This window comes from Nicotiana sylvestris, chromosome 11 (genome assembly GCF_000393655.2).
Source record: "Nicotiana sylvestris chromosome 11, ASM39365v2, whole genome shotgun sequence".
NCBI lineage: Eukaryota > Viridiplantae > Streptophyta > Magnoliopsida > Solanales > Solanaceae > Nicotiana > Nicotiana sylvestris.
The window spans coordinates 52054507-52126595 of NC_091067.1; the positions used below are offsets into that span (position 1 = coordinate 52054507).

The 72089-nt window shown below is 39.7% G+C and overlaps 2 protein-coding genes across 2 annotated transcripts; one reads left to right on the top strand and one right to left on the bottom strand.

Moving 5' to 3' along the window:
• Positions 1 to 21158: 21158 nt before the first annotated feature.
• LOC138881032 (uncharacterized) lies at positions 21159 to 21914 on the top strand. The gene is made up of 2 exons (XM_070161232.1): positions 21159 to 21512; positions 21600 to 21914. The coding sequence occupies exons 1-2, from the start codon at positions 21159 to 21161 to the stop codon at positions 21912 to 21914; spliced, it is 669 nt and encodes a 222-aa protein (XP_070017333.1).
• Positions 21915 to 46794: 24880 nt separating this feature from the next.
• Positions 46795 to 47588, bottom strand: LOC138881033 (uncharacterized). The gene is made up of 2 exons (XM_070161233.1): positions 47316 to 47588; positions 46795 to 47136 (listed from the first exon to the last, which is right to left on the bottom strand). Exons 1-2 carry the CDS (start codon positions 47586 to 47588, stop codon positions 46795 to 46797), a joined length of 615 nt encoding a protein of 204 aa, XP_070017334.1.
• Positions 47589 to 72089: the final 24501 nt, after the last annotated feature.

Here is a 72089-nt window from a genome sequence, read left to right on the forward strand (position 1 = left end):
TGGGCTGGACTCCTAAATGGGTCAGCCTAGGGTCAACTTGACCCACAATTTGTCTAGGGTTCAGGGGGTAAAAAACAGGGAAGCTAAGGGGTAAAATGGGTAGACCACCTAGAGAATCTTTCCCTAACTGCCTTAGGAAGCTTTCTAGAAAGCTGAAAATAGCCTTGCTTGGATATCAAGTCAGAAAATAAGGTACTAACTAGCAAAAAGGAAAATTATGAAAGGACTAAATTGAAAAACTAAACCCCTAAGGTTGTCTTAGTAACTTGCGTATAAAGGCATAGTTACCAGAGGCTCAATTCAGAGGAGAGAGAGCGAGAAAAATCAGAAAAAACACCAGACGGTTAAAGTTTAGGAAGAAAATACCATTCCATTGGAATTCTGCCCTGTATTTTAAGTTGTTCTTTGATTACAAAACAATTTCTAAATCCTTTTGAGTGAAAATGGCTTGATCTTATGCTGGAAAAGCTTTGGGTTAAGTTTGTTTGAAGTTTTCACTGTTCCATTGATCTCTGGTTTTGGATTTCTGAAAGTTTTCAAAGTTCTTACCCAATATCTGGTTCACTTGAGGTTTAATATGAGTTGATTTGGGTTTGGAAACTAGTTCAAAGTTGGGTCCTGGGGTTTGCTGTGTGTCAACTTGTGTTGAGTTTGGGTTTTGCTGATTGTTACTCAAATCTGTTGCTGTGTTACTAAGCTGCTAGCTAACTGTCCCTGCTTGGTTTTGGTTCTATCTCGTTTCAGGTATACACTGTAAAGCTATTGATTGTTGAATGTTGGATTTGAAGAATACAAATGAGAAAGAAGGATTTGAAAGCCCCATTTCAACTGTCTTTTATTCCATTCTATTTCACTTTGGATTTCTTTTATATTTTAAGTATGCTATACTATTTAGATAATCTGTGTGTTAAGTAGAAAACTTCATTTGTAATTGAATTGGGACTGTTGTAAGACTGAATCCACACATGTGGAAGTAGTTTGATAATTGTAATTGGTCGTATTCAATTGCTCATGTGTTCACCCATTAGTTTGGCTGAATGTGTTCTTGGACTTCTGAGTATTGCAATTGTGATTTAAGGAAAATGATCCGTAGCATTGCAATAATAGATGTAGTTTCATTTTAATTGATTATGAGCAGGTTTAATTGGAACTCGTGGGTTTGTAATGTTCAATCAATAGTTTCAAACTTATAGAACAAAAGTTCAATTCCATTTATATGTAGTGGCTAACTGAAACCTAAGTAGTGCTTTAGGGCTATAAAGTTGAATGAAATTTGGCCTTTGTGTTGTTGCGTGGGTTCGACCCAGTAACCCGTGCTGCTGGCTGAAGCCGGGTTTGCTTTAATTTGGGTTCTCTCATAGACCTTAGCTTGGACTGATGATCATTTGTAATTCAAAAGAGTACTACAGTTTATTGGGCCTCACAGTAGGCCCAAGTTTATCTTTAAAACAGTAATTCTTCTTCTCAAAGGTATATTTTGTTGGTTTGCACCATAATATAGTCTTGGCTCTTTAATGTTTAGATAGTTGAGTTTCTTCTTTAATCAACTGAGGTGAGCCATATTAGTGACACAAATAGTCTATGGCCCTCCGAATTTTAGCTTGAATATCCTTTAAAAATGGAATTGAGGTGTGTCGCGCCAAATAAAATCTCAATGCATAACCCTCATTTAATTATTTCTTTTAAAATACTTAGAACTCGAGGCGTGCCATTTAGCAAACTTCCATGGCCCTCACAAAGCTAAAACGCGTAGTTGCTTTAGGCGCGTATTTTAATAATATTACCTTCCTAAACTCGGGTGTGCATTTAATTTGACCCAACTCTAAATCTCACAACATTAAATAAAATATGTCGCGGACCGCGGGTGCATTTCATGTGGCGTGGTCCAAAGACGTGTTTTAGGTAACGTTGAATCTTTCTAAAATTAATAATTTAAAATTATACCATAGGTTAAACATGTTTTAAAACCAGATAATAGGCCAATTATGATAGTTTAAGCGTCCGTGCTAGAACCACAGAATCCGGGGGTGCCTAACACCTTCCCTCGGGTTAACAGAATTCCTTACCCAGAATTTCTAGTTTGCAGACTTCAAAAGGAAAGTCGGAATTTCCTCGATTTGGGATTTAAAATAAACCGGTGACTTGGGACACCAGAAAACAAACTATTCCAAGTGGCGAATCTGAACAAAAATGAATAAATAATCTCATTTTAAATAATGTCACTTAAATTGGAAAAACTCCCCTGTACTACCTTCGGGTGTGTAAAAAGGAGGTGTGACAGCTCTGGCGACTCTGCTGGGGAATCGAACCCAGAATCTCTGGTTCAGGGTTCAAGAATTCGAGCTTAGAATAGATGTTATGATTGGCTTTATCCGTTATCTAATTTTTTACATGTTTGAGCCTAATGTGCTAAATGTCGCTTTTTACCGCTTTGATTTTGTGTGAACTGTATATAAACTGCTATGAAACCCTTCCTCTCTCTGAGTCTTCTAAATCATGGAGAAGGGTGCACTTCGTGTGACTTCTCTTCTGTCTAGAGTCTTATCCCATTTTAGAAAGAGGTTCAGACAAGTTGCTAAGCCGGTGAAGCTTCTACATTCCCGATACACTGCCCCCCTCGACTCGAGTTGTCCGCTCGGGTAAGCCAGGTCTAGAACAATAAACCTAGGTTTTAAACCTAGTATAACAAAGCCTCATGTCGGATTCTTAGTAGGAACGTTTGTTTGCATCACGAGCATTTGACTTAGGAGACTCAACACAGGGGTTGGGTCTGTCTAGGATAGGTGTACCCCAAATGAAAAGACCATCATGCTGCATCCTACTTACTACTTGTGCATTTATTTGCTTCGGATTTGCATGTTCACCGGCTTATGAATAATAGGAGAAAATATGGGAAAAAGAAAATCAATGTGAGGGCTCGGAGAGATAATCACTTGTTTTGAAAATCAGTGTCCAAAAATTTGCTGAAACGTTGCCAAATTTTGACAAAAATTTTATGTTTGAAAATAGTTGGTTTATTTTCGTCCAATATGCCCGAACTACGCCAGTTTGATTCCTACCAGATGTGGGATACGTAGGCAACCCCCATCGGGTCCAACATCCCTTTTTGCAAAAATATCCCAAAACAACAAAATTTTATTTTTTGGTCACAAATAAGCAGGGTGATGCCATTTTTGCTTAAAATAAGCCGAATGTCCCCAAAAGGGCTCCAGAAGGCTATTTTTGCAAAACTGAAAATTTTGAAAAAATGGTATCACTTTTGGGTCAAAATGAGTCATTAAATCACCTTAATAAATGTGCAGGATGAGTGCAAATGAAATTGAACCCTTCACAGTCCTTAAAGAGATCCCATTACGGCTCCACATGTGGTGGAATGATCTAGGAAAAGGCAGTAGAGAAACAATGGTAAAGGTTTTGGGAGGCCTCGTTGGACTATTGAACGTCAAGCCAAGGTTGGACATAATTGAAGCATTAATACCTTTTTGGGACCCAATTCGCAATGTGTTCCGTTTCTCTGACTTTGAGCTCACACCCACACTGGAGGAAGTTGCAGGTTATGTGGGCCTTAACGGGAACTTTAGAAGTCGATATTCATTGTCACCAAGACCGGTATCTCCCCATAAATTTCTGGATTTGTTGAGTATTAGTCGGGATATTCAGGATGGAAATTTGTCTGAAGGGTATTTCACTCTCCAATTCTTGTATCAATGCTATGGTAACCCCCGAGGTTTCGAAGAGCCGAACACTAGTCTGACCCATGCCGGAAATAAAGACAAATGGGAAGCAAGGTGGGGTTTGGCTTTTATTGTAGCATTCTTGGGTGTTGTAGTCTGTCCGCGAAAAGATGGTAATATAGAGGTGGGTCTCGTAGGAATGGTTGATGTTGCAATAAAGAAAGCCAACAACACTATGGTTCCCCTGATCTTATCTGAAATATACCGAGCGTTGACTATCTGTCGGGAAGGGGGAAAGTTCATCCAAGGCTGCAATCTGTTACTACAATTATGGATGCAGGAACATCTCTGTCACCGGGTTGGATACATGAATTATAGTATGACTGGTTTAAGTTGCATCGAAGAATTTGAAAGTCGAGTAGAGGGTATTAAATTCCCCAAAGGTACTGAAGCTTGGCGTACACATTTAAGCTCCTTGACTGACGATAAAATTGAGTGGGCATTCGGATGGCTTCCTGTCACCGAAGCAGTGTACCTGTCAGTTGAAGTGTGTTACCTCCTCTTGATGGCCATCTGGAGCATCCAGTTGTATGCTCCCCACAGGGTTTTGCGTGAATTAGGAAGATTTCAAACCGTCTCTCACGACGAAGATTTGAGTAAACATGTCATTGAATTGGGCCCAAAAGCCGCATTTCTAGAAGGGAGAATTCACCAGGTGTGGAATGAATGTAGGTTTAATGAACCTAAGACCATGGTGTGAGATATAGCTAGAGGCGAAGTGGACCCTAAGTACATTGTTTGGTTCGGTAAAAGATTTCAGATTCCTGAGAGACCTGCTAAGAGAGCCCATGTTCAACAATTTACTAGTGACTCGCAAGAGCAGTGGGGCTGGTTGGCAAAAGAAGAAAGCTACAGGGCCAAAATAAGCAAGTTAGAAAGGCAAGTCATGGACCTTCAGTTTGAAAATGGCTTGCAAGCCGCCGCAAACGAAGGAGAAAAGAAAAAACTAACTCAAGAGAATGAAGCCCTCAAAGCTTAAATCCGGAAGATGAAAATAGATGCTAGAAACTTGGAGAGGAGCCGAGTGGATGAAAGGCTTATAAGCAGTCTGAAAAAGAAAGCCCTTGAGTGCCAAGATGACCTAGAAAAGGTTGAGGCCAGTCTAGCAAATGCCCAGGCTCAATAAGCGGAGAATGCAAAAGGTCGGACACCATTTATGCAACAGATAAAGAGAAAATATGAAGGGACAATCACTAGCCTGAAAAGAAAGGTGACTACTCTTGAGAATGAGGCAGCCAAGCAGGATAAAGACTTCAAAGCTAATAGGGAACACTGTTATGATTTGATGGCTCAAATGGAGGAAGGAATACAATAGTTGCAAGATCAACACCTTCATGATTCTCAAGTGTTAGAAGCCCGGAACCAGCAGATTGGGCGATTGCTTCAGGAAAAAGGCAGAATTAGAGAGAGGATCAGAACCATCGCTAACTACATTACCATGAAGTGCCAAGTGTGCGAGGACATGACTCGTACCACCTTTTTCGTTGTAGTGATGACTTTTGTCCGCGAAGTTATGAGTGATTTGGAGCAACTGCAAGGGGATCTCGCATTTAAGCCCGCTGCGAGACCAAATGATGTCCCGCAGGCACCAGGAGCATTAATGTATTCTTAATTTTTACTTGAGTCTGTATCTTTCTTTTCTATTGGAGTCTGTTAGTTTATTCTCGATTTTGTTAGTTAGTTTTTGAATCTGTATTGTCATCCTGTTGTTGGAGTCAGTTGTTTTCCTTTATGAGTCTTTTAGTTTTGAATCGTTGTAATCCAGAGTTTATTCCTTTTTATGAGAAAAAATGAAAATCCCAAAATATTTGGTTATTTATATTTTTTACATTTACTGCCCTCCAAAAAAAAGGAGAGAAGAAAATGGGAGAGAATAAGTAAAACCGGGATGAAGCATGCAACCATTGCAAAACATGTAGAAATACATTTAACTGTATAGGTGCATCACACCCCCAATGTGCGATTACTTATCTGTTATTTGTTTCAAACTAACCATTTGACGTTGTTCTTTCAGTTCAGGTTTTTTATAGAACGGTGGTTGGTTTCGCACCCCTACTTTATGATATCAAAGGGGAGCTTCGAAATGTCTTCAGAAATGACTCTGCCAACAATTCCCATCATGGATGATAGTCCAGTTTCTGGCATCCCGACCTCAGAATCGGCAGCTGCCAAAGAAAACAGAATCATGCGTCTTCCGGTTATGGAAATGTGGGACGCTTGGGAAAATGGAAGAGAGCCACCAAGCTCCATCCCGGGATTCCCTGAACGTTTTTCTAGAGCAAGTGGTGCCTTCACTGTTCCAATCAATCACCTGTAGACATGTGATTTTTGACCCTCCCCAAGAATTTTTATATTTTAGCACGCAAATATTTAATTAAGGCCTAATATAGCTATTTCAACTCATTTTAACTATTTTGCTTTATTCTATTACAAGAAAAATAAAAATTATAAAAAATATTTTAGTTTATGTATTTTTCATAATTTTTTAAAAAAATAAATACAAAAATAGTACCTTTATCTGATATTTGAGCTTTCTTCTTCTAGGTGTTGCATTGTTGTAATTGCTCCTTCTCATATCATTTTTGAATTGCTTCCTCTTATGTTCCGACTATTCTTTGGAGTATATTTAAGTTTGTTGTCACTTAATTGAAGCCCATGAATCAATGTTTTATTTTAAATTAACTTTAGGTGCTTACTATTTTGAACTCATCATTTGATATGTATTGAATTGAAGTGATAAGAAATTCATTTTCCTCGCTTTCATTTAGCTTAGTATTATATGACTTTTCTAATTACTTAGTCACTTAGTTCCTTGAATGGATCATGTGTGTTCGTATAAACTTTGGTGTTGTTGGGTTAAGTTTTGCCAACGAAATGATGAAAGAAGTGAGTCTTTCTTTAATGGCTCAATAGGTTGGGAGCAGTATTCTTACATGAACATGAAAATCATGACTACTTTTGTGCTTATATATTCAATTTTGATAATTGTTCTGTTTTCAAGCTAGGCTTTGTCATACTGGATTACTTATTTTCGGTACTTAATGGGTTAGTTGTATTTTCTTGGTAGGTCATTGAAGTAAATTTTGTGTTCAAATGTATTCTTGTTCTTAACGTGAATAGGTTTGTTTGTATAAGTATGACGAATTCCAGTTTAGATAGAGTGATCTTTTCTTATTATGTTTTGAAGTTTATGCTAGAAATTTGGTGCCATATCTATTCTTAAATGCTTGGTCAATTCCATATAATTAGAAATGAAAATTAGTATGATTTCCCACAATAACTCCCATAACCATGGCCATCCCAATAATCTCAAAGATTAGGAAAATAACCCAAATATGTGTAGTCGTTTTAGGTACGTTATTTTAATAATTAACTTTCTTAAACTCGGGTGCGCATTTATGTGACCCAAATCTAAATCTCGACAATGTTAAAATATGTCAAGGATCGCGGGTGCATTTATGTGATGTGGTTCGAGATGTATTTTAAATAACGTTGCAATTTTTCCTTAAAATTAAATAAAAGCGGTTATAAAGTTAAAATGCACATAGGTTTGATCATGTGTTACAATCAGATAATAGGCCAAATATAACAGTTGAGCGACCGTGCTAGAACCACGGAATCCGGGAATGCCTAACACCTTCTCCCGGGTTAACAGAATTCCTTACCCGGATTTATGTGTTCGTAGACTGTAATACAGAGTCAACTTTTTCTCGATTCGGGATTTGAACCGGTGACTTGGGACACCATAAAATTATCCCAAGTGGCGACTCTGAATCTTTAGATAAATAATCCTGTTTCGATTGTCACTTTAAGTTGGAAAAAAACTCCCTTATATACCCCTTTACGGGGGTGTAGGTAAAAAAGGAGGTGTGACAGCTCTGGCGACTCTGCTGGGGAGCTGAACCCAGAATCTCTGGTTCAGGATTCAGAATTCGAGCTTAGATAAATTGTTGTATTTGGCTTTATTTGTTATCTGATTACATGCTTGGGCCTAATGTGTTAAATGATGCTTTTACCGCTTTGATATTATCTGAAACTGTATATAAAGTGCTACGAAACCCTTCTCTCCTCATCTTCGGGGATGTGCTCGCTGGTCGAGACTCCCTATTCTGTTAGTGTCATACCTTGAAATAAGAAAGAGGCTCGGACAAGTTACTAAGCCAGATGTCCTTTTGGTTCCCAATACATAGCCCCCTCCTCGGCTCGAGTTGTCCACTCGGGTACACATTCTAGAACATATACCCAGGTTTTGAACCTAGAATAACTCAGCCTCTTGCCGGATCCCTAGTAAGAACGTTTGTTTGCATCATGTGCATTCAACTTTGGGGACTCAACACAGGGGTTGGGTCCGTCTAGGACAGGTATACCCCACAAAAATAAAAGACCATCTGATGCATCTTATGTGCTACATGTTGCATTTATTCAAGGGTAAAGGGGTCATTTGGCGGACCAATGATAGCTGAGGGTAAATGAAGAAATGAAAAAAAAACAATAAAAAAATAAAGAAAAAAAAGAAAAAGAAAAAGAGAGGGTGAAGTGTGAAGATAAAGCAAGTGGGGCCTAATTATGTTTTCTGTTACATTTTGTTAAGAGAGAAAAAAAGAGAGCTTGGAAAATTCAAAAGATTTTTGTACTTTTTCATCATTTTTCCAAAATCAAAAATCAAAAAAGGGGAAAAAGAAAAAAAAAGAGTTTAAATGTTTCATCATTTTCAAAAAAAACATATTTTCTCTAAATTAGTTGTTATTTTTATTTCTCGCCCGTATCCTATCTGCCCGAACTACGCATACCTGATTCTCGTCTTTCGGGACGTGATACGTAGGCAACCCACATAGGGTCCGGTCTTTCTAGTAAATCTTAGGTTCTTGGCTTTGCGAGATCATAATCAAATTTTGTACTTCTAGCCACCTTTTGGCCAAATAAGCCATTTTGCAAAAATAGCCTCAATTATGTCTTGCATGTGTCTTAGTGAATGTTATTGTCTCACATAGTGCTAGTTTAGGTTTTCTCATACAGGTGTGAATCTACTTAGTGGAGTTTGAGCATGACAGATACCTCAGGATCACTGCATTCAGGAGCTGCTCGAGGAGCCATTTTATGTTTTTGAGTCAATTGTTTTTGTTTTATTTTCTAGTCCTGTATAGTAGTATTTAGTCTTTTAGGTGATGTTAGAGTTTGTAATAGTCAAGTTAAGTTTACCGAGTCATTTGTTATTGTATTTCTTATTTTGTATGTGGAAATGTGTTACAAGTCGAAAATCCAGGAAAAAAGAAGAAATTTTGCGTTTTTGTTATAAGAAATAAAAACAATTCTCCTTTGAGATTGTTTTTCCTTTAGGCAATTAATATCTAGGAATTAAAATGAATTATTTTTTTATTTCCTCTACTATATTAGGACCAAAATTCAAAAAAAGAGAATTTTCTTTTAGTACTTCTTTAAAATCCTTATTTAAGGTATTAATTCCAAAATCCAAAGAGATTTTCTTTTGAGGTGTTTCTTGGGAAAATTAGTGAAAAATAATAAAAAAATTCTTTTTATTTTCATTAGAACTATAGGATATTGTACATAGAAAAAAACATACTTTATCCTTTGTTTATCATTAGAAATTCTTCTTTAGGCAATCAAAATTGAAATTCAAAAATATTTTGTTTTATCTTTTTCATTGCTTGTTTCGAAACCTTGCATCGGAATATCAAATGAAAATTCTAAATATTTTTTCTGTAGTTCACTCTTTAGATTTTCTTCCTAAAAAAAGGAATCAAAAATATCTTTCTCTTCTAGAGTTTTTCCTTAATAGAGCATTTGTTTCAAAGAAAAGAAAAAAATCTGTTAAGCTTGAGTTTAAAATAGGTTATAGAACATTAAGTTTAGAAAATTCAAAATAAATATTTGCTTCATTTATTTCTCTTTTCTTAGTAGAGTAGTCATTAAGGTAAAAAGAAAAGAAAAAGAAAAAGAAACAGAGAACGTCAGTTTGTTTCCTTTATTCCTGATCTTCCCGAACTACGCAAAGATCTGATTCATGCGGCATCATGATACGTAGGCAACCTACATAAGGTTCGATCGAATCATTTTTTTATTAAAAGAAAAGAAAAAAAGAAAGAAAAAAAAGAGAGAGAAAAAGATGGTGAAATTATGGGAGGTGAGAATTGAGAAGGAGGAAAAAAGCGACAATCAGAAAGAAAAGGAGAAAAATGAGCGAGCTAAGAAGTGCGAGGAAAGAAAAGAAAGAGAAGATTCAAATGGACAGATTGGGATGATGCCAAGTGACCTTATGACCCTCGAAGTCATTCTAGAACCATTAACTGTGGCTAGGTGCATTGCACATAAAGTGAGATTATCTTATGTTAAATGCCCTAACGCTAACGTGATGGCTTTATTTTGTTATATTCATAGTAGAAGGGTGGTTGGTTTGTGGTTTTTTAAAAGTGGTAACTCTTCTCTACAACATAAGGTCAAAAGGCAATGGCAGACAACAACAGAACTGGTTGATACCGGTTCCTAGAAGCAGTTGTTTGAACAGGACAATGGGTTGGTTGAAGAAGTAAAGATGTTAAGAAAACACATGGCGGACATGTATCAGGCTTGGATGACTGGGAAAGCACCGCCCCCTCCACCACCTAGATTCCTAAATACTACCCTTACCCAAACACCGGTCACAGTGCCAGATGATTCCCCATACTCTCCAGATCCACCCGTTTATCATGGCTTTCCCAACCACCCTAGTAGCTCAATCATTCATCTTCCAATTACCTTTCCCAAAAATTGCCCTCCTGTCTTATCCACCATCCCCAACAATGAACACCCACTCAAAGCTCACGACGCCCAATATTACCCCTCAGAAGTTGCCCACAAGGTTCCCAACTCATACAAACAGGGTCCGCGGGATGAACCTCATGTTGAAAATGAAAAGTTCACAGGAAGAAAGGGGCAAAGATGGGATACCCAGGAGGTTGAAAGGCATAGAACAGTCCTTAAAGAACAAGCAAGGAATGGGAGACCAGGGTAGCATGTCTTACAAAGAATTGTCTATGTCCCCCGACGTTCGTCTGTCTGCGGGGTTTAAAGTGCCAAAGTTTAACTTATATGATGGGTGTGGAGATCCGGTAGCCCATTTGAGGGATTATTGTAGTGAAATGAGAAGTGTGGGCGAGAAAGATGATTTGTTGATGGCGTATTTCAATGAGAGTCAGACTGGGGCAGCTTTGGAATGGCATAATCGTCAAGATATTGGTAAGTGGCCTATATTGGGTGACATGGCGAAAGATTTTGTTCGATGCTTTCAATACAAATCAGGTGTTACCCTAGACCGCTCCTCCCTATATAAAATGGAAAAGAAGCCAGAGGAAAGCTTTAGGGAGTTTGGGCTCAGATGGAGGGAGCAAGCTGCTCGAGTCAATACCTCGATTGGTGAAGAAGAAATGGTTGAGCTTTTCCTACAAGCCCAGGGGCCCACCTACTTCAGTCATTTAATTCCGGTCTTGGGAAAGCCTTTCAATGATGTGTTAAAATGGGGGAGCTAGTAGAAGAGGGAATCAAGTCAGGCAAAATCATGAGTTATTCGAAAAATATTCAGAACATCCCAGTAAGCTTGGGTGGAAGAAAGAAAAACAGAAAAGATAATCCAATGGGCTTTCCGGATTAATACTTCTAGCCTCGACCTCGTCCCCATGGATATCTTTATGCACCAGATGATCCTCCCCAATTCCACTTCTCTCCACAGAACTCCCAAAATTGTACATCACTTTCCCAGTACCCAGCTCTACAAAATGCCTATCCACCCCCACGAGCCTACCGAAAACCTCCTAGATTAGGTTTCCGGCCCAATCAAGTATTTAAGAATGAGAGGTTGCTAAAAAAAGAAAAGGCTTTCACCCCTATTGGAGAATCACACGCCAGTTTGTTCCAAACGTTGAAGCAATTGGACATGTTGAAGCCGATTCATATAATAATGCCAAACCCTCTGTCAAAGAAGTTTGATTTTTCTCAAAGGTGCGCATATTGCTCAGATGCCCAGGGGCATGACATAGAGAAGTGTTGGAATCTGAAGAAAGCAATTCAGAAGCTTATTGATGTAGATGACATTGTCGTGCAAAATCCAGATTCAGCAGACACTAGCCAAAGTCCATCGCCTGTTCGTAATGAGATGCATATGGTGAGTATGATTTGTTTTGAAAAGGAATATGAGAATTCTTCTAAGATCCTCGAAGGTCCACACGCTGCAAAGTTTTCAGTGCTATCAGAGGTTGATCTTAAGAACGAGCCAGCAAAGAGAACCCAAAAGCAATTTATTAAGAATAATATGATGGAGGTTTGTGAGGGTCCTAGTAATGTTGATGCGGAATTCAGTGGCTAAGATGCCAAGCTTGACAATTGGAAAGACACTCATTTCTTGGTTAGTCAGGGGGAGTTTTGGTGGTTTATTTTGTTGTCATTTCTGTTGTCCGGGTTATTTCAGGGTTGTAATCCGGATATTGTCTTGTGACTCAAACCCTTCTATCCTTTTATTTTGCCTAGTTTGTTTAGTCATAATAGCCCATCTAGTGTTGTCTAGGTTTGTGACCCTAGTTTACTTTGTTTGTTTTGTTGTTCAAACCCTTTCACCATCTGTCTCATGCAATTTTTTGTTTTCTGTAATTTCTAGTCATTTTCATTTAGTTCCCTTCTCGTTTTATAGTTCTTTTTCTGATTGACTCTAGTGACATGACATGCACGCGTAATTCTCAACCTGGTTTTAAAAATCAGTTTAGCCACGAAGCAACGAAACAATGTTAAAGATGTAGGGACATTTGAGGAAAATAAGCGAAGGCATTTTGAGATCACTTCAAGCCTGAATTGTGTGAAACAGGGGCAGATAGAACATAAAAATACACTATTGAAATGCATCATGCTGCATCGGGTGAAGATAACGGCAAGTTTGCCCCAAATTTGTAGGGGGTCGTTCGTGGTAGTGAGAGTGAGAGTGTTGTCCAATGATGTTTTATATGTAGCAGATGTAGAAGGCGAATGTGTGGATATGGTCATCAAGTCTGGCGCAATCAAAAGATGTTACAAATGTTTTCCTTGGTTTGTTTAATTGTGTTGTTTGTACTTGGCATGTTTTGAAGATTGGAATGACAAAGGCATTTTGTTCTGCTATCTAAACACCTTATACTTCGTTACCCCTTTGAGCCTTGTTTATTTTCTTTCATACCCCTCTTTCGAAATCAGTAGCAAAGATCAGAAACACAAGCGTGAAAGATAAGTAAAGGAAAAGGAGAAAATAAAAGAACGAAAAGGGAGAGAAGAAAAATGAAAATAAAAAAAAAGAGAAAGAAAAGAATGAAAAGAAAAAAAGAAGAAGAAAAACAACAAAAAGAGAAAAAGAAAGCAAAAAAAGAGAAAGAAAAGAAAGAGAAAGAAAAGAAAGAGAAAGAAAAGAAAGAGAAAAGAGAAAATCACAACAACAAAGTAATTCCTATGTCATGAACTACGTTCGACCTGATTTCTTTTTAGGATACGTAGGCAGCCTCACAGTTCGGTCCCACCAAAACAAAATCCAAAAGTCTCCAAATAAGAAACTGGGGCAGAAGTTGTGGTTGTTGTAAGAAATCTGGTTCCGAAAGTTGTAATTTTGAACCCATGATGAGTTGTTTTGAGCCTTTTGATACCCTTTATTTCTAACCCCATCCAAAAGCCCACGTTACGGTCCAAAGAAAGACCTTCCGATCAGTCTTCGAGAGGTGCCGAGTCAAGCAAGGAGAGGTAATTCATATCGGGGGCAACACTCTAGTCCAAGTAGAAAATAATGAAAATGAGAAAGTCTTATTAGTGAAAACCCTCACGGGCACCGTATGGCGATGAGAGCTGAGAGAAGTCAAAAATGAGAGAGTCTTATTGGGGAAAACCCTTGCGGGCACCGTAAGGTGACAGAAAGCTGAGAGAAATAAAAATGAGAGAGTCTTATTGGTGAAAACCTTCGCGGGCACCTTGAGGCAATGGTAAGTTGAGAGAAAGAACAAATGAGAGAGGCTTGATGGTGAAAACTCTCCGGGCACTACAAGTCGAATAAGGGTTGTGAATCAGATTGGATAATTGGAGCATTGAAGCCTAGTTTCACGGTTTAGGGGGTATAACAGGAGTTGAACATCAGACTTACTCAATAGAATAGGCCACATGTGCATGTCATGGTCATTAGAGTTGGTATCCACATCCGATAGGTTTCTACTTTGTAGTTTTCTTGTTAGGAATCATCTCTTTCCTTTGTCCTTTACTCTGTTCCTTTTGTCTAGTTTACTTCTTCTTCATGAGTCTGTTTGGTTAGAATAAGTGAAAAATGACTTCACAATTTGCCACCAGCTTTCCAATTGCACAAAACGGATTTGGCCAGCACATCAAAGTGGCATAAGTTAGGAAAGAACAACAAGCATGATGAGTTGGTAGCAATCAACATGCTTTGGAGTCCATGAGAAATACAAAGGTTTGGTATATTTCAGTTCGGGAACAGTGCAACAGATAGAGGATGTTGGGTGAACGGGTCAACGGTATTCTCTGTGATGAGATCAACAAAGAAGGTTTTTAACAAGTAACAAGCAAGGTATTCCAAGCAGAAATCAAAGTTATCGTGACAAGTGATGGAACAATAGACTTCAAGGCCAAGGCCAGTGATTTAAGTCAGGAAGGAACAACATGCGCACTAAGTGGATGGCAATTAACGTGCTTTGGAATTCATGTCAACACAAGAGCATGATGCAACAAATGGAGGGTGTTAGGTGGACGGATCAAAGGTATTTTCGGTGAAACACAAAGGTTGGTAAATGTCAGTTCATGAGCAATGCAACAGATAAAGGGAATTGGGTCTGAACGGAGAAGAGGTATTTTCTGTGATAAGGATGACAGAGAAAGTGATTAGTCAAGGAACAAGCAAGGTCTTCGAGTGGAAATCGGTTATCATGAGAAGTGAAGGAGCAACCGCCCTCAAAGTCAAGGCCACAAATCAACCACCACATCTTAAAATGACAAGATTTTTCTTTGATTGAAACAGGGGCAGAAAATCTCGTTTGTTTTGGAGAAACCCCTGCCGCAAGGAAAGGCAAGCACCAGACAGGTTTGACCGTAAACTCTCAGGACCCCCCTAGATAATGGGATTTAATTTGAAGTTTTAAGGACCCTCCTGGAAAATGGGATTTAGTTTAAAATTCAAAACAATTATAAGTAGTAAGATCTAGCATAACTGCGCCCCAAAGGAACATAAGTAGGCTTCAAAGTTTACATGTTTGAGATAGGATTCAATTAGGAGTTTTCAGGACCTTCCTGAATAACGGGACCTAGCTTTAGGATTTCCATTGGATAACAAGGTTTAGAATAAGTTCTATTGTAGGGTAATATAATTTAGCTGTGAAATTGTCACTCTTAAGATAAAACTTGACTTTTGATTTTCAGGACCCTCCTGGATAATGGGACGTAGTTTAAAACTGGCCTGCATAACAAGTTTTAACGGAAGTAACACATTTAAAAAATATAACTTAGATTTAAAATTATCGTTTAGTTAAGAGTTGTTAGGACCCTCCTAGATAATGGGGAGTAGTTTAAGACCTTCTTAGATAACAAGATTTAGCGGAAGTCATGCCTTTAAAAGATATAGCTTAGATTTAAAATTGTCGTTTAGTTAAGAGTTGTCAGGACCCCCTGGATAATGGGACATAGGTTTCAAATTCTTAGTAATATGATTCAGTTTAACACTTACATATGTGCCCAGCTACCAAACTGGGGCAGAAAATTTTCTTTGTTTTGTTTATTTTTTGGTGAAATCAGGTACCCACTTGGAGAATAGGGAATATATTTCAAGTCAGCAGTCAGTAGCCCGCCTGAAGAGCAAGGAATACATTTCAAGTCAGCAATCAGGAGCCCACCTGGAGAACAAGGGAGTATAACTCAAGTTTTAGTTTTCAAGTTCTTATTGATATTTGGTAATGTGGTTCATTTACACTTACATATGTGCCCAGATACCCAAACTGGGGCAGAAAAGTTTCTTTGTTTTTGTCTATTTTGTTGAAGTCAGGAGCCCACCTGGAGAGCAGGGAATACATTTCAAGTCAGCAGTCAGGAGCTCGCCTGGAGAGCAGGGAATAATTCCAGGTTCAGCAGTCAGGAGCCCGCTTGGAGAGCAGGGAATACATTCCAAGTCAGCAATCAGGAGCCCGCTTGGAGAGCAGGGAATACATTTCAAGTCAGCAGTCAGGAGCCCGCTTGGAGAGTAGGGAATACATTTCAGGTTCAGCAGTCGGGAGCCCGCCTGGAGAGCAGGGAATACATTCCAAGTCAGCAGTCAGGAACCCGCCTGGAGAACAGGGAATACATTTCAAGTTAGCAGTCAGGAGCTCGCCTAGAGAGCAGGGAATACATTTAAAGTCAGCAGTCAAGAGCCCGCCTAAAGAGCAGGGAATGCATTTCAAGTCAGCAATCAGGAGCCCGCCTGGAGAACAAGGGAGTACAATTCAAGTTTTAGCTTACAAGTTCTTATTAATATTTGGTAATACGATCCGTTTTACACTTACATGTGTGCCCAAATACCCAAACGGGGGCAGAAATTTTTCATTGTTTTTGTCTATTTTGTTGAAATCAGGCGCCCACCTGGAGAGCAAGGGAATACATTCAAGTTCAGCAATCAGGCGCCCACTTGGAGAGCAAGGGAATACATTCAAGTTCAGCAATCAGGCGCCCACCTGGAGAGCAAGGGAATACATTCAAATTCAGCAATCAGGCACCCACCTGGAGAGCAAGGAAATACAATTCAAGTTCATGCAATCAGGCGCCCACCTGGAGAGCAAGGGAATACATTCAAGTTCAGCAGTTAGGAGCCCACCTAGAGAGCAGGGGAATACAGTTCAACTTCAGCAGTCAGGCGTCCACTTGGAGAAAGGGAAAGCATCTCAAAGTATAATTTGAGTTCAGCAATCAGGCATCCACCTGGATAAAGGGAAAGCATCTCAGAATACAATTCAAGTTAGCAACAAAAGGAGCTCGCGGCAAAAATGCGAGTCAACAGTACGAGGTGATCCACAGAAGTTAGTCACCATAAAGAAAAAGGAGAAGGGCAAGAAGTTAATCCAAATGTAGAAGTTGATGGAGGATGTGAACTGCTTAAGACATGGTGGAAGTCACAAGCACTACATGTCCGGTCTTGACCCAAAAAGCTGAAAAAGAACGAGCTAGCACCTGCAGATAACAAGCACCAAGGTCAAATCTAAAGTCTGCATGAAGAACCATTCAAGACTCAAGATCATGCTTCAGAAAACTTATAGATAGGACTCTTGTAACTCATAGTTGAAAGGCTTAGTTAGTCTTCTTCATGTTTTGATTTTTGATGTAATAACAGGACTGGGAACCGGAACCTCCGCGGAATGGCACCTCGACCGGCTCTCTACCTTGGTATACTCCATCATCTCACTCACCTCTGAACTACACGTGGCCTGATTCCTTTATAGCCAAGGATATGAAGGCAGCTCAGATACCAGGGCTCAGTCACATTCCCCTCTCTCTTAGTTTTAGTCTCTCCAAATAAGGGTCGGGTCAAAAACCTGTCTAGTCAGTCTTTGTCTGAAAACTCTGTGCGTTTCCAGTCAAAGAGGGGCAGCTGTAGACATGTGATTTTTGACCTTCCCCAAGATTTTTCATATTTTAGCACATAAATATTTAATTAAGGCCTAATTTAGCTATTTCAACTCATTTTGACTATTTTACTTTATTTTATTACAAGAAAAATGAAAATTATAAAAAAGATTTTAGTTTATGTATTTTTCATAAATTTAAAAAAAAAAATATACAAAAATAGTACCTTATTTTTATCTTTATATAATTTCAGAAAAAACACAAAAAATAGTTTCATGTTTAGTTTAATTACTTAGGATTAGCTTTGGCATTGTGTAGTATTTCTATCTTATTTTAAAAGGCATTGTGTAGTCCAGGGACCCTTCTAGACTCTTCTTTAGGACAAAAAATAAATAAAAAGACCCTAAGGACCTAATACACAAAAGACCTAGGGACTAATTGGCAAATTAAACAAAATATAAACCTAGACCCTAAGCCTATATAGACTAACGCCAAAGAGACTCTAAGGGGACAGATTTTTTTCATTCAATCGGCCGTTACCTTCTTCTAAAAAGAAGACAAGCCCTTCATCTTCTTCATGGAGACAACAATGAAAAACCATAGCAAAACCCTAATAGACTACATACGCTGCTGACCCTTCTCCTTCTTCCCAATCTCAAAACACCATAGCAACCTTCTGCTCTACCCCAGAACTAACCATCGCCGAACAGCCCCCTCCTAGCGGTCACCTTCTTCTACACACAAGATGAGCGCCGGTGAGCAACCATAAGTGACCCTCCATCGTTCATTTCCTTTCAGCAAAACAACTGCCTTTGAAACCTGATTTTCTTCAACCAAGACACAAGAGCAGCCAAGATCCGCCAGTAACCACCCCAAATGACTCCATCTGCTCACTCCATCATCCTCGCCGCCAGCTACCCATCAACGCCCAGCTCCCCACCACCCATCTCATCATCTTTGACCCGCCGGACAGACCCAAAATCCAGCGCCCAGCCTTCCACCAATCGTTGTTCGTCACCAGCAACAGAAACACCACGCCAAATGACCACCCTCCATAGACACCCATGAAACAGAACAGCTAGTAAGTTTTATCAACTCAAGCTCGTTTAGCATATCTTTTCGGCGAGCTTCGAGTTCGTCGGAGGTCGTTGTCCAAGGAGTTCATTTCAGTTCCTCGTTCTTCTATTAACCCGGGAGAAGGTGTTAGGCATTCCTGGATTCCATGGTTCTAGCACGGTTGCTCAACTGTTATATTTGGCTTATTATCTGATTGTAACACATGATCAGATGTATGTGCATTTTAACTTTATAACCGCTTTTATTTAATTTTAAGGAAAAATTGCAACGTTATTTAAAATACGTCTCGAACCACGTCACATAAATGCACCCGCGGTCCTTGACACATTTTAACATTGTCGAGATTTGGATTTGGGTCACATAAATGCGCACCCGAATTTAAGGAAGTTAATTATTAAAATAACGCGCCTAAAGCGACTATGCATATTTGGATTATTTTCCTAATCTTTGAGATTATTGGGAAGGCCATGGTTATGGGAGTTATTGTGGGAAATCATACTAATTTTCATTTCTAATTATATAGAATTGACCAAGCATTTAAGAATAGATATGGCACCAAATTTCTAGCATAAACTTCAAAACATGATAAGAAAAGATCACTCTATGTAAACTGGAATTGGTCACATTTATACAAACAAACCTATTCACATTAAGAACAAGAATACATTTGAACAAAAAGTTTACTTCAATGACCTACCAAGAAAATACAACTAACCTATTAAGTACCGAAAATAAGTAATCCAGTATGACAAAGCTTAGATTGAAAACAGAACAATTATCAAAATTGAATATATAAGCACAAAAGTAGTCATGATTTTCATGTTCATGTAATAATACTGCTCCCAACCTATTGAGCCATTAAAGAAAGACTCACTTCTTTCATCATTTCGTTGGCAAAACTTGACCCAACAACACCAAAGTTTATACAAAAACACACGATCCATTCAAGGAACTAAGTGACTAAGTAATTAGAAAAGTCATATAATACTAATGTAAATGAAAGCGAGGAAAATGAATTACTTATCACTTTAATTCAATACATATCAAATGATGAGTTCAAAACAGTAAGCACCTAAAGTTAATTTAAAATAAAACTTTGATTCATGGGCTTCAATTAAGTGACAACAAACTTAAATATCCTCCAAAGAACAGTCAGAACATGAGAGGGAGCAATTACGAAAATGATATGAGCAGGAGCAATTACAACAATGCAACACCTAGAAGAAGAAAGCTCAAATATCAGATAAGATGACCATATATTCATCAATAAGGGGGAAAATTACAGCACCTTTTTAGACTGATACTCATACCTGGAATGCAAAAAAACTTGAACGCCAAAACAGAGGCTCAATACGATGAACTATCGACTGAACTCGAACCGAAAACCGATGACAGTACCTCGACGTACGACTGAAAAGGACTCCTTGGACAACGACCTCCGACGAACTCGCAGCTCGCCGAAAAGAGATGCTAAACAAGCTTGAGTTGATAAAACTTACTAGCTGTTCTGTTTCATGGGTGGCTATGGAGGGTGGTCGTTTGCCGTGGTGTTTCTGTTGCTGGTGACGGACAACGACTGGTGGAAGGCTGGGCGCTGGATTTTGGGTATGTCCGGCGGGTCAAAGCTGACGAGATGGGTGGTGGGGAGGTGGGCATTGATGGGAAGCTGGCGGCGAGGATGATGGAGTGAGCAGATGGAGTCGTTCGGGGTGGTTACTGGCGGATCTTGGTTGCTCTTGTGTCTTGGTTGAAGAAAATCAGGTTTCAAAGGCTGTTGCTTTGCTGAAAGGAAATGAACGATGGAGGGTCGCTTATGGCTGCTCAGCGGCGCTCATCTTATGTGTAGAAGAAGGTGACCGCTAGGAGGGGGTTGTCCAGCGATGGTTAGGTCTGGAGTAGAGCTGAAGGTTGCTATGGTGTTTTGAGATTGGGAAGAAGAAGAAGGGTCAGCGACGTGTGTAGTCTATTAGGGTTCTGCTAGGGTTTGTCATTGTTGTCTCCATAAAGAAGATGAAGGGGCTTGTCTTCTTTTTAGAAGAAGGTAACGGTTGATTCCATGAAAAACATCTGTCCGCTTAGAGTCTCTTAGGCGTTAGTCTATATAGGCTTATGGTCTAGGTTTATATTTTGTGTATTATGCCAATTAGTCCCTAGGTCTTTTGTGTATTAGGTCCTTAGGGTCTTTTTATTTATTTTTTGTCCTAAAGATGATTCTATAAGGGTCCCTAGACTACACAATGTCTTTTAAAATAAGATAGAAATACTACACAATGCCAAAGCTAATCCTACTTAATTAAACTAAACATGAAACTGGTTTTTGTGTTTTTTTTTTGAAATTATATAAACATAAAAATAAGGTACTATTTTTGTATTTATTTTTTTTAAAAATTATGAAAAATACATAAACTAAAATATTTTTTATAATTTTCATTTTTCTTGTAATAAAATAAAGTAAAATAGTCAAAATGAGTTGAAATAGCTAAATTAGGCCTTAATTAAATATTTATGTGCTAAAATATGAAAAATCTTGGGGAGGGTCAAAACTCACATGTCTACATCACCCAAACACACCATTAGGACACCCAATTATCTTAGCTCATTTTGTGGGAACACCATATGAGGTTCTCCCCCAGGTGTTAATGTCCGGTGCAGCTTCTAATATCTTCACCGCTCCCCCATGCTCGGCCACGGCACAGCCTACACTGCCTAGGCAGTTTTGACCCCTCAGCTTTCACCTTCCAAACACCCACTTTCCAAATGGAACCTCCTCAGTTTCCTACTTATACTTACCCTCAGCCACCCCAATTTGAATTCACTGCAGGGAAAGAAAAGACCACCAAAACTCCTGAGCAAGAAGAGATTGTGAGGAAGATGAGGAGTGTGGAGCAGAGTCTCAAAAGCATACAAGGCTTGAGTGGACATAAAAGTGTATCCTATGCCGACTTATGCATGTTTCCCCATGTACACCTACCATTGGGATTCAAAACCCCAAAATTTGAGAAGTATGATGGACACGATAATCCTATTGCTCATCTCAAGAGATATTGCAACCAGCTGCGAGGAGCTGGTGGAAAGGAAGAACTCCTCATGGCCTATTTCGGAGAAAGTCTGGTGGGCATCGCATCTGATTGGTACATGGACCAAGATATATCCCGCTAGCACATCTGGGATGATCTTGCTAGAGATTTCATCAGGCAGTTCCAATACAACATTGATATTGCTCCAGATAGGAACTCATTGACAAACATGAAGAAGATATCCTTGGAAAGCTTCCGAGAGTACGCACTTAAGTGGCATGAGCAGACTTCCAAGGTAAAACCTCCGATGGATGAGGTTGAAATGGTCACAGTTTTCCTCCAAGCTCAGGAAGCTGACTACTTCCAAAATATGATGTCCGCAATGGGCAAATCATTCGCTGAAACCATCAAGATTGGTGAAATGGTTGAAAATGGTTTGAAAACGGGTCGAATTTTAAGCCAATCTGCTATTAGAGCCACCTCCCAAGCCATTTAGGGTGGGTCTGGAGGAGTAGCGAAGGGCAAGAAAAAGGAAGAAACATCCATGGCAGCGTCGGGTGCAAGAAAACACCATACTCCTAGATCCTTTTTCTCAGAAAGAACACCACAGCACTACTACCCCCACCAAGATGTGGCCTATGCTCCTCAGCCATACCCGGTCATGAATGCTCAACCTTATGTCCGGCCACAACAACAAGCCCATCGGAACCAAGCTCCATTTCTCAGAAACCAGCCTCCTTACCAAGCCCACTACAATCCCCGACCTCCACAAAACAACTTCCGTGCCCAGGAGCCACCAAGGAAATCAAACTTCACTCCAATTGGCAAGTCTTATTCTAGCCTATTCCCAAAATTGGTCCAAATGGGTTTGTTGCAGCCCGTACCCCCAAATAGGCAAAACCTAGAATCACCCTCTTACCAACGTGGCACCCGATGCGCTTATCACTCAGGGGTTGAGGGGCATGATACAGAAAATTGTTGGACTTTGAAAAGAGCTGTGGAAGATTTGATAGAACAGAGGAAGATAGTGCTAAGGGATGAAGATATTCCCAATGTGACTAACAACTCACTGTCGGCCCACAACAACGGACCGATAATCAGAATGATTTGTGAGGATAAGGAATTTGACCCAGCGTTGAAGGCCATCATTGCCATTGCTGGTGTAGAAAAGAAACCAAAAGTTGCCCCGAAGCAAGACCAAAGGGAGGAAAAGGACAAAACCACTCCTCCAAAGTTAGAGGAGAAAGTTGAAGTTCAAACTGGGGTAGCGCCTCCCAAAGATGTTGTTCTCTATGTCCCACAAGGCTGCAAAGAAAAGTAGATGACTTTGAGTCCCCCTAGGAGATTCGAGTTGAACAAGATAACCCAGATGTATGTGGCCAAGGGGGCTTATGTGATGCGGGGGCCAATTAATCCACCAAGGCTGAATGAGCCTGTGGTTATTGGACGCGCGCCACAGAAGCCCATGACAGATCCTACTGTTGTGCCCTGGAACTACAACAAAATGGTGGTGACCTATAAGGGCAAATAAATCTCAAGATAAGTTCAAGAAAATAACCCCGTTGAAAAGTATTCTAATTTGGACGAGGTGAACAATGTCACTAGAAAGCGCTTCCCATCTAAGAAGCCCGTGAGTGCCGAAGAAGCGGAGACCTTCTTTCAAAAGATGAAAATGGCAGATTATGAGGTGATCAACAAGATTCAAAATTTCCCGAATATTTCTCCTTGTTGGCTTTGTTGATGAACTCCGCCGAACATCAGAAGGTACTGATCAAAACCCTTAACGAAGCATATGTGCCTGTTGAGACTTCTGTAGAACAGTTGGAGAGGATGGCAGAAAGGTTTTTCGCAATTAACCAGATTTCCTTCAGCAAAAATGACTTGCTCCCAGAAGGGGCCGCACATAACAAAGCCTTGCACCTGACAGTCAAATGCGAAGGGTACTATGTGAAAAGGGTTATGTTGGACGCAGGCTCTGGGGTAGACATCTGCCCACTCTCAACTCTACAGTGCATGGAAATCGGGGCCGAAAGAATTCGTCCCAACAATGTCTGTGTACGGGCTTTCGATGGTATAAAAAGGGACACAATTGGAGAGATCGATCTAATTCTGACCTTCGGCCCAGTAGACTTAGAAGTAACCTTCTAGGTTGTGGACATGGACACATCCTACAATTTTCTTTTGGGGAGGCCATGGATTCATGCAGCGGAGGTTGTACCCTCTACCCTTCATCAGATGGTAAAATTTGAGCATGAAGATCAAGAGATTGTGGTCCACGAGGAAGACGAGCAATCAATTTATCGGGACCCATCAGTCCCATGTCTTGAAGCGAGAGAGGGGAGTGAGCACATATTTTATCAGGCCTTTGAAATTGTGGTCGTCGACTAGTACGAAGAGGGAAACCCTTGCCCCCAACACTTTCTTTCTAATGCATCAATCATGGTGGCCAAAGAAATGATCAGACATGGCTTCAAACCGGGGAAGGGGCTCGGGAAATCATTGCAAGGAATAACTGAACCTGTCACCCTGACCGCCAGTGAAAAGTTCTTTGGGATAGGTTTCTGACCCACTCCAGCTGATGTAAAATGGGCAAATGATAGAAAGAATGATGGTTGGGTTTTGCCTCATCCGGTGCCGCATCTGTACAGAACATTTGTCAAGCCAAAATACCATGAGGAAGAAGAATATGAGGCTTTCACGGCCGAAGAGATTGAAGAGATCTGTGGGACAATGAGGAAGATACTATATGAAACCCACATGGTCAAGCCGGGGAAGGGCTCAAGCACCGCTGGGGTGCTGTATATGGGACCTAACGCCAAGCTACAAAATTGGAAGGCTACGCCATTCCCAATTAGGCGGGAGTCCCGGTAGACCTGTCCTGCCATCTTTTCTGTATCACGAGTTATCTCAGGGTGTAACTCAAATATTTTATTTAGTTTCTTGTCTTTTAATTTTCCAATGTAAACCCTGTATCTTCAAATTCCAAGAAATGAAATCAATATTTCATCGTTCATCTTTCTTCTTTCTGATTTTGTTATTTTTCTCTTTTATTTCTTCTTTCAGTTCTAATAATGCGACTTTAAATAACATGACATGCTTGCGGACTTCATGCCCAGATCCAAACACGTTGTCTAACTATGAAATAATGAACAAAGAACCGGAGTACGATGAATAGGAGGCTTTTAGGGAAATAAATCAAGAATTGGAACAATTTGAAAATAAACCTAAGCCGAACTTAAATGATACCGAGCCGGTTAATTTGGGTAGTTCTGAAGAAGTCAGGGAAATCAAGATAAGCATTTACGCAGATGAGAAAACCCGGGACGCTTTGGTTCAACTCTTGTTTGAATTCAAAGATGTATTTGCTTGGTCGTATGATGACATGTCAGGACTAAGTGTTGATTTTGTGGTTCACAAGTTTCCAACATACCCCGATTGTCCCCCTGTCCAGCAAAATCAAAGATAATTTAAAATAGATATCAGTGATAAGATCAAAGAAGAGGTCACGAAGCAGTTGAAAGCGGGGGTGATCCGAGTGGTCCTATACACCACTTGGCTAGCTAATGTAGTCCTAGTGCCGAAGAAAGACGGGAAGACCCGGGTATGTGTGGATTACATAGATTTAAATAAGGCAAGTCCCAAAGATAACTTCCCTTTGCCGAACATCCGCATCCTTATTGATAACTGCGCCAAACATGAGATATAGTCCTTCGTGGATTGTTATGCAGGATATCACCAGGTGTTGATGGATGAAGAAAATGCAGAGAAGACAGCTTTTACCACACCTTGGGGAACATACTGTTACAGAGTCATGCCATTTGGTTTGAAGAACGTTGGGGCGACCTATATGAGGTCCATGACTACGATTTTTCATGATATGATGCACCAAGAGATAGAGGTGTATGTGGATGATGTGATCATCAAATCCAAAACCCAGGACGACCACGTTCAGGACTTGAGAAAGTTCTTTGAGCGGCTGCGCAAATATGATTTGAAGCTAAACCCAGCCAGATGTGCATTTGGGGTACCATCCGGCAAACTCCTAGGATTCATCCTTAGTCGGAGGGGCATCAAGTTAGACCCAACAACGATAAAGTCTTTCGAGATTTGCCTCCTCCGAAAACCAAGAAGGATGTTATGAGTTTGTTGGGTAGATTGAACTACATCAGCCGATTCATTGCCCAGTTGACATACACATGTGAACCCATATTCAAATTCCTAAAGAAAGACGCGACGGTCAAGTGGACAGAGGAATGTCAAGAAGCTTTTGATAAAATCAAGGAATATCTGTCAAACCCGCCAGTCTTGGTCCCACCTGAGCCAGGAAGGCCTTTGTTCTTGTACCTGATAGTCTTGGAAAATTCTTTCGGTTGCGTCCTTGGGCAACACGATGTGACCGGAAAAAGAGAGCAGGACATTTACTATCTGAGCAAGAAATTCACCAGTTATGAAGCCAAATACACTTTGTTGGAAAGGACTTGCTGCGCTTTGACTTGGGCCGCTCAGAAGCTGAGGCATTATTTGCAAGCCTACACCACTTTCCTCATAACTAGGTTGGATCCTTTAAAATACATATTCCAGAAGCCAATGCCCACTAGGAGGCTAGCAAAGTGGCAGATCCTGCTTACGGAATTCGACATAGTATATGTCACTCGCACGGCAATGAAATCCCAGGCGTTAGCAGATCATTTGGCTAAAAATCCTGTCGATGACGAATACCAACCTTTGAATACTTACTTCCCGGATAAAGAGGTAAACTTAGTTGAGGCGATATCCGAATAAATCAATGCTTGGAAAATGTTCTTCGATGGAGCTGTAAACACAAAAGGTGTTGGAATTGGGGCAATCTTGATCTCGCCAACTGGTCAGCATTACCCGGCCACAGCTAGGCTTCGGTTTTTCTGCACAAACAACACTGCCGAGTACGAAGCTTGCATTATGGGTATGAACATGGCAATCGACCAAGATGTCGAAGAACTGTTAATCATGGGAGACTCAGATTTGATTATCCGACAAGCTCAAGGAGAATGGGAAACCTGAGACGTCAAGCTTATTCTTTATAGGCAATATGTGGAAGAACTTGGCAAGCGATTCAAGTCAATAGAGTTCAGGTACATTCCTCGCTGCCACAATGAACTAGCCGATGCACTTGCCACCTTAGCCTCAATGCTGCCATACCCAGGCAATGTCCACATTGATCCCTTGGAAATCCAAATTCGGGAAACGCATGGTTATTGTAATATAGTTGAAACAGCACCAAATACTGAACCATGGTATCATGACATCAAAAGGTTTTTGAAAATGCAAGAATACCCCGAGCAAGTCAGTAGAGACCAGAAGAGAACCATTAGGCGACACACGAGTGGTTTCTTTTTGAGTGGTGATGTCTTGTACAAGAGAACTCCAGACCTCAACTTGTTAAGATGTGTTGACGCAGAAGAGGCTGGAAGAATCATGCATGAGGTACACGCGGGAGTATGCAGACCCCACATGAACGGATATGTTTTAGCAAAGAAAATCCTTCGACCGGGCTATTACTGGATAACCATGGAAAAGGACTATTTCAGCTTTGTCCGGAAGTGTCATCAATGTCAGGTACACGGTGATTTGATTCATGAACCTCCCACAGAACTGCATCCCATGTCAGCACCTTGGCCATTTTTTGCTTGGGGTATGGACGTCAATGGGCCAATCGAGCCGAAAGCCTCAAATGGGCACAGATTCATACTAGTTTCCATTGACTACTTCACGAAATGGGTTGAAGCCATCACTCTCAAATTCGTCACCAAGAAAGCTATGGTAGATTTCGTGCACTCCAGTCTTATCTACCGTTTTGGCATTCCTGCAACTATTATCACAGACAATGCTACAAATTTGAATAGTCATTTGATGGGAGAGATATGTGAACAATTCAAGATAACGCACTGAACTCTACTCCTTATCGGCCCAAAGTCAATAGTGTCATCGAAGCAGCAAACAAAAATATCAAAAAGATTTTGAGAAAGATGATTCAAAGTTCCAGGCAGTGGCATGAAAAGTTGTCGTTTGCATTGGTGGGATATCACACTACTGTGCGCACGTCAATTGGGGCCACCCCGTATCTTTTGGTTTATGGCACTGAAGTCGTAATACCCGTAGAGGTTGAAATCCCCTCTCTCCGGATCATTGTTGAAGCTGAAATTGAAGACAGTGAGTGGGTTAAAACCCGTCTGGAACAATTAACCTTGATCGATGAAAAGTGAATGGCCGCGGTCTGCCACGAGCAGTTATACCAGCAAAGAATGGCCCGTGCCTACAACAAGAAAGTGCGGCCTAGAAATTTTGAAGTGGGGCAACTCGTTTTATGATGTATCCTTCCCCATCACCAGGAAGCAAAAGGAAAATTTGCTCCTAATTGGAAGGGCCCATACATCATCAGAAAGATATTTCCAAAAGGGGCATTGTATCTGCGCGATATCGAAGGAAATGATCCCGAAGCAGTTGTAAATGCGGATGCAGTCAAAAGGTACTATGTTTAGGTTTTCTATAGCGACAACCTTGTCCGATTAGGATGACGAAGGCTTTCATTCTCGCTACCCAAACACTATCCACCCTTTGCAAACCCATTTGAGCCGGTTACTCTTCTTTGATTACCCTCTTCGTAACCTTAAAGAGTAAAAAAAAAAGAAAAAAAAAGCAAAAACAACAAAACAAAATGTTTCCCTGAACTATGTTCAACTTGATTCCGAAAGGATACGTAGGCAGCTTATCCCTGGGGTTCAGTCACACCAAAATAAAAAGCTAATTTTCCCCAAAAAGTAAAACTGGGGCAGATGATATAATGGTTCGGCGATGATCCCGCCGAACGGTTCCAAAGTTGTAACACGATCCAACTCTCGTTTTTAGCCGAAACGTGTCCAAGTCCTTCTGATCAATCGGCAAAGGCGTCGGAATTAGAAAACAGTTCTGCTTGGATCTGATACCATCAAAATGAGAGAAATAAAATGAGAAAGTCTTATCAGTGAAAACCTACGGGCACCATAAGGCAACGGTGAGCAGAGAAATTGAAAATGAGAGAGCTTGGTTAGTGAAAACTCGTAAAGAGCACTATCAGGCGACGGTGAGAAGAGAAATAAGAGAGGTCGATCGGCGAAACCCACAAAGGGCGCTGTTGATCGAAAAGAAGAAACCCCTCACCACCACTGGTGTTGAAAGAGTCTTGGCAAGGTTTCTTGGTTTCAGAACACGGGTCGCAATGAGTTCATTAGAAGTTGAATGGTTGTGCAGATCGGGCATCCAGTCCAAGAAGCATGTCATGCCTATTGAAGTCCGTATGCATCTCTGATAAGTCCTTCCTTCCTCCCCGAAAGGGACATTTCTCATTAAATTAATTTTCTTTTCCTTTAATTACTTTTTCTTGAATCCCTTTCGGTCTAACTTTGTTCCGAAACTGATACAAAGAAAAGGTGGCAAGATTAGTTTTACAGGTTTCCGATTAATAAAAGCCAAGTCCAAGAAAGTACCCAGCCTCAGCGGGTGCATCAAGTCGATCCCGGCTGGCCATGATGGACGATGCTCTGAAACCAGAGTTATTGAAAATGAAAAGAAATCCAAGTTAAAAGCCCTAGAGGCAGAATAAAGTGGAAGGGTCAAAGCCCCATACGGGTGAGCCGTCATGAGAAATTTTGAAAAGTTGAGTTCCTCGATTTTAGGAGAGAGACCAAACTTCGGGAAAGCCAGCAAACATGAAAGGTTATCACCAAAAGAGTTGGGCCGAGATCAAGCGATCAAAACAATCAAGGCCATAAAACCAACCACTGTTTCAAACTAAAAAATTGTTCTTTGATTTGAAAACAGGAAACTGGGTGCAGTTCAAAACATCCCTGCAAGAAGCAGGTGCAATAAAAGCAAGGCACACAGAAATCAAAATGGTTCTGCAGCAAAAAAAAAAAAGTTGACCCGAAAAGGGAAGTCCTTTTAAATTCTTCATTCATTCCCCTAAATAAAATGAAAGTGAGGTAATGAAAACAAGAAGAAGAAAAATTCCAAAAGTGTGGTATCCTAGGGTCTCCAATCTCTAGCTACGTTCTTCCAACATAGGGTCTCATTCCCTAGTCACTCCCAACATAACCTGGTAATCTTTTTCATTATAGGGTTCCACTCCCTAGTCGATCTCTGGCATAACCGAAGGACCTTTTTTCTTTTATCCCGGAATAACCCGTGGATCTACCTGGCATGACCTAAGGACCTTTTTCTTTTATCTCGGCATAACCCGTGGATCTCCCTGGCATAACCCAAGGACCTTTTTTCTTTTATCCCTGCATAACCCATGGATCTTCCTGGCATAACCCAAGGACCTTTTTTTTCTTTTATCCCGGCATAACTCGTGGATCTCCCTGGCATAACCCAAGGACCTTTTTTATTTTATCCTAGTATAACCCGTGGATCTCCCTAGCATAATCCAAGGACCTTTTTTCCTTTATCCCGACATAACCTGTGGATCTCTCTAGCATAACCCAAGGACCTTTTATCCTGGCATAACCCATGGACCTCCCTAGCATAACCCAAGGACCTTTTTCTTTTATCCCCGCATAACCCATGGACCTCCCTGGCATAACCCAAGGACCTTTTTCTTTTATCCCGGCATAATCCGTGGACCTCCCGGCATAACCCGAGGACCTTTTTCTTTTCTACCGGCATAACCCGATGACTTTTCCGGCATAACCTGGGGACCCTTTTTCTTTTCAGGCATAACCTGGTCAACTTTCCAGCATATCCTGGCAATCCTCCCAATTTAGGGCTTCACACCCTACTTCCAGGAAAACACAATCCTGATTTTTATTGCTTTCAATAAAGAGATATCTTGGATTTGTGTTGCAAATAACTGACAAAATTTTCCTAGTGCAAACTGGGGCAGAAAAATTTCGTTCATTTGCTTATTTTGGTGTTTGAGCAGGTTTTACCTCAAGGCACAGGATTAGAGATGACCAAAAGAATGAGTCTCAATTCGAAATAAAAAAAAAAAGAAAAGAGCAAAAGAAGTGAACTTAGGGTGCCGAAGTGGACAAAGATGTGGACTGCTCATGATATGATTGAGGTCACAGGCTTCGCATGACCCGCTTTGATCCAAAAGATGAAGAGAGAACTAGCACACGCAGCTGACGAGCACCAAGATTTAGATCGGAGTCCACAACAAAGTCAGCTAAGACTCGGGATCAAGCCTCAAGAGATCTATAGATAGGAATCTTGTAACTCGTAGTTAGTAGGCCTAGTTAGCTTAGTTTTTTGATTTTCTTTTGGAGTAATAAGGAAGCCAGCAAGCAGTAGCAGCAACGACAACAATGAAATCACAACTCCTGGTAGCCCCAGCTACCAAAATTTCCAGAACTACACTGACCTGATTCCTTTATAGCCAAGGATATGTAGGCAACCTTTGAAGCAAATTTCGGTCAGACACTTTCCAAAAATGCTTCACAAGGAGTATCAAGCAGGCAAAAATCCTCATAGTTGCGCATTTTATCTTTGCCCGAAAACCCTTCGTGTCTCCGAGCAAAGAGGGGCAGCTGTGAGCACGTGATTTTTACTTCGCGTGAATTACTCTTACAAAATTCCCGAAATTGGGATTTTTCTTTTAATTATTTGTTTTTTAGGAATTATTGCATGATTTTGTGTTTGTTTGCATTTTTGTGTGCATGTTTAATTTATTTAATGCATAGAAATACAAAATATATTGCATTTACATTTAGGGCCCTATTTTATATTTTTAGGTTAATTAGTTAATTAATGTTGCAAAACAATGAAAGAAAAATAACAAAAAATGGCTCTTTTTGCATTTTTACTTTTTAATTTTGAATTTATCATATTTTTTATTTTTAAATTAGGACTTAATTAATTTTGAAGAAGCAATTAGTTAGTTTTGGAGTTAAATCAGGTCCTTTTATTATAATTTGTATTTAACAAAAAACTAAAAAAAAAGATAAAAGAAAAGGAAATGAAAGAAATTAGAGTTATTAATAAAAGACTACTTTTTGGGCTCTTTCCTATTAATGTTTCCACCCAGTTAAAACCTTTCCAATACCCGTCCAAAATCCCCATAACCCGGCCCAAACCGACCATACCCGGTTCAGCATTCCCCTCAACCTAAACGACCCCGTTTTGGACATGATCAATTACGACCGTTGGATCTCACTAATCCAATGGTCCGGAACTCGGGAGTTAATAATATATATATGTCCGAACAACCCCCTACCCTATCCAATGGTCTCCTTCACAACCCCTCTCCTAAGAACCCTAATGACCGCCGCCTCCAAATTCTCCACCCAAAGCCATGGCGGCGCCACCACAAGATGACCCCAAACTAACACCAAATACTCTCCTCACCCCCCTCTTTCTAAATCCCCAATCCATTCCTCTCAAATCCTTCTAGAAATGCTCGAATTTTAGATCAAATATCGAAACCCTAGCGCTTGCCAACCTTCCCTGGTGGCGGGGCCGCCTCTGTTCGACCCCAAATTCACACCCCTGAACCCCTACCACTTCCTCTCAACTAATTTCTACTCCTTGTCTCTCAAATCCTTCACAAATGGTTCGAATAATAAATCAGAGGAAGAGCCCTAATTCCACAACTCAAAATTCAACGGGCCTATGAGGATTTTTGGATTGTACTGGACCTTATTCCTATGTTTTCACACGAAAACACAAGATTAAGGTCTAATATGGTCAAGAATCGAAGGATTTCATCAAGTGTTTTCAAGTCCATTCAGAGCTTCACGGGTATTTCTTTTTCATTTTTCTTCTGTTAAAGTTTCTCTACTTTTCTTTTCGTTGTTCACCTTGCATTGTCCTCTGTTTGCCCTCTTCTTTTAGACTCTTTTTGCTTTCCCAGTTTCAGAATCATTCTTTACATGCATGATTAGTTTTTCTCTTTTTAATTAGCTTAAACAGGTTGTTAGTAATTTAGTTTCAATTTTATTAAGTGTTAGTTGCATTAGTTGAATTTCCAAAATTGCTTGAATTGCTTCTGCTTCTTTATTTTGTTAGTTTGATTGTTGTTTTAGTTTGAGTCTCATACCTTGAAGTTTAGGTTTGGGCTAGACTCCTAAATGGGTCAGCCTAGGGTCAACTTGACCCACAATTTGTCTAGGGTTTAGGGGGTAAAAAAATAGGGAAGCTAAGGGGTAAAATGGGTAGACCACCTAGAGAATCTTTCCCTAACTACCTTAGGAAGCTTCCTAGAAAGCTGAAAATAGCCTTGCTTGGATATCAAGTCAGAAAATAAGGGACTAACTAGCAAAAAGAAAAACCAAGAAAGGACTAAATTGAAAAACTAAACCCATAAGGCTGCCTTAGTAACTTGCCTATAAAGGCATAGTTACCTGAGGCTCAATTCAGAGGGGAGAGAGCGAGAAAATCAGAAAAAACACCAGACGGCTAAAGTTTAGGAAGAAAATACCATTCCATTAGAATTCTGCCCTGAATTTTAAGTTGTTCTTTGATTACAAAACAATTTCTGAATCATTTTGAGTGAAAATGGCTTGATCTTGTGCTGGAAAAGCTTTGGGTTCAGTTTGTTTGAAGTTTTCACTGTTCCATTGATCTCTGGTTTTGGATTTCTGAAAGTTTTCAAAGTTCTGAAGCATTTTTTTGTTCACTTGAGGTTGAATATGAGTTGATTTGCGTTTGGAAACTAGTTCAAAGTTGGGTCCTAGGGTTTGTTGTGTGTCAACTTGTGTTGAGTTTGGGTTTTGCTGATTGTTACTCAAATCTAATGCTGTGTTACTAAGCTGCTAGCTAACTGTCCCTGCTTGGTATTGGTTCTATCTCGTTACAGGTACACACTGTAAAGCTATTGATTGTTGAATGTTGGATTCGATTAAAAATGAGAAAGAAGGATTTGAAAGCCCCATTTCAACTGTCTTTTATTCCTTTCTATTTCACTTTGGATTTATTTTCTATTTGAAGTATGCTATACTGTTTAGATAATCTGTGTGTTAAGTAGATAACTTCATTTATAAATGAATTGGGACTGTTGTAAGACTGAATCCACCCATGTAGAAGTAGTTTGATAATTGTAATTGGTCGTATTCAATTGCTCATGTGTTCACCCATTAGTTTGGCTGAATGTGTTCTTGGACTTCTGAGTATTGCAATTGTGATTTAAGGAAAATGATCCGTAGCATTGCAATAATAGGTGTAGTTTCATTTTAATTTGATTATGAGCAGGTTTAATTGGAACTCGTGGGTTTGTAATGTTCAATCAATAGTTTCAAACTTGAAGAACAAAAGTTCAATTCCATTTATATGTAGTGGCTAACTGAAATGTATGTAGTGCTTTGGGGCTGTAAAGTTGAATGAAATTTGGCCTTTGTGTTGTTGCGTGGGTTCGACCCAGTAACCCTTTCTGCTGGCTGAAGCTAGTTTTGCTTTAATTTGGGTTCTCTCGTAGACCTTATCTTGGACTGATGATCATTTGCAATTCAAAAGAGTACTACAGTCTATTGGGCCTCACAGTAGGCCCAAGTTTATCTTTAAAACATTAATTCTTCTTCTCAAAGTTATATTTTGTTGGTTTGCACCATAATATAGTCTTGGCCCTTTAATGTTTAGATAGTTGAGTTTCTTCTTTAAACAACTGAGGTGAGCCATATTAAACAACTGAGGTGGCCCTCCGAATTTTAGCTTGAATATCCTTTAAAAATGGAATTGAGGTGTGCCGCGCCAAATAAAATCTCAAATGCGCAACCCTCATTTAATTATTTCTTTTAAAATACTTAGAACTCGAGGCATGCCATTTAGCAAACTTCCATGGCCCTCGCAAAGCTAAAACGCGTAGTTGCTTTAGGTGCGTATTTTAATAATAATACCTTCCTAAACTCGGGTGTGCATTTCATGTGACCCAACTCTAAATCTCACAGCATTAAATAAAATGTGTCACAGACCGCGGGTGCATTTCATGTGGTGTGGTCCAAAGACGTATTTTAGGTAACATTGAATCTCTCTAAAATTAATCAAAAGTGGTTAATAATTTAAAATTATACCATAGGCTAAACATGTTTCAAAACCAGATAATAGGATAATTATGATAGTTTAAGCGACTGTGCTAGAACCACGGAATCCGGGAGTGCCTAACACCTTCCCTCGGGTTAACATAATTCCTTACTCAGAATTTCTGGTTTGCAGACTTCAAAAGGAATGTCGAAATTTCCTCGATTTGGAATTTAAAATAAACCGGTGACTTGGGACACTAGAAAACAAACTATTCCAAGTGGCGAGTCTGAACAAAAATGAATAAATAATCTCATTTCGAATAATGTCACTTAAATTGGAAAAACTCCCTTGTACTACCTTCGGGTGTATAAAAAAGAGGTATGACAATCGCGAGTCTCCAAAATGAGTCATTACAAAGTAGATATTTAGGATGACGCCATTCCATACAAATGTGAGGCCCAACACATGTGGCATTTGAAGATTATCGTGGAAAAGGATACCATCAAGCTAGATCGATATCACATAGGTCATGTGTACTTCTACCCATATGGTTAGAAGATAACATAGCAGAAATAGTCGAGCCAGGGGTTGGTCAAGGAAATAGGGTCATAGATGAGGCTGTTGAAGCACAGGTGAAGTATGAGAGGCTACGCAAAAGAGTCCTTGAGTCTGAAGCCAGACATTTGGAACAACACAAGTTAGACATGGAGTCAATTAATGAGTGGAGGGAAATGGCTAGAAGGTCGACAGAAAGGTTGGAATATTTGGAGTAGGGTCTAATGGAACTGGAAGGAAAGATGAGGAAAAGGGTCGTAGACTGTCAGAATGCAGAGGGCAACGAAGGAGGACACCTAGCAAGGGCGTACCTGCTGCTGGACATGCACGACCTGGGGAATCTGATCAACAGAGCCAAGAGGGTCAAGTATGGAAAAGGTCCCTCTGAGACCAAGTAGATTAGGTTTATCTGTTTTTGAATCGTTTTGGAATTTGAATGTAATAAGGCAGATGCCACTAATAACTCATTTATTTATTGTCGTTTTTAGGTTCATATTATTTATTACATTAATGAAATAAGGAATTTAGTGATATTAAATTTCTCTAAATCTACTTGTCACTAGGCCTACCTCGGGCACAACGAGTTTCCCCAAATTAGGATGCAAATTTACATTTCTGCAATACGTATTTAAATACTGCAAATACTTTTCAGAATCCTTATTGACTTGTTTACCTTTTGTTTTTTTTCTTTATTTTTGATTATTATCATCCCCTAAGGTTGGTTCGCACGTACTGACATCATCAACATATCACACCAGATCTATAGGCCCTCCACCTCGTCCTCCTCCAAGTCATCCAAAAAGCAAGGGAAAGGCTAAGATGGATGATATGAGTGGTATCCGGAAATAAAATGTTGGGCACATGGAGAATATTGAAACTTCAGACGGTCGGAGTACTCCGACACAAAATGACTTGGTCCTACGGTTGGAACAAAAGATACTAGAATTGCAAGGGGAGCTTGAGCAGGTCCGCAACCTGGAAAACCTTCCCCTCACCCTAAACGTCCCAGACATTAACCAACAAAATGTTCAAAACCCAGTGCCTCCTCAAAACACACCAAACCAACATTCGCAAAATCCTCCCGCATTCTACCAATACGCAACACCTCCCTAAAATCCTAATCGTCCACCAGTACCAACTCCCCTTCAACACTAGCATCTCCTGACTCAGTACCCACAAACCACTTACCATACTCCTTAGAATACCCCACAATCCATCCCTGATCTGCAAAATTCAACTAATGATCACCACTACACTCAAACCCTCGACACCCACCAAAACAATCCCATTTATGTGGAAACCTTACCCCACTCCACTCAACCAATCTCATATACACCAAAATTCGCCAAGAAGGACCTGCTCATTAAGAATATGGCGGAAGAGCTCAAGAAGCTCACAAGCTGAGTCCAGGGTGTCGAAGGAAGCAAAGGTATTGAAAGATTGAATTATGAAGATCCAGAGGGTTACAAACCTCCTAAGATCGAGATGTTTGATGGGAGGGTAACCTGTAGGTACGTTTGAGAACATATTGTGACAAGTTCATGGAGGTCGGGAAGGATGAAAGGATTCACTTGAAGCTGTTCATGAAAAGTCTCACTAGAGACGCCCTATCTTGGTACATAAGTCAAAATCCCAAGAAATGGGTTAATTGAGTAAGCATGGCATCAGACGTCATGGATAGATTCAGGTTCAATATGGAAAATACACCGGATGTCTTCTACATACAGAACGTCAAAAAGAAACAGACGGAGACTTTTCGCGAGTATGCTACTCGATGGAGGCTAGAAGCTGCAAAGGTCAGGCCGACACTAGAAAAAAGCAGATGAACAAATTCTTCGTTAGGGCCCAGGACCCACTATACTATGAAAGGTTAATGGTCTTCGAAAATCACATTCTCCGACATCATCGAACTCGGGGAAAGGATTGAAGAAGTGATCAAGAGCGAGATAGTAACCAATTTTGAGGCATTGCAGGCTATTAACAAAGCATTACAGTCAAGGGATATATCAAAGAAGAAAGACATAGGGGCAGTGATGGTAGCCCAATGTCCAAAATCTCAACTCACGTACCAAACACCTCCACCCACACACCAACCTTCACCTCCCAGATATCCTCAATCCGCTACCGCCTACAACACTTATAACACCCAGCCAACCTATTATCATTCACCTCCAACCTTCCAAAACTATCAAAAACCCAAACCTAATTTGATCGCAGACCACCCAGACAATACACCCTTATTGCTGAGCCCATCGACCAGCTATATGAAAGACAAAAGGCTATCAGATACACCCTTATTCCTGCTGTCTCCATGGAAAACTCCTTCCAGTGGGTCAACCCAAACAAAACATGTGCATACCATTCTAGTATGAAAGGACATACTATTAATGAATGTCGCACTCTGAAAAACAAGATTCAAACCCTGATTGATACCAAAGTCATACAAGCAAAGGAAGCTGCACCTAATGTTCGCAACAACCCTCTACCGCCCATAGTGGTGAAGGAGTAATGTGATAGAAAATGATGAAGAATGGGATCCTGAAGGGTCAATTGGGCTTATTTGGGAAGGTAATGACCCTAAGAAACCTGCAGTCACACTCACTCTTATTGTGGTACAGATACAACCACCAGTCGAAGTTGAGGTAGCCGCATCAGCTCCATTTGAAATTGAAGTGACCGCACCTGCAACTATGCCTACTCCATTTGAAGTAAAAGTAGCCACACACTTCACTTTGATGGTGGCATCCACACCACCCTTCAATTCCAATACCGTACCTTGGGATTATGTTGCCGAAGCTAGGAGAAAAGGAAAAGCAAAAATGGAAGGGTCTGGTACTGCACAATGGATGATCAAAACTGGAAGAATCTATACCCCTGAAAATTTGGGAGGAACAAGCAAGGAAGCTGCTGTCAAACAACCCATCATTGAAACTGGTCTAGATGATCTCTGGAGGAAAGTACAGTTAAGAGAATACTCTGTTGTTGATTATCTGAACAAAACTCCTTCCCAGATATCCATCCTGTCGCTGCTACAAAATTTTGAAGCGCATAGGAATGCTATGATAAAAGTGTTGGATGAAACGTACGTACCCAACAATATCACCAGCGGAGAAATGGCCAAATGGTGGGGCAAGTTCTGGAAAGCCACAAGATCACTTTTCACGAACACGAGTTGCCGCATGAGGGATTGAGCCACGGGCACTGCATATCACAGTGCAAGTGCATTGCTAGGGTTTTGATTGATGTAGGGTTCAGTCTCAACATCTCTTTGTTGACAACTCTGAAAAGGTTGGGCAAGGGTTTGCATGAAATACGAGCAAGAACTATGAATGTGAAGGCATTCGATGGGTCGCATAGAGCCACGATTGGGGAAACCAATTTATGTTTGCAGATGAGTCCTACTTGGTTCGATGTCGATTTTAGCTACTAGACATATCCGCTTCCTATAATCTGTTATTGGGATGACATTGGATACATGCCATTGGGGCTGTCCCATCCATTTTGCACCAAGCTATGAAATTTGAATGGAATCATCAAGAGGTAATAATTCATAGAGATGGGAGCAATCCCATCTACACCAATCAAAATGTTTCGGTCGTAGAGAACAGAAGGAAATTGGGTGGAGAAACTTATCACCGCATCAAGCGTGTCAATGCAATTGAGAAAGATAAATGGTGAAGCAGCAAAATAGAAAGCATACTAGCATGGTCAGGGTATGAACCTGGCAAAGGCTTGGAAAGAAGCTCCAGGGCATTACCAAACCAATACAGCTGAAACGTCACAGTATAACATTTGGTCTTGGATATCATTATACATGGCAGGAATATGATGATTGTCACCCCCATGGCGCGGTCCCTATTACCCTATTGAGCAGCCAATACAGCATCTGAGTCAGACCTTCCATCAGGTCGATATAATGTAGGGATCCGAAGAAGAAGAAGCTTTGGCTAGGCTAAGGAATCTGTTCTTAGAAGACGAAGATATGGATTGAAATGTGATAGTTGAGGAGGAGGAGGAGGAAGAACACCTTGTCATTCAGACAGCGGAGAAGAGAGCATTTCTCAGGAACTAGACCGCCAAACCATCCAGTTCCAGACGAGTCCCGGGGTAGCATGGCTACTAATGTTATTTGAAAAACAAGCCTTTTGAACATTTTGTTTTGAAAACACCTTTCTTTTAGTATTTTGTTTTGGAGAACATTGTTTTGAAGTCATCTAGACAATACTTTGTTTAACGTTTCAGCATTTATCAAATAATTTGATTTTCTTCTACAACATTACTATTTCTGACCTTGATAAATCAACGACTATGACATGTAAAGAGACAACACAGCATAAGGATAGTGACTCGGAAGAAGAAGATGAGATACATGAGGAAGTTATCAGAAAAGTTGAGAATTTCGAGAATAAGCCTAAGTCCAACCTAGACGAAACCGAGACAATCAATTTGGGAGATCCTGAAATCATCAAAGAAACCCGCATAAGTATTCATCTGTCACCGTCAAAGAAGAAAGAATACACTCATTTCCTGAAAGAATATGAGGATATTTTTGCGTGGTCATATGATGACATGACCGGTCTGAGCACATCCATAGTGGCTCATAAGTTGCCTACCAATCCAATATGTCCGCTGGTGAAGCAGAAACTCAGAAAGTTCAAACCAGACATGAGCCTAAAAATCAAGGAGGAAGTCAATAAACAAATCAAAGCCAAAGTCCTCAGGGTAGTTGAGTACCCAACCTGGTTAGCCAACATTGTACCGGTTCCGAAGAAAGATGGGAAAGTCAGGGTGTGTGTTGACCATCGGAATTTAAACAGAGTAAGTCCCAAGGACGATTTCCCGCTACCAAATATACACATTCTGATCGATAATTGCGTCAAGCATGAACTCCAATCCTTTGTAAATTGTTTTGCGGGTTATCATCAGATTTGGATGGACAAAGAAGACGCAGAGAAAATAGCTTTCATTACACCATGGAGAGTGTATTGCTACAAAATGATGTCATTCGGTCTGAAGAATGTTGGGGCCACCTATATGAGGTCCATGACGACCATCTTCCATGATATGATAAATAAGGAAATAGAGGTATATGTTGACTACATAATCATTAAATCCAAGAAAGCCACAGATCACAGAGCAGACTTGAAGAAGTTCTTTGACAGGCTAAGGAAGTACAATTTAAAACTGAACCCCACAAATTGTGCATTCGGGGTTCCTGCCGAAAAATTGTTGAGATTCATCGTCAGCCGCCAAGGAATCGAGTTGGACCCGTCAAAGGTTAAATCTATCCAAGAATTACCACCACCGAAGAACAAAAAGGACGTGATGAGTTCCTGGGACGCCTCAATTATATCAGCCGCTTCATAACACAGTCAACAGTAATATGTGAACCAATTTTCAAAATGTTGAAGAAGCATGCTGCAACCAGTTGGATTGAGGATTGTTAGAAGGCTTTGGACAAAATCAAGGAATACCTATCCACACTGTCAGTCCTGGTCCCACAAGAGCATGGTAGGCCACTACTACTTGTTATACCCTATTTTAAACTGGTTAAAGTAAGGTACAATATATAGGTGATTCTGGATTTGATTAAAATTAAAGAGTCGCCACCTAATTAATTATGGTGAATTAGGACACCTAATATTTATTAAAATAATTTAAAGAATAACTCTGTAATGGTCTACTAACCTAAAAGGTTATAGGTAAGGGTTCAATTAATCTAAAGGGAAGGCTTTTAAGGTACCCTTTAAGATTCATTTTAAATGATTAACCAACCGAACTTAAATTAATTAAGGCTGTGTGTACGTTGTAAAATATTTATTTGTAAGTGTAAAAGATAGAAAAAGACATTCTACTATGAATGTAGCGTAATCACAAATACAAATTTTGCAAAGAAACAGGAACCAAGAGTGACTTTATTTAAGAGAAACCGATATTAAAACCAAAGTCGGAAAGTTTAAATTTGGTGATTTGAAGCACTAATTTTACTAGTCAAAATTTCTGAAACTTGAAAGGTTACTAGTTAAAACCTTAAGGTTCAGGTTGGCCTAATTGTCTATGAAAAAATTATTATTGATTTTGGGAAGTAACAAATGTATTCTTAGAAAAAAACACTTTCATTTCGACATCGTACTAAAGATCTCTATTAAAAAAGTATATTAGATTGTAAATGCTTCAAAACGCTACTCTAAAATCTTTACAATTTTCTTTTTAAAAAAAATAAAAAATTAGTGACTTTTAAACTACCCAAAACAATTAAATGTAAAGTATATTTGACTTAGGTTGTTACTCATAGGAAGTGATAAACCAGTAGCAAATAAAATAACAAATTAATAAGTCAAAGATATATGAAGCATAGTAAAATAAGACCAAAACTAGTATCACGATAAATAGGAAAGTATTCGCGGCTTCCTCTCGCTTTTCTTAAGTTTCTGTTCGGATGCATCTCGAGAGGGCGAGAGAGAGGCGTGAAGACACGGAGGAAGACGTAGATGCAGATTCTCAATCTAACAGCGGCATCGAGTCTCAAAGCAAGACTCAAAAGTGCTCTCGTATGTCATGCAAAGAAGAAGAAAAGGAAATGAAGGAGTTAGAAAAAGATATCTAAATCTTAAAGTGATATACAAATAATGAAGAGAAATTAAGTAAAAAGGAAAGAACATTCAACTTGCAAACTTTAATACTAAAACAAATACATGCTCATGTTACACTAGGCCAGAAACATTAGAGAAGAAACCAGCTCTTGTTAATAGCAAGTAAATCCTAAGAAGGGATCTTACCTCTTAAAAAAAATTCTTATCCAGTATCCAAGTATACTACTACATTTTGCTCTATAAGATTTATAAATAAAATTCCATCTAACATGTGAGTAGATAAAGACATGCTTTACAATCTTATGAGGTCATTCTAAATCAGTAAAGGATGGGTAACATTTATAAAAGGCTTATAAACTTGCACCAATGTTTTATAATAGAGTGAATCAGATTAACTAAGGTCCACTTCAATGTTAGGTATTAAAAAACCTATAGACACGATGTCTACTCTGTCAAACATATTCTTAAACTATACTTCAATTATTTTGTGGAAACCTAGAACATGTTATAAATATAACCCAAAATAACAATATAAAACAAGCAAAACAAACAAAGAGATATAGATAGAAAGAGAGGAAGAGAGATTATTATTTCTTCTTCAATTGTTTGTATTTTCCTATCTATTACAAGGCCTTTATATAGGCATAAAAAGTGAAGAAAATATGTCATGGAATATGTCATTGAACATACAAAATATGTCATTGAATATGTCATTAAGCATTTGAGATGAAGATCATGGAAGAAGAGTAGACATCCACCATAATGTGATATTTATCATAACACTCCCCCTTGGATGTCCAAAGATAATGTGCCTCGTTAAAACCTTATTAGGAAAAAAAACTCTATGAAAAAAAATCCTAGTGAAGGAAAAAGAGTACACATGTTTAGAAATACGCCTTTTGGTTGTCTCGTTAAAAACCTTGCAAGGAAAACCCAGTGGGACAAAACCTTGTAAGGGAAAAAGAGTACAACACGTATTAACTCCCCCTGATGAGAGCATCAACTCACATCCTTGAGTCTTCGCATCCCAATTTTGTACACCAGTTTCTTGAAGGTTGATGTTGGTAGAGATTTGGTGAACAAATCAGCTATATTATCACTTGAACGAATTTGTTGCACATTGATATCACCATTCTTGTGAAGATAATATGTAAAAAAATAACTTTGGGGAAATGTGCTTTGTCCTATCTCCTTTTATGAATCCTCTCTTCAATTGGGCTATGCATGCTGCATTGTCTTCATACAAAATTGTCGGTAGTTTTTCACACTTCAAACCACATTTGTCTCAGATAAGATGTATTATAGACCTCAACCAAATACATTCTCGACTTGCTTCATGAATAGCAATTATCTCAGCATGATTAGAAGTAGCCACGATTGATTGCTTAGTCGATCGCCAAGATATGGCAGTGCCGTCACATGTAAACACATAACCTGTTTGAGATCGATCCTTATGCGGGTCAGATAAATACCCAGCATCGGCATAACCAACAAGATCAGGATTGCAATCATTGCCATAAAATAATCCCATATCGGTAGTCCCTTTTAGATATCGCAATATGTGTTTGATCCCATTCCAGTGTCTCCTTGTAGGAGCAGAGCTATATCTTGCTAAGACATTAACCGAAAAAGTTATATCAGGCCTTATAGTGTTAGCAAGATATATTAGTGCACCAATTGCACTAAGATATGGTACTTCAGGACCAAGAAGCTCTTCATTCTTTTCTTGAGGTCGAAACGGGTCCTTATTCACATCAAGTGAACGAACAATCATCGGAGTACTTAATGGATGTGCTCCATCCATGTAAAACCGTTTCAATACCTTTTTAATGTAGGTAGATTGATGAACAAAAATCTCATTTGTCAAATGTTCAATTTGCAAACCGAGACATAATTTTGTCTTTCTGAGATCTTTCATCTCGAATTCCTTCTTTAAATAATCAGTTGCCTTTTGGAGTTCTGTAGGAGTTCCAATAAGGTTTATGTCATCAACATATACTGCAAGTACAACAAATTCCGATGTTGTTTTCTTTATTGGACAAATATCATCATTTATATAACCCTCCTTTAATAAATACTCACTAAGACGGTTATACCACATTCTTCTTGATTGCTTTAGACCATACAAAGATCTTTGCAATTTGATTGAAAATGTTTCCCGGGAATTTGAATTTTGTGCGTTAGGCATTTTAAATCCCTCGGGAATTTTCATGTATATCTCATTATCAAGTGAGCCGTAAAGGTAAGCTGTAACTACATCCATTAAGTGCATGTCAAGATTTTTATGTACAGCAAAACTAATGAGATAACGGAATATTATAGCATCCATAACATGAGAATATGTCTCTTCATAATCGACACCAGGCCTTTGTGAAAATCCTTGTGCAATAAGGCGTGCCTTATATCTTTGTACCTCATTTTTCTCATTCCTTTTGCGTACAAAGACCCATTTGTAGCTAACAGGCTTAACACCATTAGGTGTTTGGACTACAGGCCCAAAAACTTCACGTTTTGCAAGTGAACTTAACTCTAATTGGATTGCTTCTTGCCATTTCGGCCAATCAAGTCTTTGTCGACATTCTCCAACAGATTGAGGTTCAAGATCCTCACTTTCTTGCATAATACTAGATGCAACATTATATGCAAAGATGTAATCTGCCACTATATCCATTCGATTCAAATTTGTCTCAATATCAATTGTATTTATTGATAGTTCCTTATTTTCTTGAGTCGCAGGCTCATTGATTTCCTCATGAATCTCAGGATTGGTTAAATCGTGAATTTCTTTATGAGACTCTTTCGTAGTGTCATCTTGATCATTTGTTTTTCTTTTTCTAGGATTTTTGATCCTTAGAACCTAATGGACTGCCACGTTTTAGGCGTGCTTTTGACTCATTAGCTATGACACTAGAAAATTGTCCAATAGGGACATCAATACGGATTGGAACATTCTCTGCAGGGATATGTGATTTTGTTATCCTTTTCAAATCCGTAAATGCATATGGCATTTAATTTGCTATTTTCTGCAAATGGATAATCTTTTGCACCTCTGTGTCACAAATAGATGCACGTGGATCAAGATGAGACAATGACGTATTTTTCCACAAAATTTCACGTTTTGTTTCACTAATTTCTCCCCATAATTTTGGGAAAAATGTCTCATCGAATCGACAATCTGCAAAACGAGCAGTGAACAAATCTCCCATTAATGTTTTAAGGTAACGAATAATGGAGGGTGATTCAAACCCAACATATATTCCTAACCTTCTTTTGGGACCCATCTTGGTGCGATATGGGGGTTCTACAGGCACATATACAGTGCATCCAAAAATTCTTATATGAGATATATTAGGTTCATGACCCAAAACTAATTGTGCAACAGGGGAATATTTGTGATAATTTGTCGGTCAGAGACGAATTAGCATTGCTGCATGTAAAATGGCGTGACCCCAAACAGAAGTGGGCAACTTTGTTTTCATGTGTAACGGTCTTGCTATCAATTGCACACGTTTAATTAAAGACTCTACAAGACCATTTTGAGTGTGAACATGAGCTACAGGATGTTCCACTTTTATCCCAATTGATAAGCAATAATCATTAAATGTTTGGGATGAAAACTCAGCAGCATTATCAAGTCTAATAGACTTAACTGGATTATCGGGAAATTGTGCCCGTAATCGGATTATTTGTTCCATTAATTTTGCAAACGCGAGGTTGCGAGATGACAATAGGCATACATGAAATCATCTAGAGGATGCATCTATTAAGACCATAAAATATCTAAACGACCCACTAGGTGGGTGAATAGGTCCACAAATGTCCCCATGTATACGTTCTAAAAACGCAGGAGACTCAATCCCAACCTTTGTTGGTGATGGTCTTATAATTAACGCATTGATAACAAGAAGTGCAAGAAAATTCATTATTTAAAAGAATTTTTAAATTCTTTAATGGATGCCCATTTGAGTTTTCTATGATTCGTCTCAACATAATTGATCCAGGACGGCCCAATCGATCATGCCAAAGTTCAAAAGTATTGTAAGCAGTAACCTTTTGGTTTAAGGTAGAATGTGCCTCAATTGCACTAATTTTTGTTCAATACATGCCACAAGATAAAGATGAGAACTTCTAAATAATTCTTTTCTGGCCAGAGACATTCTTGGTAACGATGAGATATTCCATATTATTCTCATCTATTGTCTCAATATGAAATCCATTTTTGCGGATATCTTTAAAACTCAACAAGTTCCTCTTGGACTTGGAGGAGAACATTGCATTCTCAATGATAATTATTGTTCCCATAGGCAGAGTTATAGTAGCTCTTCCAGAGCCTTCAATTAGATTACTACTACCAGAAATTGTAGTAATATCTTCCTTACACATACTTAAATAAGAGAAATGTTTCTTCTCTTTGAATATTGTATGTGTCGTACATGAATCAATTAAGCAAATATTTTTATAATTGAACTTTGATCCAAGTTTGCTTTGAAAGATATCCATATTTGCTTCCCATAGTTTGACATACAAAAGAAGTATATGAATAAATATTAGTATTTTTAGAGAAAAATGGAAAAGAAATAAAGTTAAACCAATAATTCAATAGTAGCCTTTAATGCATTTTCTGGCAAATTCTAATTATTATACAAATAATTACGCAAAAAATAATACAAGTACACATATGACTAATACAACTACAACAAATTTATTTACAAGTATAAATTATTTGCATTTTCCTACACATTGTATGAAACATAATTGATCCATGTAAGAAAAGAACATATTTATAAAACAAATTGAGGGTGAAGTAACAAAAGTTGTTCCAGGGTGCTTGTAAACCTTTTCTCAAAGAGAATTAAAGCAATGTATAGTAAAGTTAAAATCGTTAAAAGATCACTGAGACTAGAATACTAATTAATAGGATATTACTCATTGTTTGTGAAATTTATAAAATTTCGGAAATAAAAATATTCTTAAGAACTACATAAGAAGAATTATAGAGTGCAATAAAAGTTACGAGATGTTTATTCATTACATACTACGAATAGAAAAGCATAAAAATTAAATTGCTCAATCATCTCTAACCACAGATCCATCACCGATCAAGTGGTTTATTTTTTCATCAGGGTGCTCAAAAAAATCTGCCACATCCAAGTGGGTGATGTCAAATTCATTATCATAGACAAGATTGGCTTCAGAGCCTTTATTCTTCAGAGTTGCTTGATAAAGCTCAACCAAATGTTTTGGTGTGCGACAAATTTTTGCTCAATGCCCTTTTCCACTGCAACGATAGCATTTAGTTTCTGAACCCTCAGCATTTCGCTTCTCATCTTTACCTTTCCATTTTTGGAAGTTATTTTTCGGTGGAGGATGATTAACACCAGGAAAATTTTTTCCTTGGACATGGCCACGACCACGACCACGAATATGGCCACGACCTTTTCCACGATTAGCATAATGGGAATACACCTCATCCTCTTTAGGCAATGGTGTAGACCCAGTGGGTCGATTTTCATGATTTCCCATAAGCAATTCATTGTTTCGTTCAGCCACAAGTAGAAAAGAAATCAACTGAAAGTACTTTGTGAAGCCTTTCTCTCGGTACTGCTGTTGTAAGACCATATTGGTAGCATAAAACGTTCAAGCATATCATAGTCACTGATATTATCTCCACAGAGTTTCAATTAGGAAGTAATTCTAAACATAGCAGAATTATATTCAGAAACAGACTTAAAGTCTTGGAGCCTAAGATGAGCCCAATCATATCGTGCTTGTGGAAGAGTGACCGACTTTAAGTTGTCATATCTTTCCTTTAAACCATTCCACAAAACAAATGGATCTTTCACTGTGAGATATTCAATTTTCAACCCCTCATCAAGGTGATGGCGCAAGAAAATCAAGGCCTTAGCACAGTCTTGTGTAGATGCTTTATCTTTATCTTTAATGGCGTCTCCAAGACCCATTGCATCTAAATGGATTTCAGCATCCAATACCCATGTCATATAGTTCTTGCCCGAAATTTCACGGGCAATGAACTTTCTTTTTATAATATCAGACATTTAAAAAAATATACAAATTTGAGAAAAATTATACCTTAATTTTGTAAAAGATCTTCTTGAGATGGTAGAGCCTCGTGCTGATAACGTGTTATAAAATATAACTCAAAATAACAATATAGAACAACAAAACAAACTAAGAGATATAGATAGAAAGAGAGGAAGAGAGATTCTTATTTCTTCTTCAATTGTGTGTATTTTCCTATTTATTACAAGGCCTTTATATAGGCATAAAAATTGAAGAAAATATGTCATTGAATATGTCATTAAGCATTTGAGATGAAGATCATGGAAGAAGAGTAGACATCCATCATAATGTGATATTTATCATAACAGAACAAGATTTCTTTCCGAAATATCAAACAGTACCTATAGTCGATAAGGGATATGAAGTATACAGGTTCATATTTTAAAATATTTCTTTAAAAGAAGAGAGACAAATACTTAGTATAAGATACAGAACATTCAAACTATTTAAACCAAATTACTTTTTTATGTTTGTGATATCAAAAAATGAAAAGAGTAAGTTGAGTCAGGGCTTCTAATACAGCTTATTATCATATCCAGAATTGCAAAGGTATTCAAGGGCAAAGTCTTTAAAGGAGCACCAAGATTGATTTCTAGACTATAATAAACCAAAAGCATTTTGAGACAGATCTCCACATGATTAAGGAAATGCCTAAATTATGATTTATAATACAATATTTATATTAAAATTTCAGCCAAGTACAACGTTGCTATTAACTCAAACACAGTAAACTAACAACATGGTTTAATCGTAAAACAGAACAAAAATTTTATTTGCCAAGTAAACACAAAGTTTTCAAGCAGAAACTAAGAGAGAGGTCAGAATAAGGTCGGATTTTACCTCTTGTGGGGTAGTGAACGAGTCATCGTCGAGTCTCTGATCTACTCACGAACTGAGACTAAACCTCGAACGACAGAGGCAAATATGTAAGAATGAAATTAGAAGCTTGAGAAAATAGTAGAGTAATAGCTTTAGCCGCGGGATGATGGTATCCACCTCTATTCGGCTAAGAGCTTATGGTAGTATTTATAGGGGAAAAAAAGTTAGGGTTCAATTGAGGAGCGGGAACTTGAAAGAGTCGTTTGAAATTCAAAATGTCCGTTTAAGATCGGTCCAAAACGTGACAGAGAAGAGATCGACCAAATCGTCCTTTGCTTCAGAGTTGCAATGACTTTTAAAGTATTTAAATATGAAGGAGAGAGTGGAAAGACTTTGCTGAAAATGGTGTGACATTTATTTGGTTGAACGATGTAAGATCTTGGAAGTTTTCTGAAAAAATGGAGAAGGGGACAAGGAAAGGGGTCAGTAGCGTTTAGAGAAGAGAGAGTGGGAACCCTAATTGTTTTTAGGTTCTTGGGCTGCAGAAGGGTGTTAAATGGGTTGCTCTATTTGTGATTTTGGGCCATGCTCAATGGGCTAAAGAACTGGAAAAAAATGGAACATTCGTTTGTATTGAAATTTCTTCCTTGTCAACTTCTTTGGCCTTCTAAACACATTGCACAATAATAGTAATAATAATAATATTAATATTAATATTAATATTAGTAGGAATACTAATATTAACAATACCAATAGTAGCAATAGTAATAGTATACTAATAATATTAACGACAAGAATAGTAATTGTAATAGTAATCTTAATAATAATATTACTAATAGTATTAGTAATAAAATAACAACAACAACAATAATAATAATAATAATAATAAATGAAAATAGTACTAGAAAATAAAGTATTTGATATATTAATAACTTAGAAGCTCAAGGAAATTAATTGGAAGAAAGGAGGGACAAAATTGGATGTCAACACTACTCTACCTCTCTATATTAGATGGGGCTTTCGGTTGTGTTTTAGGACAACATGACGAGACGGGAAGAAAGGAGCAAGCCATATATTACTTGAGTAAGAAGTTCACACTTTATGAGGCACGGTACTCTCTGCTAGAACGCACTTGCTGTGCTTTGATATGGACAACTCAGAAATTGAGGCACTACTTCTGTGCCCATACCACATATCTCATATCAAGGATGGATCCTCTAAAGTACATCTTTCAGAAGCCTATGCCTATCGGAAAGTTGGCCAAGTGGCAAATATTGCTGAGTGAGTTCGATATCATCTATGTAACTTAAAAGGTAGTCAAGGGACAAGCTTTGGCAGATCATCTTGCCGCAAATCCTGTAGGAGGAGAATACGAACCAGTAAAAATGTATTTTCCTGATGAAGAAGTGTCATTCATAGGAGAGGACATTGCTGAAGCCTACGACGGTTGGAGAATGTTTTTCGACGAAGCTGCAAATTTTAAATGAGTGGGTATTGGAGCAGTTTTGGTGTCAGACACAGGTCAACATTATCCGGTATTCGCAAAGCTTAGGTTTCCCTGCACCAATAATGTAGTAGAATATGAGGCTTGTATCATGAGGCTCAATTTGGCCATCAACATGAATATACAAGAGTTGTTAGTAATTGGTGATTCGGATCTTTTGGTACATTAGGTTCAAGGAGAATGGACTTTAAAAAAAACCAAGATACTACCATACCTATATCATGTGCAAGAACTGATGAAGAGGTTCATGAAAATAGAATTCAAACATGTTTCAAGAGTTCAGAACGAGTTCGCATACCCACTGGTTATTTTGTCTTCCATGATACATCATCTGGATAAGAATTTCATCGATCCCATTTCAGTAAGTATCCATAGTCAGCCTACTTATTGTGCTCATGTTGAAGAAGAAACGGACGGAAATCCATGGTTCCACGACATCAAGGAATATTTAGCGAAAGGAGAATACCCATAGCAGGAGAACCATACTCAGAAATGCACACTGCCTAGGCTGTCCAATTATTTCTTCCTAAGTGTAGGAATTTTGTATAGGAGAACACCTAATCTAGGACTATTAAGGTGTGTTGATGCCAAAGAAGCTTCCAAATTGCTCGAGGAAATACATGCCGGAACCTGCGGTCCACATATGAACGGTTTTGTTCTAGCCAAGAAGATACTCAGAGCTAGATACTTTTGGATGACTATGAAAACAGAATGCATCTTGTATGTCCAGAAATGCTACCAGTGCCAGATACATACATATATGATATAAGTGCCGCCAAACAAACTCAATGCAACAAGTGGACCTTGACCTTTTGCTGCATGGGGAATGGATGTTATTGGTCCGATCGAACCCACTGCTTCAAATGGGCAAAGGTTCATTTTAGTGGCCATCGATTACTTCACAAAATAGGTAGAGGTTGCATCTTACAAAGCTGTAACCAAGAAAGTTATCGCAGATTTTGTCAGGGATCGTAATATTTGTCGATTCGGGGTTCCCGAATCCATCATCACTGATAATGCCGCCAATCTCAATAGTGATCTGATGAAAGCCATGTGCGAAACTTTCAAAATCAAGCACAAAAACTCCACAGCATACATGCCTCAAATGAACAGAGCCATGGAAGTTGCCAACAAGAACATCAAAAAGATACTAAGGAAAATGGTAGAGAATCACAAACAATGGAACTAGAAGTTACCATTTACCTTATTGGGATACCGTACCACAGTCTGTACATCAACCGGGGCAACTTCCTATTTGCTGGTGTATGGTACCGAAGCTGTCATTCCCATTGAGGTAGAAATTTCTTCTTTATGGATCATACAAGAAGTCGAACTCAGTAATGCAGAATGGATAAGGAGCCGCTTTGAGCAATTAGCCCTCATAGATGGAAAAAGGATGGATGCAATGTGTCATGGTCAACTCTATCAGAATAGAATGTCCAGAGCTTTCAACAAAAAGGGTCAAACCAAGACAATTCACACTAGGGCAGCTGGTGTTGAAGCAGATCTTTCCACATTAAGATGAAGCCAAAACAAAATTTTCACCTAAATGGAAAGGTACTTACAAGGTTCACAGGGTACTAACAGGAGAAGCGCTCATACATACAGAAATGGACGGAGAAGTTTGGCCAAAGACTATTAATTCAGACGCAGTCAAGAGATACTATATTTAAATTATTTACATTTCTTCATCTGATATAACTGAACTACGCTTGACCTGATTCTGGTTTAAGAGGGGATACGTAGGCAGCCCTGTGGGTTCGGTCACATCTCAATAAATTTTTCATTTTCCCACAACCAAAAATTGGGGTAGAATTTTGTGGAGGACCCTCAGAATTCCGAAGCAAGTTTAGCCGACGTCATCATATGTAAGACAGTCAGAGAATTGGTTAAGTAACTGGGGCAGAATTTTGAGAAAGATTCTTAAAATTCCTTAGCAGGTCCAACAAAGTTCTTCACATGCAGAACGGTCGAAGGATCGCTTACTAAACTAGGGTAGAATTTTGAGGACCCTCAAAATTCTAACGCAAAGAAACTGCAATGTCTCTAAAAGTGTTACCGTCGTTAATTCATCTAATTTACTTGATATTATATACCACTATGTTTTCTAAATAACTTTATTTCATCAAACAAGTTCATATTTTTTCGAAAACTTTATTTCTATGGCAGCCAGATGTTACCCAGGGAAACTCAAACATGATCTCCAGAGCAAAGCAAAACAAGAAGACAAAGGCACGAATCAACCTCCCCCGTAAAACTCACAATTTTTCTTTGGATGTAGAAACAAGGAATAACCACAAGTACGTGCACCTTAAAATCATTATCTTCATAACAACCGGACCGCCAAGTGCAAATATATCTCCAGCTAAGAAATACTCTGCTCCTACTTGCTATCTGTCCACTGCATAAGACTAAGCACTGTCTCAAATCTTGCATGAGGCTATGCTCTGCCTCCTCATTTGCATAAGACTAAGCATTGCCTTCCCCCTACATGAGACTATGCCCTATCTCGATTCCCGCATGAGGCTAAGCTCTGCCTCCCTATTTGAATACGGCTAAGCACTATCTTCCATTGCATGAGACTACGCATTTTCTCCTCCTCTTCTCATGAGGCCAAGCATTGCCTCCCTATTCGCATAAGGCTAAGCATTGCCTTCTCTTTGCATGAGACTAAGCTCTGTCTCAATTCTCGCATGAGGCAAGCTCTGCCTCCTTATTTGCATAAGGCTAAGCATTTCCTTCCCCCTGCATGAGACTAAGCCCTCTCTCGATTCTTGCATGAGGATAAGCCCTGCCTCCCTATTTGCATAGGGCTAAGCACTGCCTTCAATTTCATGAGACTAAGCATTGTCTCCCCCTCTTTGCATGAGGCTAAGCATTGCCTCCCTATTTGCATAAGGCTAAGCATTGCCTTACTTACATGAGGCTAACATTGCCTCCCCAATTGCATAAGGCTAAGCACTACCTTTCCCTGCATGAGACTAAGCACTGTCTCTCTTTCTCGCATGAGGCTAAGCATTGCCTCCCCTTCTGCATAAGGCTAAGCTCTGCCTTTCCTTGTCTAATGACTGAACGTTACCCTATTTGAAGCCTAGCAATGTTTTACCTCTTCCAGGGCTAAGCTCTACTTTGATCCTATACAAGACTAAGCTTTGTCTTGTTTTGATCATATGATGCATCACCATATCTCTGTCCGAAGGCGTCATTCTCATAGCCTGAAGACACCATGTCATGGCCTGAGGATCTCTCCATATTGCACATCATTATTCAAAGACGTCATGGTTCAGAGGCACCATTCTCATGGCTCGAGAACATTATTTCATGGCATGTGAATCCCTTATCTCATGATTCATTTCCCAGGATGTCATGGTCTAAGGACATCATCCTCACCGTCCCAAGACAATCTTCATGGTCCAAAGAGAATTTGTATCACGTTTAATTTCTCGCAATAATCCATATATATTTGCATGCATCGTGTTTTAAGTTTTGCAGGTAATCCAAGAAATAATTGTTCTTCAAATGGGAGCAATCTTCGCTCCGATTTCCGTTTACAATGTTCACATTCCGCAAATGTTTTACCATAACCGACTCCCATCAATTACTTACCATTACTCTATGACCATTCAGATATCTACCCTGTGATACATCCATTACGTTTCAAATTCACATTTATAACTCCGCATAAATCCATCCAATACTATCCTTCCCAAAAGAACCCTTTCCAAAACATACGAATATTCCTATAACAATTCCATCGGTTTCATTCACCGTTGGGTACAGAACTACACACAGCCTGATTCCTGTAAAACCAGGGATATGTAGGCAGCCCAGAGACTAGGGTATGACCTATATTTTTCAAAACACCTCATTCGGTCAAAATCGGTCATCATTTCTTTACCCGACAACTCTTTCATCCTTCCCAGGTAAAGAGGGGCAGCTGTTGATACCCAATTTTTCCTTCACATATTTCAAATATGCATATATACTTTTAAAATAGTGCATGTGCACCATCACTTTGTTTATAAATGTATATAAGCATTTTTTATAATTTTTAAAAGGCTTTAAATCAATTTATTCCTGTATTTTTATCATATAAATAATTATTAATTGCATCTAAAATAATTTTTATGATGATTTATCATTTAATTTTATTCATTTATATCCATATTAAGCTTTAAATATTTTTGATACATTTTTGTATCCTTAGGCTAAATTGCATATTTTGCAATAATAGCTCATATATGTGCATAATTGCATTATTTATATAGAAAATAATTTTTTATATTTTTAAAATATTAAGTAATTATCTTAAATCATTTTCATGCACAAGTAATATTTTTTTTATTTATTAATTATTTTCTATAAATTATTTATTTGTTAAAATGGGTATTTAAAATCTAGCCCTTTTCTTAATTATTTTCGGACCACCCCCACCCAGCTACTTAAACTCCTAAGCCCAACACCCCTATACACCAGCCCAAAATACCCATCCCAAATCAATTAACCCAACCCGCTAAACCCGGCTGGTACCTGTCTATTATAACCCGCCCCGGTTACATCCCTTCTCCCTATTTTAATTAACCAAACCCCTAACCATAGCTCTCATTCACCCAAACCCACTGCCTCTGAATTCTCTCATCTCTTCCTCTTCTCCTCTCAAAACTCTAGCGTCGTCATCTCACAAATCTCTCCGATTCCAACCCCAAAGTGGAATCAATCCATTATTCCTTTACCTTATTGACTCCTCCTCCTTACTGGTTACCCGTTTTTGGTATTATATAATTGCTTGCCTAATATGGCAAGTAGATCTTGTAAGAATCGAACCAAAAATTGGTTCAAATCTTTAACTTACTATTTATTCGGTCTGTGTTCATCATTTTGCTCTTTGTAAGTACGAATATTTGTGTATCTTTTGTGGATTCCTACTTACCCTAAATTAGGAGTTTCAGATCTCTTTTAGTTGAACCAAAATAGGTTCGACTCTCTGATTTTAAGTATTATTATCATATTTTTTTCAATATTTGTCTTACCCTAAAATTAGGGTTTTCAGATTTTCTTAAATCGGACCAAAATTAGTTTGAGTCTCTGATTTTAGTGCTATTTGGGTCTATATTCTTCTTCTGTTATTATTTTTGTGTATATTCTGGTAATATTTGTGTTCCTAAAAAACTAGGGTTGCTTGACTTCTCCTAAATTGATTCCGAATCAATTTCGTATGCTATTCTTTCCTTTTTTTTTAGGTTGATTGATTGTTTTCCTTTTCTGTGTGCTTAACTTTTACCATTATTTAAACCCTTTTTCCTTCCCCCTTTAGAGAGACTCGAACTATCAAGACTCTCACTTAAAACTTAGATTTTAACCTAATTCTGTTTGCTCGTTTGTTTCTGGTCTTGGCCGGCTGAAAGCCAAGGCCAATTAATTCTGGACTTAACTACTGTGGTACATTTTCTTGCTTTCTTGACTAATTGGTAAGTCATTATCCTTTGCCATTTTATTTTTCTATGTTTCCATAATCTATGTTGTTCGACCCAGCATGTTTGAACTTTATTCTAAGCATGATTCTGCCACCTTTATAATTCTATGAGTTCATCTATTCCCGTAAGGGATATGGTTAATTGGTTACTTTGAATAATATGAATCCTCCTAAAGGATAATTTATTGTTTTAACTTCTCTTATGCATACTGTTTGCTAGTCCTGAACTATTTCTGAACTTAGCATCCTTAGGGTACTACTAGTATGGAATTAGTTAATCAATCCTAAACTTTACAGATTTATATTGTTATTTAATCCATGTGCCCTGCCAACTTGTTTTCTAATATGTCTTGCACCCCTCTAGATTCATGTGATAATCTGACTGTTTACCTTAACACTTTGCCTAAATGTTGTTGTGATTAAACAAGGTTGTCCTAAAATGTCAGCATGTACACTTAGTGTAATTAGGTCTTTTTCTGACTTAGCCTGTTTAAAACTATGTACTTTGCAAACCTTGCCAATTGGTTTCTTGGTGCAATTCTGCCTACAAATTCTGTGTTCTAAACTCTGTTATGATGGTTTTCTTCTAAAATCAACACTATTTTAAATCTGTCCCTGCCTCCTTTTATGTGCTGCTACTTTTTAAACTCCTACCCTTAAGTCCTTTAGGTTCTATCCTCAACCTCCCCAGTGTGAGCACTGCTTAGGGTCCATGAGAGATTCTTGTGAACTCTGACACACTGGGATTTGATTCTTAACCTCCTTTGAATAACTTCTAAGAACCTGTTCTCTAGTTTGAGCATTGTCCATGGGTCCCCGAGGCCCTTGGAAAGTTTGAAACACTAGAAACCTAGTTCTATATGTGCTATGGGTAAATTACTCACCACTGACTATGTTGTGCCTGTGAAATAAGCGTCGAAGCTGAAATGGATTGAAGGCCTGGTTGCCCAGGTGTATTTGGGCATAATAAAAGGTTCCCTATAGTTTATTTAATTATTCCTATGTAATTCATTTACTAATCTAGTCTGTAATAACTTTGTAACAAATAGATTATCGGGTGTATAGTAAAAATTGGGAAGGGTTCTTTATTTTCTTTGTTAATCCGGGTAGAAATCATGCCCATAGGGTTTCATTTATGCTTTTGATTCTGCTCAGTTGTCAAAACTGTATAAGTTCTATATTGTGCTTAGAAATCCTTCCTATAGGATTCTACTAAGTGATTCCAAATACAACCGTCACTGTCAATCACTTAGATAATGTGCCTATAGGATTTAATGACCATTCTGGATTTATAGTTGTGATTTACTGTGATTCATTATTGTTGAAGTGCCTAGATATTATACTGAATTAAAATCAGTAGGCAAATAATAGATCCTAACATCGCATTAAGAAACTGACTTCTTTGCATACTGCTGCTTTCTTGTTTCTCAAATAGATATCCTGCCTATAGGACTTTAAGATTAATAAAGCCTTCCAATCAATAGCGTGCATTTGCTGTTTTATGTGTGGAGGTCAACAAGAGCCCATATATGCTTTTATTTGAAAGTCCTAATTGTTTTGCTTGTCGCCTAGTCTTTTACAATTTTGAGCAACCTAGGCTTAGTCTAGAAACATCCCAAATAGAGGTCCTAATGCCTCCAAGGCCATAGGTAAGGGAAGTGTAGTGCACGCATAGGAAATGAACCAGAATCAACTAGAGAGCTTTAAGTAACAACTTAAAGATAGTAATCGGGTATAGGAGATGATAGTTTGTGTCCGCTGGATAATATGTGTAACACCCCCGTCCTGGAGGAGTTACGAAGTATTTTTTATGTTGCACGGGGTGATCCTATAGGCTAAAAAATTTAGGACCCCTCATCCCTATTAAATAGATTTCTTCGCTTTCCTAGACTAATTAGCTTAATTTAAGTTTGGCCGGGATCCACCATTGTGGACCTCGAAGGGTGCCTAACACCTTCCCCTCAAGGTAATCTGAGCCTTTACCCGATCTCCGGTGATGCAAACTGGTATAATATGAGTTATTTGCTCTAGGTGCCTCAATGCACCTTAATCCGTAAGGTGGAGACTCTAACCAATTCCTTTTCCCTACCCTCTCAAAGGAGTTGTCAAATGTCGCAACCCGATTTCGCGATAAAAGGGAGCACGATAGTCCCTATACCGTGCTATTCTTGATTTTTATGCCAAGACTATTACCTTGGTGATGCCTGATTTACCCAAATTAGAGTGGATGGGTTCATTTGTCGGTACTTCCAGCTGGATTATTTCTTTCTTAAAGGCTCAACATATGGCCGAGAAGGGTTGTTTGGACTACTTAGCCTTTCTTCGGGGATACTACTGTAGAGACTCCCGCATTGGATTCAGTGTCGGTGGTACGAGAGTTTTCTTATTTCCTTCTGATCTACCTGGTATGCCGCCAGATTGGGATATCAATTTCGACATTGATTTGGTGCAAGGCACCCAACCTATTTCCACTTCGCCTTATCGTATGGCTCCCAAAGAGCTGAGAGAGTTAAAGGAGCAACTTCAGGAGTTGCTTGAGAAGGGGTTCATTTTGTCTAGCATGTCGTCTTGGGGTGCAACGATGTTGTTTGTAAAGAAGAAGGATGGGAGCATGCGGATGTGCATTGATTACCGACAGTTGAACAAAATCACCATCAAGAATAACTACCCGTTGCCGCGCATTGATGATTTATCTGACTAGTTCTAGGGTGCTAGGGTGTTCTCTAAGATCGACTTGAGATATGTGTATCTTCAGTTGAAGATTCGTGCTTCAGATATTCTGAAGATGGCTTTTCGGACTAGATATGGCCACTATGAGTTTTTGGTGATGTCTTTCGGTTTGTCTAACGCCCCTGTGGTGTTTATGGATTTGATGAACCGGGTGTTCAGGACGTATCTTGATTCATTTGTCATTTTCTTAATTGATGACATATTGACCTACTCGTGTAATATGGAGGAGCACGAGCAACATTTGAGATTAGTGCTTCACACCTTGCAGGAACAGAAACTTTATGCTAAGTCTCCAAGTGCAAGTTCTGGTTGAATTCTGCGGCTTTCTTGGGGCATGTTGTATTAGGTGAATGTATTAAGGTGTATCATAGGATGATTAAGGCTGTCCAGGGTTGGCATAGTCCCACTACAATGACTGAGATCAGGAGTTTCTTGAGGTTAACAGGTTATTATTGTCGGTTCGTAGAGGGCTTCTCGTCTATTGCAACACCCTTAACTAGATTGAACCAAAAGGATGCTCCGTTCAGATGGTCCGATGATTGCGAGGTGAGCTTTTAGAAGCTCAAGACCGCTTTGACTACAACACCAATGTTAGTGTTGCCCTTCGGTCTGGGGATGTATATTGTGTATTATAATGCTTCACGCGTTGGCTTGGGTTGTGTATTGATGCAGAGGGGCAAGTTATTGCACATGCTTCATATCAACTGAAGCCCCATGAGACGAATTAATTATCTTGTGCATGATTTGGATTTGGCCATGTTAGTTCATGTTCTCAAAATCTGGAGGCGTTATCTTTATGGGATGTCATGTGAGGTTTACACTGATCATCACAGTTTGCAGCGCTTGTTTAAGTAGAGACACCTTAATTTGAGGTAGCACAGATGGCTTGAGTTATTGAAAGACTATGATATTACCATCTTTTATCATCCGAGCATGGTGAATGTGGTAATGGATACCTTGAGCAGAAAGGTCAAGAGTATGGGTAGTTTGGCCTTCATTTCGGCAGAGGGGAGGCCATTGGCTTTGGACATTCAGTCCTTAGCTAATAGGCTTGTGAGGTTAGATATTTCAGATCCTAGTCTAGTTCTTGCATGCGTTGAAGCTCAGTCTTCATTACTTGAGAGGATCAAGGCTCGTTAGTACGATGATCCGCACTTGTTGGTTCTCAGAGAGACGATGCTACAAGGTGGTGCCAAGGAGGTTACATTGGTGAGGATGGTGTTCTGGTACTCCAGGATTGCATATGTGTTCCTAATGTTGATGGCTTAAGGGAGTAAATTCTAGAGGAGGCACAAAAGTCACGGTATTCTATTCATCTAGGTGATACAAAGATGTATCGCGATTTGAGGCAGCATTATTGGTGGCGACGTATGAAGAAGGAAAAAGTTCAGTATGTGGCGAGATGTCTAAATTTCTAGTAGGTCAAGTATGAGCACCAGAGGCCATGTGGCATACTCTAATAGATGAATATACCAGAGTGGAAGTGGGAGTGCATCACTATGGAATTTGTTGTTGGGTTACGCAGATGTTGAGGAAGTTTGATACTATTTGGGTCATTGTCGACAGGCTGACCAAGTCGGCACATTTTACTCCGGTGGTGACTACTTACTGTTCAGAGAGGTTGGCCCAGATTTATATTCAGGAGATTGTTTGTTTCATGTTGTGCCTTTTTCCATCATATCAGATAGAGTCCCTCAGTTCACTTTGCATTTCTAGAGAGTAGTATAGAGCGAGTTGGGTATCCGAGTAGAGCTCAGCACAGCTTTTCATCCATAAACCGACTGGCAGTCGGGGCAGAAAATTCAAATTCTGGAGCATATGCTTAGAGCATGTGTCATCGACTTCGGAAGGTAGTGGGATAGATTCTATCCCTTGGCTGAGTTTGCTTAGAACAAAAGTTCTCAGTCAAGCATCGAGATGGCTCTATTTGAGTCTTTATATAGTCGGCGATATCGTTTGCCCATCGGATCATTTGAGCCCATGGAGGCTAAGTTATTTGGCTCTGATTTAGTGAAGGATGCCTTGGAGAAAGTAATGTTGATTCAGGAATAGCTCAGCACAGCACCGTCCAGATAGAACAGCTACGCGAACAAAAAGGAGCATGATTTATCATTCGTGGTGGGCAAGAAGGTTCTCTTGAATGTCTCGCCGATGAAGGGCATCATGAAGTTTGGGAAGAAGGGCAAGATAAGCCCAAGGTTTATTGGCCCATTTGAGGTGTTGAGGCGAGTTAGGGAGGTTGCTTATGAGATTTTCTTGCCTTTCAATCTATCGGGAGTTCATCCAGTCTTCCATGTGTCTATGCTCCGAAGGTACCATGACAACATATCACACATGCTAGATTATAGCACGGTTTAGCTAGATCAGATTCTGGGTTATGAGGAGGAGCTAGTTGCTATTATTGGAAGATAGGTTTTTCAGTTGAGGTCCAAGAAGATTGCTGCGGTAAAGGTCCAGTGGAGGAGTCAACTAGTTGAGGAAACGACTTGGGAGGCCGAGGATGACATGAGGACCAGATATCCACAATTATTCATCACTCCAGGTATGATTCTAGACCCATTCGAGGAACGTTTATTTAAGAGTTGGAGAATATAACAACCTGACCGATCATTTTGCTTTCTAGATCCCTGTTTCCCTAATTAAGACTCCCCATATATGCTTTTACTGTTTGCAAGGGTGGTTGGATTTGGTTTGGAAAGGTTCAGGTTGAAATCAGAACACTTAGTTCCTAAGTAGTAGCCTAAGGTGGACAAGTTTTACTTGAGTCAACATTTTGGGTAAACGACTTCGGAACTGGGATTTAAGGGTCCTAATAGGTTCGTATGATGATTTTGGACTTAGGCGTGTATTCAGATTGGGGGTCACTTAACCCATGAGCATTTCGACACCCAATGTGGGAAGTTGGTTCATTGAAGGTCTACTTCCTTAAATTTGGTTTGGACTAGGCTTTAGTGCTATCGAGGTCTGTTTGGGATTTCGAGCCTAGAAATAGTTTCTGTGGTGATTTATGAGATGCATGCAAGATTTGCGTCATTCCGAGTTGATTTAATAGGAACCGGATACGCGAAAGTGTTTTCCGAAGTTTTTGAGTTTCATGCCGAATTCATGCTTTGACATTCGATTCATGATTCTAGATTTTACCTTGGTGCTTCGATTGAGCGAGCAAGTCCGTATTATGTTGTTGGATGCGTCAATATAATTGAATGAGGTCCTGGGGGCCCGGGTGCGAATTCGATTGGAATTGGACTTATTTTTGGACATGGGGGACTGCTGGTGGCTTCAAATCTGGTGCAATTGCACCAGAGCAGAAAGGGCTGCAGGTGCGAGTTCACAGAAGCGGTCTGGTGGTCGTAGAAGCGGACATAAAGCTGGAGCTGGGTGGTTGCAAGTGCGAGGCTTTTACCGCATCTGCGTGTCCGCAAATGCGATAGAGGGTTCGCAGGTGCGGAATTGGACTTCCTGATTGGGGCTCGCAGAAGCAGAAGGTGCAAAAGCGGAAGAAGTCCGTAGAAGCGGACCCACAGAAGTGCCTAGTTGCACATAGAAGCGAGGAAGCTGGAGGTCGTGGGGGACCGCAGATGCGACCCATTCACCGCACCTGCTATTCCGTAGATGCAATCAAGTGGCCGCGGGTGCAGAAATTGCTGGCAGCGAATGCTTTTAATCAGAGAGTTGGCCATTTTTTATCACATTTTCATTTGGTCTTCAGAGATTTTGAGAGCACTTTTGAGGGGGATTCTTATCTACAATACAAGGTAAGTAAATTCTACCCACTTTCGAATTAAATACGCGTATTATAGGTAGATTAAATATGGAAAATTTGTTAAAAATTTTGGGATTTGTGAAGGAACTAGGGTTTTGGTAAATTAGGAAATTGATCACGAATTTGGTGGTGGAAATTAGAGCAAATTATATATTTGTGTTCGGGACATCATGGGTAACAATTACATTCAAAAATTTCTGGAATCCGGGTATGTGGGTCTGGGGATAAATTTCACGAACCCTTCAAATTGGGTTGGGTAACTACTATAAAAGCTAAATTATGAACTTTCAAGTATATATTTACTAGTTTATATGACTTTTGATTAGTTTCGGAGCCCTCAACATCGTTTGAGGAATTCTAGTGAGGTTGGAGAGACGAATTGAAGACTTGGAATCAAGGTAAGTGTCTTGCCTAACTTTGTAAGATGGAACTTATCCCCTTAGGTATATTATTGTTGCGTGCTACTTGTTATGGGGAGCTACGTGCGTACGAGGTGATGAGAGTCCGTACGTAGCTATATTTCATGATATGTCCGGGTAGACTTAGATTCACATCATGCTTTTAATTATACTATTTTTGCTTATCATGTATATTAATTGTCTTGATTAGGACTGAGACTGAGGGTTAATTGGAAATATCGACTTAGCTTCTTATTTCAGAAAAATTGGGGAATACTTAATAAATTATTAAATCCATGTCTTCTCGTTTCGCAAGTGCTTCCGCGAGTGAGGTAAATTACTCTACTCTTATGGGATCGGGCTGTTCGCCTCAGCATGATGGTAACACTATCGGGTCGTTCACCTCGGAATGATAGTAACACTACTCTTATGGGATCGGGCCGTTCGCCTCGGCAGTACTTAGTATCACTATTCCTATGCGATCGGGCCATTCGCCTCTGCATTATCGTGCTTAATAATCGAAACGGGTTCTGACTTGGGTATAATTGAGTTAGCGCCTTCACGGACGGTTATGATATGTTGGTAATTTGATATAAACTCTTGAGTGTAATTATTGTAGTTGATCTTGTTTGTTTCATTGATACTTTTGTATATTCACCATGTCTACTTTATGCACTGATATTATTATTATTTGACCTCTAGTAAGTGTCAAATCGACCCCTCGTCATCACTTCTTTGAGGTTAGACTAGATACTTACCGGGTACGTGTTGTTTTTCGTACTCACGCTACTCTTTTGCACTAATGTGCAGGTACTGAGGCAGGTACTACCAGTGGTCACGCGGGCGCGTAGACGATCATTTATGGAGATTTAGTAGTGAGCTGCTTGCCTTGCTACGATCTGCAGCACTGCAGTCTCCCTCTACCTTATTTACTATTCTGTCTATCACTTTTAGACAGTAGTCATAGTAGTTTTGTATATTCCCTAGATTGCTTATATACTTGTGATGCCGAGTTTTGGGAATTTTTAGAAATTATGTTCTGCTGTACTTATCATTTCTATCACCACAGTGGATGTTCTTTTTATGCTGGTATTTTGTTTAAAAGAGTTGTTACAGTTGCATGAAATCTTGTTCAAACTGTTATGTTAAAAGAAAAAATTCTCGTTTTAAATTGTTAAAAATGAGTAAGTAAATAGTATTTTTACTTGTGGGCTTTCCTAACGGTATCGTTAGGTGCCATCGCGATCTATTATGAATTTTGGGTTGTGACATATATAATAAGATATCACTAACTATAAATACTATATAACTTATTTAACTAAGTAAATTCATCATATTTACCTTTATAATTATATTTTACTATTGTTTCATGTAAAAACATTCATTTACATAAGTTAAACAAATATTATATTTAGTTTAATGTCAAATGCTATTTTCCAACAATATATTGTTCTTGTATACACTTTATATTAATTGACGCGATGTACATGTGCAACACACGTACACTATAACTAGTCTTTATCTAAAAGATGTAAATATAAAAATTTTAAAAATCAATAATAAGCATTATATCAATAAATTATTGGAGAAAATATTAATTTACATGATGCATAAGTTATTTCTTTGGCTGAATCGCACTACAAAACTAGTGGCGGCAATTTGCGGAGGTGATGGAGGCGGATGTGATGGTTGTAAGGTCGTAGTTGATGGTGATAATGGACCATGAAGAAGGCAAAAAAGTGGCAATGATCGAGTAGGAGGCTGAAAAAAGTGCTCATAACAGAGGTGATGGATGTGAGATAGTGGTAATTGGTGGGATAGAGTTACCGCTAGTAATTGTGTAATAGAGGCAATTGGACATGGTGACTAGTGATGGAGATGTTTGGTGATAGTGGACGAAGGCAGACAATTTTAGATGTAATTAGCGGTGGAGGTGATTAGCGAAGGTGGTGGTTATATTATGTTAAACTAGATTTTGGCCTGAATATTTATCTAGGCGAAATCTTAAGTCATACTTGGCCTAGCATATAACCTTTATCTTTTGGTAAATAAATCATGAGTCTATATCCTTTTTGAGTGCTTTATGCATTATTCCTCTTTTGACATAACCTCCTTGAGTGCATTGTAGGTGAAATACCTATGTTAGAGGTGGCGAGGTGAATAAGGTAGGTGATGTGAATATTATTAAAAATAAAAATTGAAAAGAAGTTGAGAAGAAACAAGAAGTAAGAAAAGAAAAACAAAAACAAAAGGAGATGTGTTGAGAAAAGAGAAAAGTTGGAGATGAAGAGAAAAGAGACAAAACAAAGAAACAAATGAAGAAACCTTAGTCGACGGAAAAGGCATATTTGCGGTAAAATCAGTCGATCAACGGTGTAGTCGACGGTTCCGTGCCTTTCCCCCTTGAGTTGTCCGCTCAAGAGTACCAGTCTAAAACCCCATAGAAACCTTACTCTGTTTAATTGTGCATGCATCATGGTCAAACCTAGCCGATTCAGTTATGTTGTCCGCATAATGACTCTTTAAGATAGCCTTGTCCAAAGTCCAATGGGCTTTCCTAAAACTCAAACGGACATCACCACGTTCTGTGCATTTATTTGGAGAACTAAATGCTTCATGCTAATTGTTGATGTTAAATAGTCGAGTCTGGTGGGGGTAAGGGCCTAAAACTTTTGTCTTACAGATATATGAGGCACAAAGTCCCCAGCTTCGGCATGGTCACCAACATCCACCCAAAATTGTTAAGCTGGCGGGAGAATCTTTATTCCAGTGATCAAACACTTGTCCGAAAATACCTAGGAAATCTACCTTCTCTCCTGGAAATCTAACAAGATCATAGAAGCTGCTACTCTATTTTGGGATTTTGATAGGTTTGTATTCCACTTCAGGGACATTGAGATGACACCCTTGTTGGAGGAAATAGGAGGATTAGCTGGTATACCATGGGAAACTCCAGGTTTGTTAATGCTGGAAAGCCGCAAGGGTAGAGGTTTCCTCAAAATGATAGGTCTAAAGAAGAATCCAGACTTGACATGCTTGAAAGAGTCGTATATTCCCTTTGATTATTTGTACGAGAGGTACGGTCACAACAAATCTTACTGTACTTATCCGGACGAGTTCGCCCTTACATCATTGGGGCATATTCACCGAAGGGTATTTGTCATCATGTTTTGCTTCCTGGGGATGATAGTGTTTCAAATGAAGAAAGCCAGGATCCACGCCAGGCTAGCTGTGGTAACCAAAACTCTAATGGAGGGAATTGGTGGGCAACCATTCAGCATTGTGCCCATGATTATTGCGGAGATATACCGAGCCTTGGAGAAGTGTCAACGAGGAGTTGAACGCTTCGAAGGCTGCAATTTGCTACTTCAGCTTTGGCTCATGGAGCATCTACAGAGGGGTGAATACCGACAGGAAATTCAGCGAAGAGACTAGGATGATCATATCGCCTTCCACCATCCGAAACGAATGAACTACATGCCCAACATGTTCGCCCAGCCAGAAGACGCCAAGGGATGGTTAGAGCTGTTTGAAAATCTAACTGAGGATCAAGTACAATTGATGTTCAAGTGGTTCCTTACTGAGGAGTTCATCGTCCGATCCAGGGATGCGCCGTTTCTGATACTAATCGGTCTGAGAGGAACCTATCCTTATGTCCCTCTACGAGTTATGAGACAGGCTGGTAGGAAGCAGGTTATACCAAGGGTAGACAAGATGAGTCACTTCCAGGCTAACTTCCAAGCTGATGACAGTCCTTATAAGTTCCAAGCTCAGCATATGTGGCATTGCAAGGTCATCATGGGAAGAGACACTATTGAACCAGACAGATACCATGCTGGTTGTACTCCATACTATTCAGGATAGTTGGAATCTAATCACGATGGTCTGGGTCAGCCAGGACTTATTAGGGGCCACAGGATCATAGATGAAAGGGCCAAGGCACAGGTCAAATACAATCAACTGCGCAAGAGGATCCGGGAATGTGAAAGCGAGCACTGTGAGATATAAGAACCAACCAAATGCTGATCGAGGAGTGGAAAGACATGGCTGTCAGTGCCAACAAGTGACTGGGACATTTGGAGCGAGGCATAGTGGAGCTAGAAAGGAAGTTCCTCAAAAGGATCGAGGATTGCCAAAATGCTGAGGGAAACGAGGGCGGACATCTAGCCAAAGCATAACTATTGCTGGGACTTTGCGAGCTGGGAAAGCTGTTCAACGATGCCGAGTCTGGGAAAGGTCCTTCTGGGGCCAAGTAGATATGAGCTTGTTCTTTTGCTTTAAGAAATGTAATAAGGCCCTTGACCACTAGTGACATTTTATTTCCCGTTATTTAGTGTCGTTTTAGGATTCGTCTACTTTTATCAATAAAATGAGGCATTTAGCATTCTAATTTCTCCAAATCAATTTGTCGCTAGGCCTACCTCGGGCACAACGAGGCTTCCAAATTAGGACACGATTTACATGCTTGCACTACGTGCTTAAATATCGCAACATTTTTCTTATAATTCACACTGACTTGTTACCTTTTGTTTTTACTTTTGTTTTATTTATTCCCCTCCCCAAAGGTTAGTTCGTGCACTCTGGCATCGTCATCATATTCCACAAGATCAAAGGGCCCTCCACCCACTCCTCCTCCAAGTCCTATCAGAAGCAGGAACAAAGGAAAGATGGAAGATTTGAACAACACCAAAAAAGAAAACTCAACTGAACGGGTAGAGGTCACTCATGGTGCTCAGGTTTCCAAAGAAAGTGCGTCCCAACTCGAGCAGAAACTGTTGAAATTTTAGGAGGAACTTGATTAAGTCCGGAATCTGGCAAACTTGTCATTTTCCCTCACCACTCCGGATATCAATTTTCCAAACGCTCAGAACCCCGCGCCTCCACAAAACATCCTAAAGCCATGAAACCATCCCGCTCCTAACCACCACTGCAATACTTGCCACACATCCAACAATACTCCACTGCTCATCCTTGAACCTTTGAATCTCACAAATGACCATTTCCACGCCCACCATAACACCCCATCTATGTGGAGACCATGCCACACTCCACCCAACCTATGTCAAGCACACCCGAGTCTGATGATAAAGACTCACTCATCGGGAACCTGGCTGCGGAACTCAAGAAATTGACTAGTTGATTCAGGGTGTCGAAGAAGTAAGGGGATTGAAGGGTTGAACTACGAAGATCTTTGCATACAATCGGATGTCGAACTGCCCGAGCGGTACAAACCTCCTAAGTTTGAGATGTTTGATAGTACAGGGGATCCGAGAGTCCACTTGAGAACATACTGCGACAAGCTGGTCGGAGTAGGGAAGGACGAAAGGATTCGCATGAAGCTTTTATGAGGAGTCTGAGATGAGATGCTCTGTCTTGGTACATTAGCCAAGACCCGAAGAAATGGTCGAGCTGGGTGAGTGTGGCATCTGACTTTATGGACAGGTTTAGGTTTAACATAGAAAATGTGCCAGATGTGTTCAACATCCAGAATTTAAAGAAGAAGCCCACAAAAACATTCCGCGAGTACGCTACTCGTTGGATATCAGAAGCCGCTAAGGTCAGGCCGGCTTTAGAATAAGAACAAATGAACAAGTTTTTTGTCCGGGCTCAAGACCCATAGTACTATGAAAGGCTGGTGTTGATTTAGAGCCAGAAATTTTCCGACATCATCAAGGTAGGGGAAAGGATCGAGGAAGGCATCAAAAGTGGTATGGTTACAAGCTTTGAAGCTTTGCAAGCTACCAATAAGGCTTTACGGTCTGGTGGTACGTCCAAGAAAAGGTACATAGGTGCCGTAATGGTTGCACAAGCAGCCAAATCCCCTATCAAAAACCAAGCCTATCCGGTACCTCCACTCACATATAAACTTACCCCGAATTACCAAGCACTCTCAACCTTTTACAAACTCCACCACCTACTTACCAATCACCCCCACCTCCTACATATCAACCTACTTCACCCAGATATTCCCAACCCACATATGTCTACCAAGCCTACAATGCTCATCCATCCCACTATCAATCACCTCCCACACATCAAAACTTTCATAGACCTTGACAAAATTTCGACTGCAGACCCCCCAAACAGTATACCGCCATTGCTGAGCCAATTGACCAACTGTATGAAAGGCTCAAAGCTACTAGATATGCCACTCCTATCCCTGCTATAACCCTGAAAATCCTTCTTAATGGTTCAATCCAAATAAATCCCGTGCATACCATTCCATCATGAAAGGGCATACCATTGATAAATGCCTCTCTCTAAAAGACAAGATCCAGACTTTGATTGATAACAAGATCATTGTGGCAAATGAGCCTACTCTGAATGTCCGCAACAACCCTCTGTCGGACCATAAGGGTGGAGGTGTTCACATGATTGAAATAGGGGATGATTGAGATCCCAAAGGATCGATCGGTTTAATCACAGAAGGTGACGAACTAAAAAAGCCAATAGTCACCCTTAATCCGATTGTAGTCCAGACTCAGGCTTCTAGGGATGCCAAGGTAAACATGTTTGTGCCACTTGAGTTCGAAGCAACTGAAAAGACACCAACACCAATAGAGGTCGAATTCGTGACTCCAGCAAACACACCTCCACCATTTGAAGTTGCAGTTTTACCTCCCAAAGCACATGATCCGTTCAGAGTGGAGATGTCCACGTCGATCCTAGTGGCGATGTTAGCCGTAACACCGTTCCATACAAATTCCATACCTTGGTATTACACAGCCGAGGCGAGAAGGAAAGGGAAAGCCAAGTTTGGGGAAATAGTTGCGGCACAGGGTATGACAAGAACTGATAGGGTTTATACTCCGGAGCATTTAGCTAAGTTGAGTAAGCAGGCTTCTGGTCGGTCAACCATCACCGAAATCGGGCCCGATGGTCTCCAGAGAAAGATACAAGCCAAGGAATACTCAGTCATTGATCAGCTGAAAAAAACACCGGCACAAATTTCTATCCTAGCTTTGCTGTAAAGTTCCGATGCACATAAGAATGCCTTGTTGAAGGTGCTGAGTGAGACATATGTACCAAGCAACATCACTGGAGGAGAAATGGAAAACATGGTAGGGCAGGTATTGGAAAGTCACAAGATCACTTTTCATGAAGATGAGCTGCCACCAGAAGGGTTGAGTCACAACAAAGCATTGACATCACCGTGCAATGCGGAGATTATTTTATCACTATGATCCTGATTGATGGAGGGTCCAACCTCAATATTTGTCCGTTGGTAACACTCAAAACATTGGGAAAGGGGCTGCATGAGATCAACGACGGGGCCATCAACGTGAGAGCTTTCGACGGTTCCCAAAGGTCTACTATTGGGGAAATTAGTTTGTGCTTGCAAATGGGGCCTGCTTGGTTCGATGTCGATTTCCAAGTAATAGATGTGCCGGCATCTTACAACTTGCTATAAGGATGGCCGTGGATTAATGCCGCTAGGGCTATAGCATCAGGCAGTGAAGTTTGAGTGGAATCACCAAGAGGTGATCATTCACAGAGACAGTAGCAATCCCATATACAGTCGCCAAACCATCCCAGCAATCAGAGGAAGAAGAAAGATAGGTAGGGAAACCTATCACCACATCGGGCGAGTCAACGCCGTTGACAAAGACAAATGGTGGGACAAAAAAATTGAAAGCATATTGAACTGGAAAGGATATGAACCTAGCAAGGGACTTGGCAGGAACCTCCAAGGAATCGCCAAGCCTATCAAACTAAAGAAACATGGCACCACTTTCGGTCTGGGATACGAGTATACTTGGGAGGGATTCAACAACTACTCGCCACCATGGCGCGGTCCATACTACCCGCTAGAGCAGCCAATACCACATTTGGAGCAGACTTTCCAGCTAGCCGATGTTATCTATGGGTCGGAAGAAGAGGAAGCACTGGAAGCAGTAAGGAACTTGTTCATAGAACACGATGACATGGATTGTTGTGTCATTTTCGAAGAGGAAGGGGAGGAAGGACCTTCCATACAGGCCGTAAGACGAGGAGCATGCCTCAACAATTGGACCATCAGAACCACCAGAGCCCGGAAAGCCTCGGGGTAGCAAGGTTGAATAAAGTATAATGCACAATCTTTTATTTTTACTAGTTGATTTTCCTTTCGCATTTTGAATTTTCGCAATAAGATCTTCCAATGTTCAAAATAGTTATGAAATTTATCAAAGCATTTCGGTTTCCTTACAAATCTTACTTTTATTATTTTCTCTCATTACTTTATTTATACATCATTACTATTACCTATCTTGATGAACCAATGGCTGCAACATGCAACGAGACAATGCAACAAATGGACATAGATTCATTGGAAGCTAGAAGAGATTGTTAAAGAAGTCAAGAACTTTGAGAAGAGGCCGAAGTCCAACCTGGACGCGACTAAGATTGTTAACCTAGGAGATGCAGAAAATGTCAAAGAAACACGAATCAACATTCACTTATCACCGTCAGAAAAGGAAGAGTACACAGAATTTCTAAGAGTATACGAGGACATATTCGCCTGGTCATATGATGACATGACTGGTCTAAGCACATCTATTGTGGCCCACAAACTGCCAACTAATCTGGCATGTCCACCGGTAAAGCAGAAGCTCAGAAAGTTCAAGCCTGATATGAGTCTGAAGATCAAAGAAGAAGTCACTAAGCAGGTCAAAGCTAAGGTTCTCAAGGTAGTAGAATATCCGACATGGTTAGCCAATATTGTGCCGGTGCCGGAGAACTATGGGAAGGTCAGAGTCTGTGTCTACTACCGGGATCTCAATCGGGCTAGTCTAAAGGACGATTTCCCCTTGCCAAACATACACATCCTAATCGACAATTGCGCCAAGCATGAGTTGCAATCATTTGTAGATTGTTTCGCTGGATATCATCAGATATATATGGACGAATAAAATGCTGAGAAAACGACTTTCATTACACCGTGGGGGATGTACTGCTACAAGATAATGCCAATCGGGTTGAAGAATGCAGGGTCCACCTACAAGAGGGCCATGACTACTATTTTCCATGATATGATACACAAGGAGATTGAGGTGTATGTAGATGATGTCATCATAAAGTCCAAGAAAGCCACTGATCACATGGAAGATTAGAGGAAGTTCTTTAACAGACTGAGAAGGTATAACCTGAAACTGAATCCCGCGAAATGTGCATTTGGGGTTCCTGACGGAAAACTACTTGGGTTTATTGTGAGTCACCGAGGGATAGAACTGGATCCATCAAAGGTCAAAGCTATTCAAGAACTGCCACCGCCTAAGAACAAAAAGGACATAATGAGCTTCTTGGGGAGACTCAACTACATCAGCCGGTTCATAGCACAATCTACTGTCATATGTGAGCCAATTTTTAAGATGTTAAAAAAGGATGCCGCTACTGAATGGACTGATGACAGCCAAAAGGCCTTTGACAAAATCAAGAAGTACTTGTCAACACCACCAGTTTTGGTCCCACCCGAGCTAGGTATACCTCTATTACTCTACCTTGCAGTCTTGGATGGATGTTCGGTTGTGTTCTAGGGCAACATGATGAAACGGGGAGGAAGGAGCATGCCATCTATTACCTCAGTAAGAAGTTCACCCTTTATGAGGCCCGGTATTCTCTGTTAGAGCGCACCTGTTGTGCTTTGACTTGGGTAGCTCAAAAGCTGAGGTACTATTTCTGTGCCTATACTATATATCTCATATCAATAATAGATCCTTTGAAGTACATCTTTCAGAAGCCCATACCCACTGGCAAGATGGCCAAGTGGAAAATCCTGTTGAGTGAATTAGACATTGTCTACGTGACTCA

Coding starts and splice junctions, on each gene's coding strand:
- LOC138881032 (XM_070161232.1), top strand. CDS start 21,159: ATGGAACCTCCTCAGTTTCCTACTTATACTTACCCTCAGCCACCCCAA. Junction 21,513..21,599: donor CCTATTTCGGAGAAAGTCTG/GTGGGCATCGCA, acceptor TTCATCAGGCAG/TTCCAATACAACATTGATAT.
- LOC138881033 (XM_070161233.1), bottom strand. CDS start 47,588: ATGTCTGATATTATAAAAAGAAAGTTCATTGCCCGTGAAATTTCGGGC. Junction 47,137..47,315: donor GATATGACAACTTAAAGTCG/GTCACTCTTCCA, acceptor GTCTTACAACAG/CAGTACCGAGAGAAAGGCTT.